The sequence below is a fragment of the Dendrobates tinctorius genome, unplaced genomic scaffold (genome assembly GCF_039654945.1).
Source record: "Dendrobates tinctorius isolate UK_male_01 unplaced genomic scaffold, ASM3965494v1 ptg000021l, whole genome shotgun sequence".
NCBI classification, from domain to species: Eukaryota; Metazoa; Chordata; class Amphibia; order Anura; family Dendrobatidae; genus Dendrobates; species Dendrobates tinctorius.
The window spans coordinates 34072099-34144187 of NW_027361689.1; positions in this window are offsets into that span (position 1 = coordinate 34072099).

Consider the following 72089-nt stretch of genomic DNA (forward strand, 5'->3'; position numbering starts at 1 on the left):
GATCAGACACTGGAGCAGCATCTATGGGGCACATTATACACTGGAGCATTAGAAATGGGACCCATTATATATGGAGCATTATTTGGGCCCATAACACACTGGAGCATCGTCCATAGGGACCATCATATACTGTAGCATTATGTGGAGCTCATCATATACTGTATGGAACATTATATGTGACCAATTAATCTGTATGGAGAAATATATGGGGCTCATTATTCTGTATGGCACACAATGTGGTGGCCATAATACTGTATGGAGTAATATACTGTCAATTTTTGAGCTATTGTACAATTTAAAATAGATCAGTCATGTCATGTAAGCAGTGAAGTATTTGTCATTGTACTATACCTATATTTCTGTGCCGTATTGGAGCATCATGAGTTATGGTATGTGTTAAAGGGGCGCACTGACACTCTTTGGCCCAGGGCACACGAAAACCTGGAGCCAGCCCTACCCCCCCACAACTTTAGCCAAATAACCCCCAGTTTTCAATGCCTTACTATTATTATGAAGTAAATTAAGGTTGACAAGCTTCGGTAATAAGAATTGATGTTTTTGGCAATGACATGGGCACTGTAGGTGTGTTTACTGTCCTCCACTCCCTGCCAACTTTGCTTCCCCATTGACTTGCATTGGGTTTCGTGTTTCAGTTGGCCTCCAACGTTTCCCTATAGTCAGCCGATTTCGTTCGACCTGACTTTTGCAAAAGTCGGGTATCATGAAACCTGACTCGACCCTAAAAAAGGCAAAGTCGCTCATGTCTAATCCATACTATTAGAGATCCCTTTGTATGAGATGTGCACTGGAAAAAGCTCTTTGTGTGTATGTCAAACATATCCATAGGTTTCAATTTAACTAAAAGAAGTCAAAAGAGTTCCCTACTGCTCTTCATTGGGCCAATATACCATATGTTGGTATGAAAAATGAAGGTATATGTCTAATAGAAGGCTTTAAAAGTTATGTAAAAGCGGACCTTACTCCCATTCATAAAAGATGATTTTTAGATGCCCTATGCCAGGTGCAATAAACTGATTCCAAAACATAATACTCTTAAACTACATGTACTGTAGATTTCTATAGAACTCTACGATGATCTAAGTTGAGTCTCTTCCCCACCAATGTGGCCACATTACGGCCATTTCAAACTCGTAAGTTTTGTTGTAGGTCCAAACAATTTGACCCATCCAAATCAAATTTTTAAGATGTATCTGAGTGACTTGTTGTCTAAATCATTTCCATGGAAAACTCCCTTGAATAAACCCCCATGATCGATTCTTAATTTGCACCCACTCATTTCCTCTACTTTTTGACCTCAACCCATTGTCCCGTGGCCAGTGCCCCAAAGGTGACATGATCACCATCAGTGCTAATTAGGGATCATTTGTCAAGCTTGACATTTCATATTGATATCTTTTCTAAAGAAAATAAAGATCCAGTGAAGGCTCGAAACCATCTGTTCCGTGATTGTTGTGTGCTATTCGCTCGGGTGTCACAAAAATTGTCAAAAATTATTGTAAGCGATTGAGAAAAGTGTTAAGAGTGGAAGTACAGCCGTAGCCTGAGGTGGACTCGCATCGCAGAACAGAAGGAAGGACACCTGATACGCCTTAGCTGGAGATTACTTACCCTACACATGTATTTTTAGATATCCAAGTTAAGCCCTACGGCAATATCTTGGAAGAAAAAAACCAGAGTGTAGAAGGATTTAGTCCTCATTCATAAAGCCGTCCTACACCTGCCTTCACTACTTCATCTGTGAAAAATTATGTGTGTGACTGTTTCACCCGCCTTCACCGTGGAGTGCTGAAACCAGTAAATTCTTTGCTGTGTAGCTCATAAATTTGGGCTTACTTGTAGGGGACTGAAGATTTAATATTCTGTACCTATGATAAATAAAAGCCACAAGCAGCTCTTTACTGAGCTTTCTGCATCCCTAAATCTTGATGTCTTAGTAGTTATCGTTTCTGGAGTTCGAGGTGAATTCTAATATCCTCTGTGATCGCCAGCAGAGGGGTTATTCTAATACCTTGGAAATTTTAAGGACAACTAATTTACTTTTTAAGATTTTACCATTAAAATCTATAAAAGATGTGCAACTTTATTATTGTTTTGTTTAACTTGTTTTTTTTACCGATATTTAGCCAGACGATTGTTTTCTTATCCATTCACAAAGTCACAGATATTCCCTGTATCTAAATATCCAGGACAGGTCAAAGTGAAGTCAAGGTTGTACTCCCCATAGAGGTAGCACATTTGACTGCTGTGGGACACTTTGGGAGTAGAGTGAATTCGGTAGAGAATTGACACAGTGGTGGTACAATTCTCGTGAAATTTGGTGGAACATAACATTGTTGGGAAAGTTGGGAAGGAAATTGACCCAACGGTGTGTAAAAGGCAACAAACACCAGGATCTTCTAAACATGAAATCCAGAACCATAATGTTGCTCAAAGTTTGGTCTTAGTTATGCAGCCCCTCCAGTCTGTGTATGCCCTTGGGCCAAGTAGCATATTTATGTCTCCCAACATCCAGAGTTCATGCCTTGACATCACTCGTCTGTACCTCCAAATTGTCTTCTGTTTGAAAGAGGCAAAAATTCCCAAACTGGACATCTGGGAGAAGCTTTGTTGGTGCGCCTGGGTGGATTAAGGACGAGACCTAACCATTTTACATTTTCTGTATTAACAGAAGCATACAGTCTAGATCACGTGAAGTCATTATTTCCCTCTACTCCTCTTTGGTCAGACCTCATCTGGAATACTGTTTCCAGTTTTGGGCACCACATTTTAAAAAAGACATCAACAAACAGGAGCAAGTTCACAAAAGAGCGACCAGAATGGTGACCGGTCTGCAAACCCTGTCTTATGAGGAAAGGTTGCAGGTTTTGGGAATGTTTAGTTTGCAAAAGATAAGACTGAGAGGAGACTTAATAGCTGTCTACAAATATCTAAAGGGCTGTCACATTGTAGAAGGATCAACTTTATTCTCATTTGCACAAGGAAAGACTAGAAGCAATGGGATGAAACTGAATGGGAGGAGACACAGATTAGATATTAGAAAAAACTTTTTGACAGAGTGATCAATGAGTGGAACAGGCTGCCACGAGAAGTGGTGAGTTCTCCTTCAATGGAAGTCTTCAAACAGAGGCTGGACACACATCTGACTGGGATGATTTAGCAAATCCTGCTTTGAGCAGGGGGTTGGACCAGATGGCCCAGGAGGTCCCTTCCAACTCTACCAATCTAGGATTCTATGATTTCCTCCTTATAGTGAGAAGTGTATTCTGAAAACATACATGAATAGGGAAAACAGTTCCAACACCTATGGTGCTATCAGAATGCCCAGAAATGGCCTTTACAACATATGAAGAAATGAATCTATAAGACCGGATTCGGTCGAGCGTATGAAAAATTTTACATTTTGCATCCAGAAAAAAACAGACAATTTTTATCCATATTTTCACCCGTGCGTCATCTCTCCATCCATTTTTTCCCTCGGTATGCCATCCGTTTGTCAGCTGTATGTCCATTTTTGATATCTATATGGCATCCACTTATATACATGAACATTTAAAGAAAGGTGAAAGATCAAATGCAGTTTTCTATACGACTGATCCATTTTGCGTAGGCTTGAATGGTTGACTTTCAGCTGAAAAAAAACAAAACAGACTAGTGCACGCTGCACTTTTTTACATACAGGCACTCAGTCCATGTGAAAAAAAACTCTCATCTGAACAGTCCCTATTCAATAACATTGGGCTGTGTCCTATCCGATTTTAACACGTACGTAAAATGAACACCGCCTAAACTAAACATAAAAATTGGAGTCCCTTAATACCTTTGTTTCAGAGCCCAAGATTTTTCACCTTCCTCTGTTTCGACCATCTGCCTCCCTGATAAATCTGAGCCTTTATCACTTTCCTAACAAATATCGCACATTGTGATTAAATCGCATAATTAACATTGTTCATCTAAGGAACTTGTTAAAATGAATGAACAGTGAACACCACTCATGGCAAATAAAGGGGAAGAACACCCTAACTATTAACGTGCCCTATTTATTATGACATGTCACACCCATCACATGCGCAATTACTGACACCAAACATGGAAGCCGGAGACCTTTCGGCCCATCACATTCCCTTGTATTTAGTTATTGCTCATTAGGAGTGACACTCGTGTCATGAACCCCAGAGACTGAATAGTCAGAAAGACAAATATCTGCAGAGGTAATTTGGTAACATGTGCCTAATGATTCCCTATAGCTAATTATGGAATCAATGGGACATTTTTTGGAAGCAACATATAGAGCCAGATGCTATTGCGCTTTGCATTGACTTCCTTGTCAGCTGAGCTTACAATCTATAGTGAATAATGTAAAGGGATGGGAGGAATGTTTGCAGATTGGGACTGCCGTGATTTAACACAGATTAACACTAATAGCATCATTAACGTCCTGTGTTTTGGCACTGGGTGACAGGTGTCATAATAAACTGGGAGGAATGAAGGCTGGAGTGATGAGGAAGGTACTGGGATTAGTCATCTGAGGAAGCCAGTGTTTATTTGAATGTGATCTTATACAATTTACAGAACAAGGACTGCTATAATGAGACATGAAGAGATGGGAATTAGGCTGGAGGTACACATGTTTGAGGGCTGATGCACAACATATGCAGCTCAAGATGACAATTATACCATTCTAGAATGTGAGGGAGTAATGTGTGCCTTGAAAGATGGCTCCTTGCTAAGATGTTGTTACGCACCTCATCCTGGTCCACTTGATTCTGTTGTACTTCATATCGGGATTTGCAGATGGCCCGGCATAATTTCATGTGATCATCTGCCCAGGCCTATATATGGCTCACCGAGACAGACACCTGAGTCTTGGTATTAAGACTTTAGTGTTCCTAAGATTCTGTGTTTCTCTGCTGGCCGTCTGCAGCCTCCGGCACGTCTCCTGCCTGCCTGCAGTTTTCAGTACCCCAGTTGCCTGTCTGCATTCTCTATGACATCTTTCACCTGCCTGTAATTACCATAATCTGAGCTACCTATCCGCAGTCTCCAAGATGTCTCCTGCCTGCCCATGGTATCCAGTATCAGAGCTGTCTGCGGTCTCCAGGATGTCTCTCATCTGCCTGTGGTTTCCAGTATCCTGGAAGTCTGTCCATGGTCTCCAGGACATCTACTGCCTGCCTGTGGTTTCCAGTATTTCAGCTAATGTTCTTCTGTCTGCCTACAGTCTCCAGTCTCTCAGGTATCAATTTCTTTTGTGCCTAACCTGTCTGTTATACCAACTCCCATGGCCCATGTGCCCTCCCAGACCTTGATCTTGGAGGATCCAGCTCACCGGATGAGCCTAACAGACATAGTATCAATGTCTGACCTACATACAGTTGTGTGAAAAAGATCCCCTCCTCTCATATTTTAAGGGGGGGCAACCACTTTTTCACACTGAGCCCTGTAGGTTTGGATTACTTGTTTTTTCTCTGTCTAATATTTAAATTTATTTGGTGATCAGAAACATTTAAGTGTGACAAACACGCAAAAGAATAGGACATCAGGAAACGGGCAAACACTTTTTCACACAACTGTATAGTCATTGGTAAACCATGTGTCTTTAGAAAAAGTAGGAAGTAATGATGCTGATAACTTTCCTAGTGCCACTGCCAACTTGTTTTAGTGATCAGAACCGGACCTCTCTGACCTTTCCCGGTGCCTGCGCACTGCAGTACTTTACTCTGCCCTCAACAGGGCAGATAATGTACGCCTGCGCAGGAGCCAAGGGAGAAGCAAGGAGGAGGACGTCATCGTATGAAGATGGGAGGTGCCGGACGGGAGGGCGACACCCATCGAACCGGACCGAACGCCGGGGTGAGTATAATCTTACTCTTTTTTCTTGTCTTTCAGTTTTTAACAGGGACTTATCTACAGCATTACGGAATGCTGTAGATAAGCCCCTGATGGCGGTGGCTGCAGCTGATATGCCAAAAATGGGGTGACAGATCCCCTTTAAATTCCGCACCAAAATCCGTGCAGCAGATGACCCGCGGCAACCGTCGGGAGATCAGCGGCTAGTGTCGCAGGTATCCCGACGGTAGCGGTGGGGTGCGTCGTTCGAATTCCATGCCAATTCGCGGCCGGACTGCGCCAGCCGCTGATTGGTTGTGGCCGGCCGGGCGTGACCAATCAGCGACGCGGGATTTCCGTTACAAACAGACAGAATTAGACGATTATATAGTAGATGGGCTTACTGCCAGGATTCAAACTTGAAACTTGTAGCATTGAAGGCAGAATCATTAGCAGTGACTCACAGGCTGCCATATTATGTATAATAAGGTTTCTCTACCTAGAGATCTAAATAGATTATTTATTTATCATGCTTTGCTTATGTAGCGCTGTTATATTCCACAGCGCTTTACATACATTATCATCACTGTCCTCAATGGGGCTCACAATCTAGGTTCTCCATCAGCATGTCTTTGAGTGTGGGAGCAAACCGGAGAACCTGGAGGAAACCCACGAAAACACGGGGAGAACATACAAACTCCTTGCAGATGTTGTCCTTGGTGGAATTATCCATACTCCATACTCCATAGTACAAAGAGTCATTAATGTATTTATTTGTAAGTAATGTAAATAAATGTTCTTTATTTTAATGTATAGCATATTTTTTTCCTGCCAAGACATATTGGACTTTATTATTATCATCGATAATGTGCTGTATATGTAAACATCACTACTGAGGTCAGCAATTGTCTGCGAGGGGCCGGTGTCTGGTGGATGACATCACTTCTGTGGTCAGTTGTTTGTTTCTTGGCTCTGGTAGAATTTCTTCTCTAGATTTCTTGTTTTACTCTTCTCCATGCAGGATCTGGAGAAGATTGACAGGTCAGGAATGACTCAGACCCAACCTTGACATATGGCAGTGATTTGGGGTGGAGTGATAGAAGAAGGATGTTTGATTGCTTCTCGTGTTCAGTGATTTCATGGTGTGCGCAGGGAAAATGAAGATGTTAGAGGTCACTGCTACATCTATCCTTTCCATAGATAAAACAAGACTAATAATAAAGCAATTACAGACTGTGGGGAAGTACAAGGGCAGGCTCATTACCGTGGTCTTGGGAAGCCAGTGATGCGGATAAGCAGTAACAGCTTGGATTATGGATGGTTAATAAGGGTAATTTCCCTTCAATAAGACTATTTGTTTTTTAATCAATAGGAACAGCTGAATGGTAAGTAGAAGATAGAAAATCAAGCTCCACTCTTACATCAGATCCCAAAAAATATCCACAGGTGTCCATCCTGTATCATAGTCATTTTGTTTTAGTTACTAGTAGAGATGAGCAAATCAACTAGTAACTAATTGAATTTGTTCCAAGTTTTCAGCCAGCTGTCTTCTTTTAAGGGCCATTTAGGGGTTAAAAAATAATAAACATTATACACTTCCTAGTCCTAAACTTGCAACTTACACCTACGCAGTTCCCTTGTCCCCTGCACCAATCTTTGGATCACCTGGAACTGAGGTATGTGATTGGGGATCACATGAGGACATTGCACCGCATAAACGTCATGATGTGCGTCACCCAACGCGAGTTCTGGAGATAACCATAGAATGTTAGAGTTGGAAGGGACCTCCAGGGTCATAGTGTCCAACCACCTGCTCAATGCAAGATTCAGTAAACCATCTCAGACATGTCTGACCAGCCTCTGTTTGAAGACTTCCATTGAAGGAGAACTCACCACCTCTCGAAGCAGCCTGTTCCACTGATTGATCACCCTCACTTTGAAAAAGATTTTCTAATATCTATTCTGTATCTTCTCCCTTTCAGTGTGTTCCATTGCTTCTCATGTTTTCACTTGCAAATGAGAATAAGGATGATCCCTCTATACTGTGTCATCCCTTCAGATATTTGTAGACAGGTACTAAGTCTCCTCTTAGGGCTCACACTCACTTGCGAGAGACTCGCACGATTCTTCTGCGAGTCTCTCGCATGAAAACCCGGCACTGCCGCCGGCACTGGGACCGGAGCATGCGGCTACATGTATTTCTATGCTGCCTCACGCTCCTTTCCGAGTGCCAGCGTTAGTGCCGGGTTTTCATGCAAGAGACTCGCAAGTGAGTATGAGCCCTTAGCCTTCTTTTTTGCAAAAAAAAAACCATTTCCAGATCCTTTATCTGTTCCTTGGTGGACATAACTTAGCGTCCACTCACCGTCCTGGCAGGTCTTCTCTGAACTTGCTCCACTTTTTCAATATCTTTTTTAAAATGAGATGCCGAGAACTGGACACAGTGTTCCAAATGAGGCCTGACCAAGGAGGAGCAGAGGGGGATAATTAGTTCACGTAAGCTAGACTCTATACTTCTCTTAATACATCCTAGAAATGTGCTACTTTTTTGCTGCTGTATCACACTGTTGACTCATGTGCAGTCTGTGATCTATTAGTATACCCAAATCTTCTTCACATGTGCTGTTGCTTAGTTCAATTCATCCCATTCTGTAGAAATAATTTTTATTTTTCTTGCCCAAATCTTGCATTTCTCCCTGTTAAATACGATTCTATTAGTTGCTGCCCATTGTTCAAGCTTACTTAGATCCTTCTGAATCCCTCCTAGATTTGCATTGTGTGCAAATTTGATCAGTTTACGTTCAGTTCCCTTTTCTAGATCATTTATAGAAATGTTGAACAGCACTGGTGCCAGGACAGAGCCTTTTGGTACCTCACTTGAAACACTCTTCCAATTGGATGTGCAACCATTTATTACCACTCTTTGAGTACGATCACTGAGCCCATTATGAATCCACCACACCGTAGCCTTGTAAATTCCATACTTGGTCATTTTTTCAATAAGCATAGTATGACATACTTTATCAAATGCTTTGCTGAAGTAGATGTATATTATATCTAACACATTTCCCCAATCCACTTAGTCAGTGATTCCATCATAGAAGGAATCTAGATTTGTTTGGCATTACTTATTTTCTACAAACTCATGCTGACTCTGGTTAATTACTGTATGCTTATCCAAGTACTTACATATATACTGTGTAAAAATTTGTTCAAAAATCCTTCTTGGTATATAAGTAAGGCTCAATGGCCTGTAATTTCCTGGCCCTGGCTCCATCTTCTTTCCTTTTTTGAAGATAGGGACATTTGCCCTTTTCCAATCTTATGGGACTTCTCCTGTTCTCCAGGATTTTCCAAAGATTCTGGCAAGTGGTTCTGCAGTTTCCTCTGCTAACTCTTTCGGTACCCTAGGATGTAATTCATCTGGCCAAGGAGAATTCTATTCATTTAAATTAGCTAAATGTTCCCTCACCATCTCTGTTTATAGAGAGTGTGGATTCTTTTACTTATCTGATAGCACCATGAAGAACAATTGATGTTACAATTGCTTTCTTAGAGAGCACAGATGCAAAAATGGGAATTTAAGTTCGGCCTTCTCAACATCATTTTTACCTCTTCACCCTGTATAAATCCTATAGCATCTTTGACTTTTCTTTTGCTTTTGACATACCCCCAAAATCCTTTTTTTTATTGATTTTGGTCTCCCTTGCAAGCCTCACTTCATTACTGGCTTTAGCTCTTTTAACTCTTGCCCTGCATACCCTGCAGACAGCATTATATTCTTCTTTAGATATGCCCCATCTTTCCATTTTATATACAGTTCTTTTTCGCTATTAATAAGTGTTTAAGTTCTATGTCCATCCATCCTGGTCTCTTAAATGCTTTCAATTCTTTCTTCTTTTTGGGGTTGTTACTGATCGTGCAGTGAGATTTTCATTTAGCAAAATCTTCCATCCATTGGACTTTTTCTGCCCTCTTTCTATGTCCATTAAAATCTGCCTTAAAGTTCAACCTTAAAGTCTGAGTCCTCAATGGTCTTCCTCCTTTTGTAATCCACAATTTGTGGTTAGAATGATCACTGCCTCCTAATTTTCCGACCACCTTTACTTCCTCAACCTTTTTCTCAGTGTTGGTAAAAATTAGGTCCAAAATTGCAGATACGCTTGTTCTCTCTTCTACCTTTTGAAAGATAAAGTTGTTGTTAGCAAGATAAGATAAGAATTTTCTTGACCCATTACTTTTCTTGAATGAGATTCCCAACAAATATCTGGATAGTTAAAATCTCGCATGATTACTATATTATACTTTTTTGAGAACAGAGACATCTGATGTAAAAATAGATCATCCATAACTTCCGTCTGTCCAGGTGGCCTATAGTATACACCAACAATAGTGACCTTTCTGTTCTTTTCTTCTTGTATTCTTACCCAAATAGTTTCTGCAGAGCTACCATTCTCTGAAGCTTGGATCTCTGTGGAGATATACGTTTTCCTAACATACAATGCAACACCTCCTCCCCTCTTGTTAATCCTATTTCTAACAAATATGTTTTAGCCTTCAAGGTTTTTATTTCAATCATGTGTATCATCCCACCAAGTTTCAGTGATGCCTATGATATCTCTGTTCAGTTAGGTGAATCGGGAGGCAAAACAGGAAGCGTTTCCATTTAAAAGTCCATGCTGATTTATTGCTGCTTCATAAACCATGCCACAAGCAAAGGAAAAAATAAGCAGCCTTCAGTGCAGGCAAAACAAAGTAAACAGTTCCTCATATAAAGTCTCTTCTAATCCAGTCCTGGTCACAGAGACGGGATAGCGTCAGTACACTGGTCTGGTCCAGACATACCACACAGTAGGCCTTCTCCCTCAACACACATCCATGTGCCAAACAACGGACTCCATTTTAACACATTAACCACACCCAGAGGTTAGGTATTTAGGCAGCCAGACCTGCCCATGTTCTCAGGCCACCCGTAAAACCTGGCTCATATGCACCAAACAATCCTTTTTTTGTACTATGTGCCCTAGAGCAATACTGCAGGATTACACCACAGATGACAACCATCTCTGTGATACATACCTCCCATCAACTATGTATCCGGTACTTGCCTTACACATCATATCTCTCTTCCTGTGTCAGCATCTCCAATTCTCCCAGTTTGTTTCCCATGCCCTGTAAAATAAAAATATGGAATATTACTGACTGGGCATCAAAATGGAATAAATCTGGCCACAGAGATGATATTTTAGGGCTACTGCCTCCAGGAAGGTTTTTTACCTTGCCGAGATCCATTTATTTTACTCACTTATATAGCGCCATTAATCCATTAATTCCACAGCGCTTTACAGACATTATAGGCACTGTCCCCAATGGGGCTCTCAATATTGACATTTAGGAGAAAATCTTTAGGTCAGTGTCTAACTGCCAAACAGAACCTTAATCTGTACATACAAGAAAAAACAAATCCAAAAGTGTGCTGTCTACAATGGATGTCTCTAGTTTGGCTGATAACTAATGTTTTAAAGGTCTTCTTTTTAATCCCTCCCTGCAAAATTTGTTTTTTTTCATTTTTTTCTCCCCTTCCTCCATGAGCAATAACCTTTTCATTTTCCATCAACATAGCTGTATGAGGGCTTGATTTTTGCAGGATATAAATATAATATAATCATAGATGTATAGGTATAAACATTTTCTTAGGAAGATTAAGATTAGATATTGCTAGTCTAGGTGTGAGATTTCATATGTTTAGATGCGTTTCTATACATCATTTTGCTTTTTATTTCCATATTGAATATTTGGCCATGTGAACATTTAATTTTTAATTGTAGTACTTTTATTCGTACAATTTTGGCCATTTTAGGGGATCTACTACACTTTTATTGCTTTTTAATTTGCATTTTTGGGGGGAAGCTACACTAGCCGAAAAATGGCAATTCTGGCAGTTTGATTTTTGTCCTCTATGCCTTTTAGCATGTGGGTTATAGAATTTTCATATGATTTAACAATCTTTTTTGTAGCCCAATCCAGTACATTCCCCCATAGATCAATCAGAGATGATCGCGGTATTTAAGTGGTTGGGCTAGCTCTGGTTGCTGCTGCGTCCGCTGTACTTACACAGCCAGGACCCATCATATGTTGTGCGGATCAGTTCTTGAGCCAGTCCTTAAACCAGCAACCAACATGTGATGTACATTTTAAAGTCAGAAATTGACTTACAGGTTAAGGGTACCGTTACACTAAGCGACGCACCAGCGATCCTGACAACGATATGACCCGGTAAGAATCACTGGTACATCGCTACATGATCGCTAGTAAGCTGTCAAACAGGCAGATCTACTCAACGATGCAGCAATGATGCGGCAATCCATATAACGACCTCGGCGGTTGTTGGGACCTTGTCACACAGCAGCTATTCTGACGACTCACGCCTGCGTCCATGAGTTCTGCGTCGCCAACGAGGTCGCTCGTCGGCGTCAAACACAGCTATGCATGCTGGCCAGCGGGACGCCAATGATCAAAAATGGCCCAGGACATTCGAGCACGATCAGCGATATCCAGCGGGGGTCCGGTCGTCGCTATGTGTCACACGTAGTCAGATCGCTGGTGAGGTCGCTGTTGCATCACAAAATCGGTGACTTTCCAGCAATCTCGGTAACAATCTCGTTATGTGAGATGGGGGCTTTAGTCCCTAATGAGTATTTGCCAACTTTTAATGATTCCTATCCAGTAGGCTTTTCATCAAGGTACGGAAACTGCTTGGTTGAAATTTTTCTCAAACCCCCAACTTTTTTTGTGCATGCCACTATCACTTTGTCGCAACACTCCATTTACCACCCCTGAACATTTGTATGGACATCATGATTCTGTCTGATGATGGGGCATCCCAGCATACCGTACCGGAAACTTTTCGGAAATCTTTGGTGTATATTTAGGAAATAGGAGATTTCCCAACAAATATGATCTAATGGCACCAAAGGATTTTTGTAATTATAACAGATGAGGAGAAAATTTTCACTTCCATATAGTCTATGTATTCAATTATTACTTGTCTTTCATGGGGAAACGCTATTAAAATTCATTTGTGTGATAAATATCTGATAACTGCATCCTCTACCAATCATGCAAAGCTCTTCGTGAAAATTGTGGTTGATTTGCAGTATTAGCAGTGAGGACTCCAGCAATCAGATATTCACCACTTATACTGTGAACAATTAGTATTTTTCATTAAAAAATCCTTTAAAATTCAAGCAATAGATTAAATATAGTGACTACATGGATTTTTTATAATTTCCTAGGTACTTGCACAATTTCAAGCAAGTTCCTTAATAACTCGTATTCTTGGCCAAGTGCAGAAATGTGTGGATACGCTTATTTTTCTCACTTTTGTAGCTTGTAATTTTTGCCATTTCAATTGAAATTTTCAGGTTTTGTATTCCCCGTTTGTATATGAGTGCTGGACTGTTTCCATCTCCAGAAGCTCTGGCAGCTCCGCTGATATAAATTGAAACTGCTTTATATATTTAACAGATTCTGCTTCAATCAGAAATCCGGGACCTTTCACTAAACGTCTCTCCAAATACAAATCTTAACGGCAGCAGTCATCTGTTCATCTGTAGCTGGATGATATTTTTTTTATAAAAAGCCCCTCAATCAGAACATTGGTTGCTAAAGGTAATCAAACTATTGTACTGTAACTTAATGGTATAACATTAGATGGGTAGCTGCTCTTTAAATGGGCCAACAATAGAGATGAGCGTTTCTGCCAATGTTCGAATTCTGCAAATTCGCTCAAATTTGCCTGGAAAATGTTATCCTCATCAAATCTAGCTGATGTGAATCGAATGTGACCATAGTGCTGTTAAATAAAGCAGTTTATGATGCTCTGAGGTCTCCAGACTCCAAAACATAGAGGTTGTAAAACTATAAAATATTGTGTCTCTGGCCTGTAGTTCTCCACCCACTTCTCTGCTTGCTCACCAAGGCTCCATCTCCAGCCTTCTCTTCACTTTTTTAGTTCTTCGAGTGCTGACTAGACCTCGATGCACACTATGAAATAATAGCAAGTGTTACCCCATGAGGTCACATTTCATCCTAAGGCATCAGCTCCAGCTTCAGCCTTCCTTCCACTATTTGCTAGCTATCCAGTGCTAACTAGATCTCAATGCACACTATGACACCATGATGTGTTATCCTATGAGGTCACATCTTGTACTAAGGCATCAGCTCCAGCATTAGCCTTCCTTCCGCTCTTTGCTGGCACTTTGAGTGTTGACTAGACCTCGCCACATATGTTATGATGTGATAATGTGTGTCGAGGCCTAGCCAGTGCCAGAAGTGCTGGCAAAAGGTGAAAAAAAGATTTGAGCTGGAGTTGGTGCCTTAGGTCTGGTAGTGAGGTGCAGCAGCAGGGACAGGTGAGGGGCAAAAGTGAGTATGATATTTTATTGTTTTTTTATTCCCGGGCAATTTGGGTCCAGCTGACTGACAATTTGCTGTATTAGTGAAAATTGAATCCGCCAAAATTCAGATGTGCTATAATCCACAAGTGTTGGGAGATTCTAAATTAATTTGATTTGTTTAAAAGAGGACTGCAAAACATATGGCCCACGGGCTGCCAAAGGATGTTCAGTGGCCCACGGAGCTGTTTAGGAGATGTTGCTCCCTTTCAGATGTGAATACATTTGAACACTGTAGAGCCAGGACAGGAGCAGCACTCATCAGCATCGGTCCCTATGTACATTAGCATGATGAGGTCAGCTTGCTGCTGACTGTATCACACTGCTGTTAACACCAGGCTACAGAGGTAGCAAGGACGTGGCCGGCACCAATAAGCGCTCCATCAGAAGATGAAATGTGTTTGTTTTGTGTTTGGCGCTACTTTCCAGGGGACATTATGAAGCAATGGGGGCCTCTATGGGGGACATTATGGGGCAATGGAAAGCATTATGGGGTAATGGGGGACACTATCAAGGCCATCATGGCGCAATAAGGAACATTATTGGGAACATTATGGAACAATGGGGAACACTATGGAAGCCATATTGGAGCTATGTGGGACATTATGGGACAATAGGGGACATGATGGGGACACTATTGGGGCCATTATGGAGCAATGGGGATCATTATGGAGCAATGTAGGACACTATGGGGGCCATTATGGAGGACATTATGGAGATATGGGGGAAATTCTGGGGCAATTTGAGACATTAGAGGGGACTATGAAAAAGAGAATATTAAAGTCTATGGTAGGGGTGACTTTATGCAGATAGGCAGCGTGGGGGAGATTTTATTGAAAGGTGCAGTTTGGGGGGAACATTTTAAGGAGGAATATACAGTATGGAGGGATGCAGTGTGAGGGAACATTATGGAGAGGGGCTGAGTGTGGCGGATATTATGAAGAATGGCATCGTAAGGAAATGTTATGAACAAGGGAGGTGTGGGGGAGATAATTTGGAGAGGGGCAGTGTCGGGTAGATATTAGACGAGGCACAGTGTGGTTGACGTTACCGAGAGGGGCATTATGGGGGGACATTATGGAGAGAGGAAGTGTGAGGGACACTATGAAGAGGGAAAGTGCGGGGGGACATTATGGAAAGAGGCAATGTGGGGGGAGATTATGGAGAGGGTAATGTGGGAGGACATTATGAAGTTGGATAGTGAGTTGGGGACATTATGGAGAGGGGCAGTATGAAGGGATACTATGGAAAGGGGCAGCATGAGTGGAATATTTTGCAGGAAGCACAGTGAGGACAATTGTTTTTTCAGGAGTGCAGCTTGGGAGATATTTATATTTATGGGGCAGTATAATGATACTTTCTAACTTCACCATGTCAGGAAGTGCTGAGCAGATGTCACCTATAAGGTATTTGGATGTAAAAGTTTATTTGTGATACTTCCTCTGTCTCACCATTGCTGTGGTTCTTGTATAGTCCACAGTCTAATGATAGCTGGTAACAACAATTTCCAGCATCTCTTTACTATTTTTAAGGGCTTACCTGATATTGCAAATGATCGCTGAACTAAGCTTGGTGCTATATACATGTACTGATGGTGGTCCAGGCTCTGCATTCATGTATTGACAGTGGTACCGATGCTGCATTCGTGTACTGATGGTGGTTCCGGCGCTGCATACAGGTGATGATGGTGGTTGTGATCTTGTACACATGTAGCAATCCATAATATGCTTCATCGCTATGTTAAAATGTTAAATTCCTTAAAACTTGGAGATTTGAGTTTATGAGGAGGATTTGGTAAGTTTCTGCTGGGAAAACTCAGTTTAAGTTAACGTGTTTTCACACTGATTTTATTTTTTAGAGCACAAACACGTCAAATCCTTCTCAAAGCTGAAAACTTGGTTCTGGTGATGTATTAATGTACTGATGATTCATGTAAGCACCCCTTTAAAAAAAAATGTCCAGTCTTAGGGATAGTATGGCAATGTGGCCCTTGAACAAAAAAATCTAGTGCACGCCTGGTTTACAATCTTTTCACTCATCCTTGGCCAATAATATTTGAACACTAAGGGATCAGTCTGAAAATCAACTTACGCAGCTATAATGGAGGCCATACCACTGGACACCCAATTTTCATAGGAACACATAGAACTAAGGAAAGGCTAAAAACAACTTTTAATTTGACCATTTACTAATAAATTAAAAAAAAAAATTAAACCGGAGTCTAACCTTCATCGTTACCGTCCTTGTCATTCTTTGAGAAAAGCCACGCTACCAGCAGCCATGTACAGGAGCTGGATAATCGTCCCATAAATGTCCAGTGGCTCCTTCTTTATGTGCTGTCTGCACTGTGCTGACAATAGCTTCCCTCGGCTTACACATAACTCCAGGCTGTGTTTAAATGTTCTCATCCTTCTGTGTTACCTACAACAGGAACCATAGCAGATGAGCTGCGAGCTACAAGGGGAAGCATTCTCTGCAACAATTGTGGAGTCACAAATCATCAGGGGCCAAAAGGAAGCATCAAGTCACCAGAGCAAATTCTGATTTACACCATGTAACCGCTGAGTGTGAATTATAGATGATATATCAAAGCTTAGGCTACTTTCACACATCAGTTTTTTGCCGTCAGGCAGGATCCGGCTATTTTTAGAAAAAATGGATCCGGCATAAATTTTGGAGAACTGTAGAAACGGATCCGTTTTTCTGCCGGATCCGTCTAGCAGCTTATATCTGTTTCCTGGGGGCTGGCCAATTGGATCTGAGCATGCGCAGATTTAAAAAAATGGATCCGGTGGCTGGATCCGTTTTTTTCTGGATCCGGCGCATTCCGGCGCCCATAGACTTTCATTGTGGCAAAAAGCCGGAAGCGTCGGATCCGGCGCTTCCGGCTTTTTCGCCGGAGACAAAAAACGTTACAGTAGCTGTTTTTTCCAGACGCCGGAATGAGACAAGTAGCTGGATCCGGCAAAAAACGGATGAAACGCAATGCCATCCGGCACGATCCGGCGCTAATGCAAGTCAATGGGGAAAAACTGGATCCGGCATTGCATTTTGCTGGATCCGGTTTTACAAAAAAAAGCCGGATCACGCCTGACGGCGAAAAACTGATGTGTGAAAGAGGCCTTAATGTGGCGTAAACTATGGTGATAAAATAGTGTGACTTTATGTAGGACACCAAGCAAATTACTGCATTACTTCAGGATTTGATCATCGGTGGTCCAACAACTAACACCTACAAAGACCAGCTGAATAATGGAACTACAGTTTTTCACAACAGGAGAGCTTCATACAGATCTATATATGTGTGTATAGTTTTTTGACTCTGTCCTTCCCTACCTGCTAGTACGGTAATCAATGTAGAACAGAGAGTTCCAAAAAGTACAGCCATCTGATCAGTTGCACACTGGCCTTAGTGCCATTTATAGGTGTTTTTTCCCCAAACACGTCCTGCTTCTTTTTCTTCCTGTATTTGATCCCTTAACTTTCTCCCACATCCCCATCTCCTTACACCACCTGCTCCTCTTCTTCTAGGGGCCCCCCACTTTCTCCATCGTCGGGCTTACAGGACATACTTCAGGAGTACCCCTTTGGATCATTTCCAGGCCTCCATAGGGCACACTTTGATTTATTTGGTATGGCAAGTTTTTCTAACCCTTTATTAGTTTGATGGTTCCAATTTAATCATTCTTTATGCTGCTTTGCAGTATTGCTTTCCTGTATATAGCCATTATCATATAAGATAGGGGGTTATTGGTGGTAGATATATCGTGCCCTTGATCTTTATATGGGACCTTGTTTTATACCAGTCCTATTTTGATAAGAACTAATGGGGATGGCCATCTTTATCTTATTTTTTGACCAGTCCCATAGACTAGTCGGATGATATCAGGCATCATATTTAACACATGCAGATACAGATATTTATAGTTATTTATTTATATTGTTATCTGTCTACACTGTATATTGATGGTTGACATACTGTACACTTACCTGACACTTTATTGGGAGATTTTCCTTCCTGTGGATGGGAGTGTTATTATGTTTTTAATATGGTTTCAATAATGTATGTACTTTTTGTGGCAATAAAGTAATCTTCGTTACATGTTACCACGGGTGTGCACTGCTCATATGCATTGGCCTTTCTTGTCGCTTGTCATGTTCTCTTTTCCATGCAATTTGTAGCACCCTGATTTACATTTAATAATACATTGTAGTGCACCCGATACCATATTACCTTCAATATTACCTTCTGTGCTCTTCCGACACTGCAGAGACAAAGCCACTTCTGCTAGCAGCGTTGGATAGCACACAGTTCTGTCCGGCAGGGCAACCATGCTACTGATGTGAACCGTCAATCTTCAGGAGCGCTACTGAAGAACACACTTTCAACAACCCTTTTAACAACCAGATCTCCTTCCTCCTTATTGTTTTGCTGATACCCTATCTACTGACATTACCTGGAGAATCAACCATTGGCTAGGAGGGTACCTAGCTGAGTACCTCGATCCTAAATGAAGTTGTGTGAAAAGAGATGCAATAGGCAAAATTGTGATACCTGGTTGGTACAATAAAATACAATTGTAAAGGGTTGTTAGATGGTGGTGTGTCCCTTTAATTAAAATATATTGCTAGTCTAATGACAGTCGATAACCTCACTTACAAAATCTTAAGCTTATCTGAACAGAGGTAGACATTGTGTAGAAACTTGACTGTCACTTGTCTCAGCCTGCTGGCAATCTCTTCAGCAGCTCCTCCTTTATTCTGTCACAGTCCGTGTCACTTTCATTGCAACTCAAGATGAAATTTCTGTGGTTGTCTGGCAATCTACACACTCTTGCTTTCTATTTACTCAGTCCTTCACAATCATTCACCAATATTCTAGCCACGACTGGTGTGGCAAACTTCTCCACATGCAGGCATCAGCTTTCAGACCAGATTCAAAAATTGGATTGAGACAGAAACACCAATGCATGACTGTATCACTATGAATAAAACTTTTTCCAAGCACCTCTCAGCTGATTGATGACCAATATAACATTTATTAACCCTAACTTTCAAATAGGCTTTCTTTTCCTAATCCAAAAAAAAACATAATTAGTATTGCTGCATCTGTAAAAGTCCAAGCTTTCAAAATATAAAAATATATTTGACCTATACAGCAAATACTGTAAAGAAAAAAATCAAACCACCAAAATTGTTTTTTTTTGGACCCCTCACCTCCAATAAAATAATGAAATATAAAAAGTTCAAAAAGTCGCTTGTACCCTAAACTTATACCAATAAAAATGACAGCTCACCCGAAATACCAATCCAATGACTTAAAAAAAAAAATGGGTCTTAGAATATGGCAATCCAAACTAGTTACATGCTGTAAATTAAAAGCAGTGAAATATAAAGTCTGGTATTGTATAATCGTACTGACCTGGAGAATCATGTTGGTCATTTTTACTGTAAAATCAATGCCGTAAAAACAAACCCTAATAAAGAATGGCATTTTTTTTTCACCATTGCACCCCACTAAGAACTTTTTCCTGTTTTTCCCTACATGATATGGTACAGAAAATCGAGTCAAGCAAACCTATACTTCGTCCCATGAAAAAATAAGCCCCCATGCAACTGTGTTATAGTGGCGATAAAAACAAGTCATAAATGAATACTGACCTGGTCAAGAAGGGGTTAAGAAGCAAATAAAGGGTTTTTAAATAATTAGGGTGAGTTCACACAATGCAGTCATAATGTGTTGCTTTTGCCACAATTTTCAAAAATGGCGACAAAAAAGCTGTAATTTTCATGTAGTTTCAGAAAATCAAGGCAAAAAATTTCAGGTTTACTGATGCCATACTGGAGTTTAGATCACTTTTTAATCCTTTCTTTGGAAAGTCGATTCTGGCATGTGATGTTTAATATTTTGGACAGTCATTAACAACGCAAAAATAAATGTTTTAAATTTCATTTTTTTAAATTGGGAAATGGAGGTTAGTTTAATTTTTGTTTTGCGTGTTCAGCTGTATTAAGCATAGTTGTTACCTTAGCTGTCTGCGAGTTACAGCAGTCATTTTTTTTTCAATTGCATTTCTGTCCTCAGTACACAGATGCAGTTGACTACAATGGTGGGGCAGAGAGCCATCAGATCTCTGCTCCGACATTTAGTATGGGTGAGTCTAAAGGGCCTGCAAGGACTTTCAGGTCACGTGACTAAGCTGACTAAACAGCCTAGCCTGGCTCAGTGGCAGAAGAGCATGGAAGTGATAAAACACAAAACAAGTGGCATGCTAATTGTGGGGGTCAGTTTGGTGACTTCATACTGTGCGCTTGGGGTCTGTGGGGGCATCATATTGAATGTGTGGGAATGCACTGTGGAGGCATCATACTGAGTGGGTGGGAATAAACTGTGGGGGCATCATATTGAATGTGTGGGAATGCACTGTATGGGCATCATACTGAGTGGGTGGGAATAAACTGTGGGGGCATCATATTGAGTGGGTGGGAATGCACTGTGGAGGGATCATACTGAGTGGGTGGGAATGCACTGTACGAGCATCATACTGAGTGGGTGGGAATACACTGTGGGGGCATCATATTGAGTGGGAGGGAATGCACTGTGGAGGCATCATACTGAGTGGGTGGGAATACACTGTGGAGGGATCATACTGAGTGGGTGGGAATGCACTGTGGAGGGATCATACTGAGTGGGTGGGAATGCACTGTGGAGGAATCATACTGAGTGCGTGGGAATGCACTGTGGAGGCATCATAGTGAGTGGGTGGGAATGCACTGTGGAGGGATCATACAGAGTGGGTGGGAATACACTGTGGAGGGATCATACTGAGTGGGTGGGAATGCACTTTGGAGGCATCATACTGAGTGGGTGGGAATCCACTGTGGAGGAATCATACTGAGTGGGTGGGAATACACTGTGGAGGGATCATTTTGAGTGGGTGGGAATGCACTTTGGAGGCATCATACTGAGTGGGTGGGAATGCACTGTGGAGGGATCATACTGAGTGGGTGGGAATGCACTGTGGAGGGATCATACTGAGTGGGTGAGAATGCACTGTGGATGAATCTTACTGAGTGGGTGGGAATGCACTGTGGAGGGATCATACTGAGTGGGTGGGAATGCACCGTGGAGGCATCATACTGAGTGTGTGGGAATGCACTGTGGAGGCATCATATTGAGTGGGTGGGAATGCACTGTGGGGGCATCATACTGAGTGGATGGGAATGCACTTTTAGGGGCATTATAATGAGTGGGTGGGAATGCACTGTGGGGACATTGCAATATATGAGAAGCACTCTGGGAGGTATGACATTGTATGGGATGGTGTCTGTGGGGACATCATACTATGTGTGGCGGGAATGTGGGGTTATCATACAGTGCATAGTGGAAATGTGGGGTTATCAAACTTTGTGGGCAGGAAATTTGGGTGTATCATATTGTGTGGGAGCACTGTGGGTGTTACAATATCTGGGAAGCACAGTGGGAGGTATCAAATTGTATGGGATGGTGCCTGAGGGGACATCATACTATGTGTGGTGGGAATGTGGAGTTATTACACTGTGTGTTCAGGAAATGTGGGTGTATCATATTTAGTTTTGACATCATTCTCTGTATGAGGAAGCACTGTGGGGATGTCACACTTTGGGTGTCACACTAAGTAGGTGGGACTGTGAGGGTATCTTACTATCTGGGTGGTACTGTGGGGGCATTATGATGTGTGTGTGGAGATGTACTATGGGGTCATCCTAATGTGTGTGTGTGGGGGGTACTTTGGGGCCATGAAAGGAATATCGCACTGTGTGAGAACAGTAAAGGGCTTCGTAATATTTCTGTGTGGGCACATAGAAAACAGGTTAGACATGTTAGAGAAGGGGCTTAGCATAAAATAAAAATTTCCACTGTGCACTATGCCCTCTGCAGTAAGCGTCCCTCTTTCCTATCTTTTAAAGTAGGACGTGTGCATAATGGGGCCGATCTGGATCATGGTGGTCATAATAATACAATTCTCTAATATATTAAAGGACTTATTTTTGAGCACAAGTAAGTGAAAAATATGAAAAATAACCGATTCCTCTGTACTCAGGGCTGCAGCCCATGTCTGTCTCCTGGGATCAGCGTCCGGCCGGAGCGTGCCGGGGCTACTGATCATTTGCCGCGTTCACATTTTGTCACAGCCAGGATGTATGTATTTTTTTCAACTGCCTGGGCCCATTGTAGAGCATTGTCCTGAAGCGGAGCAGAGTTTCCCTATAACTATACCAAGTTTCCTTAAGAAGGTGAAAGACATATTCACCTCTGCTATACAGTATCTGAGAGCATGAGCGTTCTGTAAAGAAGGTCTATAACATATGTATTATTTTTCTATGACTATGTAATAGTTCTTAAGCTGCGCCTGGCATGTGGTGCTTATAATATGTCTTCTGTCTCCTAGAAATTGCTGAGCGGGACTGTGTTAAATGACGAGAAGCTGACATCCTTGACTCTTATTTTAGACTCACACATGGCTTCGCACCACCGCTAACCTTTTTGCAGCTCCTGACAAACGATACCCAAACTTTGAAAAGAACGCGTGTGCTATGTTCCCCTCACTAGGGCTCAGACATGAAAGAATGGCAGAAAAAAATTTCCCGCCTATTAAACAGACCCATGGAAGGAAACCTATTAGCATTTTTGGCAGAGGTTCAATTAGCAGTGGCAGGAGGGTAAGAGAAAGATTATCCAGAGAGTGGTACGCTTCACATTCAGGACTATGCAAAAGCAAGACACGAGAAAAGACGGAGAAAAATACGTCCACAGCAGGTGCCACATTCGAGTGAAAACCCCCTTACAGTCCTCCTATAACTCCTAGAACTAATAATATATATACTGAAATAAGTACCTGTGCCAGTAATAATTTCATGAAGGGCAAAGGGATAGAATGCACTAAAGTCAATCAGATGATAAGAAGCAGCAGGAGAAGAGTACTCTGACCTTGTGGAAGGCAGTGCCCTGTACACTAATGTACTGCAATACCATTCTGCAGCTCGGAAGTACCTGAGCCAGTAAAAATTTTGTGAAGTGCGTAGGGATAGAACGTACTAAAGACGATCAGATGTTGGGAATGATGACAGCAGCAGAGGAGGAGTGTGATGACTTTTAGAGAGACAGTGACTTGTCCTCTAGAGATGAACAAACCAATTTCAGGTGAATCAAATTTGTGTCAAATTTTAAGAAATTTGCTGGACCAAGTGAATGTAAACAATTTTGAATTTGATTAGTGCAAATTGTTAAAAAAAAAATATGCGGCCACTATTTTACACACAGTAGAAGATTGCATCAGCCACAGAAGGCTCACATGTCCTCGGGTGCATCTTCTCAATACTGCCTTGAAGCTATCACAACACATATAGCATAGGCAGTCAGGAGTTACTATCGTTGCCAGTATAAAAGCAGAGGCAGGAAAAACAGCAGCCATTTAGGATGATGCTGGATGGGCAGAGGATATCACAGCTTAGCGCTAGAAATAGGAAAAAAAAGCCATAAAACACTTAATAAACATTTAAGCCAACAACTAAGTGAAAGAAAATTCACAAAATAATAAAGCATAAATGGATATTCATAATCAATACAATAACCTACTCAAAAAATGAATACACCAAACGGAGTCCAAAACATTAAGACTCAAATAAATTTATTACATAATTACAAATGAGCATACAGAACAAGACTTAGTAAAATACCATAATATATAATTACAGCAAAATACATATAAAAAAGACATAGTGACCACTATAAATAAATAATCATACAAAAAAAAAGCCACTGTGGGCGAAACGTACGTTGGACGGAGCCTGGACACATTGAGCCACACATTACGGGTATATATGATTTGGATTTATATACTATATATTTTCTATGCACTTTATGAGTAGCTGATTTTTCAGCCCATATATATTATGCACTTTATTAGTATTATTATCCTTATCATTTTTGTATGATTATTTCTTTATAGTGGTCACTATGTCTTTTTTATATGTATTTTGCTGTAATTATATATTATGGTATTTTACTAAGTCTTGTTCTGTATACTCATTTGTAATTATGTAATAAATTTATTTGAGTCTTAATGTTTTGGACTCCGTTTGGTGTATTCATTTTTTGAGTAGGTTACTTAATAAACATTGCAGACAGCATATGACAGCACAGCAGGGATGTACAGTTGCCATCTGTTTACCCATAGCCATATACAGTAGAGTGAGGTCATTTTGATATTTATAAGGCTACTAGATCGTGGCCCGATTCTAACGCAACGGGTATTCTAGAATCTCTCTCTCTCGCAGATCTCCCGACGGAGGCGTGCTTCGTTCGAATGCGCTGATTGGTCGCGCCCGGCCGGCCGCGACCAATCAGTGCCGTGGGATTTCCGTTACAGACCGATAGACAGACAGAATAAAACGATTATATAGTAGATGAATGTGATAAAGAGCTTGAAAAGGCTCTAATACAGTCCTAGGAGATTTCAGAATGCTACACATTACTTTTCAGAGCAACTAGAGGCTTTGCAATATTTGCATTTTGCTGCAAATCAATTTTAAAAAAATTAAGTGAAGCCTGCAAATTCAAATTTCAAAAGATGCACTTATCTCTAATGTCCATTTACATTATTGAAAACAGATGGGACAGAGGCATCATCATGAAGTCCACAAGGATAGAATTCACCACAGCTAATAAAATGATGAGAATGATGACAGCAGCAGAGGAGGAGGGAGCTGACCTTGTGGAAGGCAGTGATGTGTCCTCTCATATAATTATGTTAGTGAGAATAGAAGTACATGTTTCATAAAGAGGATCATAAAGTGGATGTGGAAGGAATTAATTTAAGCCAATCAGATAATAGGAATAAATACAGCTGCGGTAGAGGAGTGAGTTGATCTTGTTGAAGGCAGTAACCAGTACACTAATGCATATATAGCAACATTTCAATTTGAAATATGTATGCCTCTGCTGTTCAAATTATTTACATTAATGTTCCTGTATTGCAGCAACCAATACCGCTGCTGATCAGATGTTCCCTGTGTCAACAAAGGATGGGAAAATTGGTAAGAGGATGGAGAATTTCCCTACCGGAAATTACTCTCACACGATGGGATCAGGACTATGGACCTGTGCATGTACCGCCTCCTCTGATAAGATGACGGGCAAGGGGAGTGATGGCTCCCGCACAAGACTTCTGTCAGGGGAGGCAGGGCTCTCAGATATTAGCGACCTGTCAGTCAAGGAGCAAGCCCACCGTACCTGCGGCTCATTAGCATGAAGATTGAATAGAGGATTACTGCAAAAGCAAAGTATGAATTGATTCTAGATTACAGTGACCTAATATACACCAGTTTGGTATGTTGTAGTAAAACCTGCTGACAGATTCCATTTATCATTAATGTGAGCAGTGTGGCACGCTGCATGAAGTTTCCATGGTCGGCTCCATGACTGGAGTCACAAGGTTCCAAAAATCAACACCTTATTATTGCCCATTGATCACACAACCTGTTAACAATGTTGGATCTAGGATTCTACTGATTGTTCCTTAATAATTACTACATGTAGATTGTGCTGTTTTTTCTCGCTCCCCTTTTTCCGTCATCTGGCCTTATTTCATTACTAGTCATTACGATAGATTGCTGCACAAAAATACTTAATCCATTAGTAACCGCTGCAACAGACTTCTAATCGAGTACTTTTTGTGTGCTTGAAAAAAATGCTCAAGTCACCACCCCTGCATGTCTCGCGACTGTTCGACAGCTGCAATACATGCAGGGATTACCTGTTCGTTAGCCAATTCCTGCATGTGGTGTGGCTGTCGAACAGTCGCAAGACTTGCAGCCGCGACCACTCGAGCACGCCAAAAATCCTCAATTAGAACACGAGCATGCTTAGATAACACCTTACCAAAACACGCTCCCTCATCACTGCTAGTTAGTTAACAAATTTGTGGTTATAGGTTAGTCTTATAGACTTACAAGGAATCTGTCAGTAGTATGACCCCTCCTTAGACATCTATGTGGGCGTGTAGGTCATAGAAAGATGAATAAAATGATACCTTGATATCTACAATCCAATGTCTTATTCCAGAGAAATCCACATTTTTCTTATATGCAAATGAGCTGTAAGATCTATGGGCAGGACATAGATCTCCCTGAGAATGTGCCTCTAGAGGTTATTTTGAAGAAAAGGGAGTGTTACCAGTGTGAGACATATAATGACTGACAGTCTACTCTCATAATCACATACAGCTCTGCAGTGGGAGGGGAGGATGAGGTTTAACAACTCAAGGCTGGATATACAGCTGCACTGCTCAGTACTGCTCTATAATATCCTCCATACTGCTACTGCTTCTGTGTTACATAGAGGCTAGACAGCAGGAACTTCTCATGTCTGTGTGAGCAGCGTAAAAGAGATCATAGCTCCTAGTCTCCATCCACCAGCTCAGAGACAACAGCAAACAAAAATCGAGATAGAACCTGCAGAGGGAAAATATATTAGCCAGAAATAATGTTATGTCTCATATACACATATAACAGCTTATTCTGTAAAGCCCGCCTTTCCTCTTTCCTTCCCTCCCTCTTAAAGGTCTCCTGAAATGACAGGTACGCTTTAACCCTTTGCTTTTTTCATATTTTATGCGGTTTTTTTCTGGCTACCATGCATCTTAAAAAAAAAAAAATACATTTTGCAAATAAGCTTTGACTATAACCAGGAGATCCTGGCTGCATACAAACTGTGCCTTGAAGATTACTTGCACTTAGGTTTAGTTTCGTAAAGAAAGGACCATGTATTCCATCTCTGCTCACTGATTCATACACTTTCCTTGGCTTCTTACGCTTAAAATAACGTCTCGTGGTCTTAACTTCCATTACGCCTACTTCGCCGAGTATCAAAGAGCAAATGGATAAAGCGATATTATTTTCCAGGACCACTGGGACACTTCCTGTCAATTCACATAATTGAGTATTACAGTATTTAAATTACAAATTGAAGATTATTTTTACAGGTGTCATTTTAAATATAACATGAAATTTTTTGACATTACATCAGCCACACTGCACAAACAGCTGCACTTCAACATTCATATGTGATGCACATGGCTAGCATATTACATCATATGCTACACAAACATATAAATAGGCCATTGTAGGGTAAAGCTGGATAGGGCAAATACTCTTTTTCCTATGGAGCATTCACACCGAAGACAGAAATTATTTTCTATTTTTTTTCTTTTTTTTTTTTTTGCTCTTTCCTTAAAAGCCAAGAAGCTGCCGAGACGGGAACAGGAGCCGAGATCTGGTGCAGTGCTGCAGTGCCCTCTCGTGGTCACAGCCTGCAAGAATCATCTCGGTGACATTGTAGAACTATAAGTATCAGCATGCCTTGATATATAGAGTTTGCCACAACAGCTTTGCATAAGTAACTTACATAGGTGAATTCTTAAAGGGTAAGTTTCAATCTAGCTTTTGAATAAATAAAAAAATATTTTTGTTATATATCTCATTTTTGAAGGATTATTCCCAGTATATCAATTTACTGATCACTGGACATCCGACCACTGGGACCCCCAAGGATTCCAAGATTAATGCTTTGAAAAACTCCAAGAATGGAGCTCTGTAGCCCATGTCTGGAATGGAGCGGAGGTGAACATACTTGTTCTCCACTCCATTAATTGTCTATGGATGGCTGGAAATAGCAAAGCTCTTTTCTCCAGCTCCATAGACAAATGAATGGAGCAGAGGCCAAGTGTGTTCACCTCCGCTCCATTCCATACATTGGCTGCAGAGCTCCATTCTTGGCATTCCAGAGTCCAATCTCAGTGTTGCAGGTTGCCCTAGAGGTCAGACTCCAAGTGATCAGCAAGTTATCCCCTACCTGGTGGACAGGGGATAACATTTCATGGGAATAACCCTTTAAGGGTGTCATAGTGACTCAGTGGTTAGCAGTGCAGCCTTGCAGCGCTGGGGTCCTGGGTTAAAATCCCACTAAGGACAACATCTGTAAGGAGTTTGTATGTTCTCCCCCTGTTTGCATTGGTTTCTTCCGGGATCTCCGATTTCCTTCCACACTCCTAAGACATACTGATAGGGAATCTAGATTGTGAGTCTCAATGGGTACAGTGCCAATAATGTGTAAAGGGTGTGGAGGTGGCTGATTTCGCAGCTGCACCTCGATGCTTATCTGCTCAATCATAACGGGTATGCTGTGGATGTTTTACTAATGTGCTTATATTATCTCTCCAAATCCTGGTCCTCCTCACCACATTCCCACAGTCATTTCTACCTCCCATCCACGCTCTATCACAACCTTCCGTAACCTCTCCAACCTTATACCCATTAACCCAGCCCCCGCTTCCCCAGTCCCACTAACAGGAGCACTGTGGAACGCTCGCTCTGTCTGCAACAAGCTTTCCTACATCCATGATCTTTTTGTTACTACCAAACTTTCCTTCCTCGCCATCACCGAAACCTGGCTCACCCCTTCTGACACAGCCTCTCCTGCTGCACTTTCGTATAGCGGCTTCCACCTTTCTCACACCCCCCGCCCCAGCAGCAAACATGGCGGAGGAGTTGGTTTTCTCCTGTCAGATACCTGCTCCTTCACCCCAATCCCACTGCCACCCTCTGTTACCCTCCCTTCCTTTGAGGTGCACTCTGTGCGCACCTACTCCCCCTCCAACCTCCAACTGGCTGTAATCTACCGCCCCCCAGGGCCAGCCACCACCTTCTTTGACCACTTCACCACCTGGTTACTTCATTTCCTTTCCGCGGACATCCCTACTATCATCATGGGCGACTTCAACATCCCCATTGACACTTCCCTCTCAGCTGCCACTAAACTTCTATCTCTCACTTCCTCCTTCGGCCTCACTCAATGGTCTTCTACATCCACCCATAAAGATGGCCACACACTGGACCTCATCTTCACCCGCCTCTGCTCCCTATCTAACCTCTCTAACTCACCTCTTCCTCTCTCTGACCACAACCTGCTCACATTCTCTTCCCTCTTCACTCCATGTCTACAATCCCCACCCCACAAACTTTCACACCCTCGCAGGAATCTTAAACACCTTGACCTACACTCATTCTCTGAATCCCTCCTCCCTCTCACAAATATAAGTTCCTTACACAATGCAGATGACGCTGCTGCTCTATATAACACCACAATAGCTGTAGCTTTGGAATCCGCTGCCCCACTTACACATACCAAAACTCGCAAAATCAACAGACAGCACACCAGCCTGACCAAAGAGCTGAGGCGAGCTTCCAGGGCTGCTGAGCGCAGATGGAAAAGATCCCACTCCAACGAGCACTTCATCGCATTCAAACAGTCCCTCACTACTTTCAAGACCACACTCGCCACAGCTAAACAAAACTACTTCTCATCTCTCATATCCTCCCTGTCTCACAACCCTAAACAGTTATTCAACACCTTCAATTCTCTCCTCCGCCCCCAGCACCTCCTCCCTCCCCACTCATCTCAGCTGAAGACTTTGCCTCATTTTTCAAGCAGAAAATTGATAACATCAGGGACAGTTTTGGTCAACAACCCCCAGAGCCCTTCCTCCTGACTTCCCAGCCCTCCACCTTCAAAACCAACTTCTCCACCATTACAGAAGATCGACTCTCCACTCTACTCTCAAGATCACATCTCACCACCTGTGCACTCGACCCGATCCCATCCCACTTCATACCAAACCTCACCACAGTCTTCATCCCAACCCTAACCCATCTCTTCAACCTATCACTAACAACTGGTGTTTTCCCCTCAAGCTTTAAACATGCCTCCATCACACTTATCCTCAAAAAGCCCTCTCTTGACCCATCCTTTGTATCTAGCTATTGCCCTATATCACTTCTCCCCTACGCCTCCAAGCTACTGGAACAACACGTCTACCTTGAACTGTCCTCCCATCTCTCTTCTTGCTCCCTCTTCGACCGCTTACAATCTGGCTTCCGGTCACACCACTCCACTGAAACTGCCCTTCTAAGGTCACCAATGACCTCTTAACCGCAAGAGCAAGCGACACTACTCTGTCCTCCTCCTCCTGGACCTGTCAGCTGCCTTTGACACAGTGGACCATTCCCTATTATTACAGACCCTCTCATCCCTCGGCATCACAGACTTGGCCCTATCCTGGATCTCATCATACCTAACAGACCGGACATTCAGCGTCTCCCACTCACACACCACCTCCTCACCTCGCCCCCTATCTGTCGGAGTCCCACAAGGTTCAGTCCTTGGGCCCCTGCTGTTCTCTATTTACACCTTTGGCCTGGGACAGCTCATAGAATCTCATGGCTTTCAGTATCATCTTTACGCTGATGACACACAGATCTACACTACATCTCTGGACCAGATATCACCTCCCTACTAAACAGAATCCCTCAATGTCTGTCCACTATTTCATCCTTCTTCTCTGCTAGATTTCTGAAACTCAACATGGACAAAACAGAATTCATCATCTTTCCCCCATCTCACGTGACCCCCCCTACGAACCTATCAATTACAGTAAATGACTGCCCACTCTCCCCAGTCCCACAAGCTCGCTGCCTCGGAGTAATCCTTGACGCTGATCTCTCATTCAAACCACATATCCAAGCCCTTTCCACTTCCTGCCGACTTCAACTCAAAAATATTTCACGAATCCGTTCATTCTTCACCCAAGAATCTGCAAAAACCCTAGTCCATGCCCTCATCATCTCTCGCCTTGACTACTGCAACCTCATGCTCTGTGGCCTCCCCTCAAACACTCTCGCACCCCTCCAATCTATTCTAAACTCTGCTGCCCGACTAATCCACCTGTCCCCCCCACTATTCCCCAGCTTCTCCCCTCTGTCAATCCCTTGACTGGCTCCCAATTGCCCAGAGACTCCATTACAAAACCCTAACCATGACATACAAAGCCATCCACAACCTGTCTCCTCCATACATCTGTGACCTCGTCTCCCGGTACTTTCCCGCACGCAACCTCCGATCCTCACAAGATCTCCTTCTCTACTCCCATCTTATCTCCTCTTCCCACAATCGCATACAAGATTTCTCTCGCGCATCACCCCTACTCTGGAACTCTCTACCACAACATATCAGACTCTCACCTACCATCGAAACCTTCAAAAAGAGCCTGAAGACCCACCTCTTCCGACAAGCCTACAACCTGCAGTAACCACCGATCGACCAAACCGCTGCACGACCAGCTCTACCCTCGCCTACTGTATTATCACCCATCCCTTGAAGATTGTGAGCCCTCGCGGGCAGGGTCCTCTCTCCTCCTGTACCAGTTATGACTTGTATTGTTTAAGATTATTGTACTTGTTTTTATGTATACTCCTCCTTACATGTAAAGCGCCATGGAATAAATGGCACTTTAACAATAATAATAATATGTCATTTATAGTATACGTTTACATGTGAAGTCATGTTTATGTACCTGTATTGTGTTAGGGACTAAGGTTGGGACGGTTAACAACATAGTTAGGCCTAATGTTTAGCATAGTCGGAGGTTATGTGAAGTATAGTGCAGCAGGAGCACTATAGAGGCAGGGATGTAGATTTAGATGTAAGATAAGATAGTTAACTGGTTTAAGTCAGAGTAGTAATAGTTAAATGTTTAACCCAATAGGAAGCTAGTTTGTGGGAGGAGTTAGTTCTGAGGTAACTGGATTGTTCTAGAAAGAGTTGTGAGGTAAAGAGTGAAGTGAACAGAACCAGTGCCAGAGGGGGAGCCACAGGGAAGTGAAGGCTCGGGTTACAGAAAAGATGGAAACTGTTGACAGGAAACAAGTGGGACTGGGCAGCCTGAGGGAACAAATGGCTAGGCTTTTGGGCAACTACAGAGACGTTCTTGAATGGAAGAGGAACAGGGAGCCCCTGGAAGAAGTGGGATCGTCATCTCAGTTAGCTGTGGTACTGGGTACCTGGGAACAAGATCTTGTGCCAGAAGACTGTATTATGGAGAGTCTAAAGAAGGAAGTTTCTGTATCATGTGGAAAATACTGGACTGTAACTGCTGTACGTGGGAACGAATTTAGTTAATTTTTTGCAGAAAATGAATAGAGACTCGGACAATGTTTGTGTGTGCGTGAGAAGAAAAGGAGCCATGCACTAGGAGGAGAACGCTGGCCCACAGGTGAACGAAGCACCGCACACACAGCACATTACAGAATGGACAATCTGATTTTACAGTAGCGGAGCGGCAGGGTGTGGAAGAGTTAAAATCCCTCACCACGACTGACACCCTGGCCCCCGGTACATTTGACATACTCGGCAGGATGCGACTACCTCGCAGTGCGGAGAACCCGCGAAGAGAAAAATGACAAGTGGTGTGGGGGTGGAATTTGTGCCCCTGAAGGTTAGTTAAGAAGAAATTGTGCAAAATTGTGTATCACCAGAAACGACTGACAAAACGGATTGGACTGACACTGTGCCTTGACCTGATTTTGTGTTGACAAAGATGGTGGCCATGGAGTTGGCAGGAAATGGCGCCGCAGGTGAAGATGACATAGCCCTTCCTTTGTGGGTGTTTCCGTGCCCCCTTGGCGCCAAAAGTGGCCTGTCTGTTCTGTCTCCGACATAAATAATGACTCTTAAATGTTTATTTCCATTACATAAATTCAGTGATAATGCTCAGTTTGCCATACAGTTTGATGTGCATTGTTTCCAGCTCCATCTAGTGGCCAAAAATAATAGCTGCAGTGTTATTCAATTACTGTTTTCGTTTCATTTTCCCTCCAACTCCCACTGTATCATGGGTAAATTTGCAAGGGATTATGGTCTAGTCCAGCCCCATTTCCCTGTCCAGTCCTCCATTTTCAATCTGCTTGCATACTGGAAGCTCCTAATCGCTCTGTTTCCTCTTGTGTTAGCATCGGTGGTATGTAATCATTCTCTCTGTATATTCTGCCTTATGTTAGCTAGCTTAGTTACAACCCCTGCTCAGCTAGTAGTTCGGATTGTATGTTATGAATAATGTACAGTTGTGGCCAAAAGTATTGACACCCCTGCAATTCTGTCAGATAATACTCAGTTTCTTCCTGAAAATGATTGCAAACACAAATTCTTTGGTATTATTATCTTCATTTAATTTGTCTTAAATGAAAAACACAAAAGAGAATGATACAAAAAGCAAAACATTGATCATTTCACACAAAACTCCAAAAATGGGCCAGACAAAAGTATTGTCACCCTCAGCCTAATACTTGGTTGCACAACCTTTAGCCAAAATAACTGCGACCAACCGTTTCCGGTAACCATCAATGAGTTTCTTACAATGCTCTGCTGGAATTTTAGACCATTCTTCTTTGGCAAACTGCTCCAGGTCCCTGATATTAGAAGGGTGCCTTCTCCAAACTGCCATTTTTAGATCTCTCCACAGGTGTTCTATGGGATTCAGGTCTGGACTCATTGCTGGCCACCTTAGAAGTCTCCAGTGCTTTCTCTCAAACCATTTTCTAGTGCTTTTTGAAGTGTGTTTTGGGTCATTGTCCTGCTGGAAGACCTCTGAGGGAGACCCAGCTTTTTTACACTGGGCTCTACATTATGCTGCAAAATTTGTTGGTAGTCTTCAGACTTCATAATGCCATGCACACGTTCAAGCAGTCCAGTGCCAGAGGCAGCAAAGCAACCCCAAAACATCAGGGAACCTCCGCCATGTTTGACTGTAGGGACCGTGTTCTTTTCTTTGAATGCCTCTTTTTTTCTCCTGTAAACTCTATGTTGATGCCTTTGCCCAAAAAGCTCTACTTTTGTCTCATCTGAGCAGAGAACATTCTTCCAAAGTGTTTTAGGCTTTTTCAGGTAAGTTTTAGCAAACTCCAGCCTGGCTTTTTTATGTCTCGGGGTAAGAAGTGGGGTCTTCCTGGGTCTCCTACCATACAGTCCCTTTTCATTCAGACGCCGACGGATAGTACGGGTTGACACTGTTGTACCCTCAGACTGCAGGGCAGCTTGAACTTGTTTGGATGTTAGTCGAGGTTCTTTATCCAACATCCGCACAATCTTGCGTTAAAATCTCTTGTCAATTTTTCTTTTCCGTCCACATCTAGGGAGGTTAGCCACAGTGCCATGGGCTTTAAACTTCTTGATGACACTGCGCACGGTAGACACAGGAACATTCAGGTCTTTGGAGATGGACTTGTAGCCTTGAGATTGCTCATGCTTCCTCACAATTTGGTTTCTCAAGTCCTCAGACAGTTCTTTGGTCTTCTTTCTTTTCTCCATGCTCAATGTGGTACAAGGACACAGGACAGATGTTGAGTCAACTTTAATCCATGTCAACTGGCTGCAAGTGTGATTTAGTTATTGCCAACACCTGTTAGGTGCCACAGGTAAGTTACAGGTGCTGTTAATTACACAAATTAGAGACGCATCACATGATTTTTCGAACAGTGCCAATACTTTTGTCCACCCTCTTTTTATGTTTGGTGTGGAATTATATCCAATTTGGCTTTAGGACAATTCTTTTTGTGTTTTTTCATTTAAGACAAATTAAATGAAGATAATAATACCAAAGAATTTGTGTTTGCAATCATTTTCAGGAAGAATCTGAGTATTATCTGACAGAATTGCAGGGGTGTCAATACTTTTGGCCACAACTGTATATTTCCATGAACCAAATACTGATCCTATGTATCTGTTTCTGTTTGTAGTTTTACCATACACATCTATATCTACGTTCAATAAACCACAGATTCAACTACAGTCTCTCTTATTGGACCCCGATATAGCGGTTTAGCTGCTTGTTAAACTATATGAATCCCGTTCATTTAGTGAGGACATGACAGTAAAACACCGGCTCTCCAGCTAGTGAAATATAGAGAGAAGAACCTTCCATCCTGCAGTGGCCAGTTACACAGCGCTACCCAGCTAGTGCAATTCAGGGAAAAGACATCCCTTCATCCAGCTTGCAGAAACTAGTGATGCTGCAGAAATCCATCTAGTGAGATTCAAGTCACCGGCTACACAGAGACTAACACAGCTACAGCAATCTCCGCACAGCCAAGCATCCCTCTAAGACACCATGTCCTACAAATCACATAGGACAAAATCTGCTACATCCGTCTCCTCAAAGACTGTATCTATCAGCAGCGCGGTCGCCATTGCCCGCGCAAATGCGGAAGCCGCCAAAATGCGAGCAAGGTATGCTGAAGAAGAGATGCAACTTAAATTAGAGAAAGCACGCCTAGAAGACCAAGAGAGAAAGTCACTCATACAGTTACGCTTAGAGAGAGATGAGCAAGAGAGAAAGATGCAGTTAGAAAAGGCGCGTGTGGATGCTGCCTTAGAGAGCCTAGCTGCAAAAAAGGTAGCGGCTGCAGCACTGGCAGTGGCAGAAGCACTGGAAACCGCACACAACCCTGAGCTGCATAGTCGCAGCAGTACGTCAAGTCTGAAGTTGCTGCTGCAAGATTCACCACAACGCACATCTCAATATGTTAATGAACTTCCTGATTCAAACTATAGCCAAGATCACGACACATCCAGTGAAACGAGTAAGAGTCATCATGAGGCTGAGCTCCAGGAAAACGTGAAGCAAAGCAACTCCTGTCTTCCTTGCCCCTCACCAGGTAACCAACGTGAATCACCTTGCTGACACACCGCATGTCAGACCGAAGCAATATGACACCGGCTGGCGCCACCCTGAGGATACTAACCGGTATGAACGCACCTCACATCACTATCAGGGTGACCCATCACCAGTATACTCTGCTGACAACCGGTTCACATCAGAACTTGCTAGGATCTTCACACGACGTGATCTAGTTGCCACGTCAACATTGGCTGCAGACGCCTGCTCCTTAAGGTGCGTCAAAGTTTGCATGAGCAGACGCATAAGTGGGATGCTCATGCTTAGGATGGCGTCGTCTGCGCTTACCAGCCTTGTGCATTCCTCAAAACACTGAAGGACTTTACAGAGGTCTTTCAGCTTCGACCACTGCACACCTGTCAACTCCATGTCTGCTCTCAAAGTGCCTGGCCGTGTATCCTCCTACAAATGCATTATGGCCTGCCTCTGCTCGCACAGCCGCTCAACCATGTGCAGGGTGGAGTTCCACCTTGTTGCAATGTCGATAATCAGGCAGTGGTTGGAAGGTGGAGCAATCGCTGCAGCTTCTGCATACGAATGGAGTGTACAGGCGACCGGCGGATGTGCGCGCACAGTCTTCGCACTTTCTGGAGCAGGGCTGTTAACTCCGGATAATTATTGAGGAAGCACTGCACCACCAGGTTCAAGGTGTGAGCCAAGCAAGGTATGTGGCTGAGTTTTGAAAGGGCTATGGCTGCCACAAAATTACGGCCGTTATCACTAACTACCTTGCCTGCCTCAAGATGTACACTGCCCAGCCATGACTCAGTTTGCCGCTGAAAGTACTCGCCCAAACACATCATCTGCAACACAGCCTGCTGACGCTTTCCACTAGCTGCTCGATAGGGGGACACCTCGTGTGCAACAGTGGTAGCTGCAGATGGAGTGCTCGTACGACTGCGCTCTGTGGCCGAGCTTTCGCTTCTGGAGGAGGAGGAGGGTCGAACGCCTACAGCCAACTGTTTCCTATACCGTGGGCTAGGCAGCACTGTCCCACCACCGCTGTCCCCTGTGGACCCTGAATCCACCACATTAACCCAGTGCGCAGTGATGGACACGTAATGGCCCTGGCCATGCCGACTGGACCATGCATCAGTTGTGAGGTGCACCTTTCCTCTCACTGACTGCTTGAGTGCATGGAAAATGCGGTCTTTCACATGATGGTGGAGGGCTGGGATGGCTTTGCGAGAGAAGAAGTGGCGACTGGGTAGGTCATAGCGTGGTACTGCATAGGCCATGAGTTCGCGGAAAGCTGCGCTTTCCACCAACCGATAGGGCATCATCTCTAACGAGATTAGTTTGGCAATGTGGGCGTTCAAACCCAGTGTATGCGGATGAGAGATTGAGTACTTTCTTGACCAACTCATAGTGTCTGGGAGGGTGAGCTGGACTTGAGAGCTGCATATGGTGGAAGTAGTGGTGGACAGGGCGGACTGAGAGAGGGTTGATGATGGTGATGGAGTTGGTGTTCTTTCTGATGGCCTAGATTCAGTCTTTCATTGATATAACAGTGGGATTCCCTGACTGCTGTGGCCTTGCAACGACACCTCAACATTTGCTGCTGTGCTAACCGGTGGGCTTACAGTGGGGGAAACAATGTAGCATTGCTGACTACCTTCTTTGTGATCAGTTGCACATGTGGTACTTGAGGTTTGGTGTTGTGTCCACGCTTGCAAGTGCATGCTGGTTAAATGTCTAAGCATGCAACTGGTATTCAAATTTTCAGATTTTTCCCTCGGCTAAAGGTCTTTGCGCACTTCTTACAGATAACCTTGGCCTGATCATGAGGATTTTGTTCAAAAAAGTGCCACACTGCACTCTTCCTACTTTGGCAGACATTTTGCGGCCTAGCACGCTGTGATATTTTGACCCTCTAGACAAGCTGTCCAGCAACTCTTTTGATTTTTGGAACCTGTCTTTGGAGTGCTCCGGGCCTGCCAGATAACAGCTGTTGCGATGTCGATGACTGCTGTGGATGCTCCTCCTCCTCATCTGAGCTATTGGAAGCAGCACCCTCTTCCCCCAATGGATGCCAATCTGGGTCAACAACTGGTTTATCCATCACCTCCTCTTCAATGTCATGTGCACCTTCCTCTGTGTCACCGTGTATGGTGGTATAGTGTGCGGGAAGGGGCACCTGAGTCTCATCAGGGTCAGAATCTGGCTCTGTACACTGCGAGAACAATGTAGTGCTCTGAGTGAATGTACCAGCAGAATCATCTATCAGTGGCTGTGCATCAGTGCACTCCATGTCAGATTCATCTTGGCCTGGGTAAATCACCATTTCACTTGATAATCCAGGCATGGTATGTGAAAACAGCTCCATGGAGTAATCAGTAGTATGGCCTGCGTCATCCTTCAATCTTGGCTGGGGTGAAGGACACAAGGAAAGGTGTGGTTTATGAACATGAGCCTCCAATGACGACTCAGTGCTTTTATTTTTTACAACTTCAGAAGAGGAGGCGATAGAACTGGAGGCTGAGTCAGCAATGTAAGACAAAACTTTTTCCTGAAGCTCCGGCTTTAAAAGCGGTTTGCCAACTCCTAGAAAACTAAGCCTTCGAGGCCTTGTGGAGCCAGACGATGATGCAGGCTCAACACCTCCTGCATTCGGTCCTATTTTGCTTTTGCCACTACCATCAGATCCACCACCAACACCATCATTACCAGCTGCCAACCCCCGCCCAATTCCACAGCCTCTTCCACCAGCCTTCCTCATTTTTGGTAGAAATGTGACAGGCTCGATGTCGCAGGTGTGAAAAATGTCACTAGAGGATAACGGAGATTTTGAATTTCTGCACACACTTGTGGACACTGGACACTTTTGGATTGTGTGAGGCCCACTGAATATCACAGCGCTATGTCACAGGCTCGATGTCGCAGGTGTGAAAAATGTCACTAGAGGATAACAGAGATTTTGAATTTCTGCACACACTTGTGGACACTGGACACTTTTGGATTGTGTGAGGCCCACTGAATATCACAGCGCTATGTCACAGGCTAGATGTCGCAGGTGTGAAAAATGTCACTAGAAGAAAACGGAGATTTTGAATTTCTGCACACACTTGTGGACACTGGACACTTTTGGATTGTGTGAGGCCCACTGAATATCACAGCGCTATGTCACAGGCAGAAATTGGCTAGTGTATGACAAACTACAAGGTGTATGTAGAATTGGGCAGAATAGGAATCTCCCTAGAGTGTAGGTCTGTAAGAGCGGAACATGTCCTCGACTTATTCTTACAGAGTGACACACAGATAGCTTCACTGTGGCCGTGATAACAGCCGTTACACGGTACTGAGAGAGGAGCGTGCATGTACACGGCTGTCCGGTGTCCATAAAATTGTCAAGCTCCGTGTTTTTTAAGTATACGGACTGACACACGCTGTCTCTCTATAGTTTTGAATGTGATCAAACAGCAAATATATTTAACTGTTTGAAAACTAGACAAAACTAGAAGGTGCAGGTCTGTAAGAACGGAACATGTCCTCGACTTATTCTTACAGAGTGACACACAGATAGCTTCACTGTGGCTGTGATAACAGCCGTTACACGGTACTGTGTGAGGAGTGTGCACCGCTGTATGGTGTGGAAAAATGCACGCTCAGTACCTCACCAGGACAAAAAAAAATTGGGATTGCTTTTAAAAAAGCAGTTTGCAGAGCAGTGGGTAAACAGCAATGCAGCCGTCAGGAAGCCTTAGAAGGCAGCCTAACAACCAACACCGCTGATCCAGCAAAATATAGCCTCCACTTGCACTGCACACACAGTGACTGGTGCGTTGTACAGGCTAAATCGCTAGCAGCAGAAGCACATTTTTGGTGTCTTCTTCCCTGCCTAACGCTCTCCCTACAGAATCAGCAGCAGCAGCAGCAGCTCTCCCTATTCTGAGATCAGCATGAGTAACAGCATGAGTAACATGGCGGTCGGCGTGCACGCCCTTTTATACCCCCTGTGACGCCCACCAAAGCAAGCCAATCACTTGCATGCCCTTCTGAAAGATGGTGGTGACCCCTGCCTATGTCATCATGTTGCCCACAGTGTCCGTGGATCTTGATTGGCTGAAAAAGAGCGCAAAACAAACTTTTGAAACGCGACTTTGGCGCTTAAGTCGCCGACCTCGTGGCCGACCTCATCCTAGGGTCGGGTTTCGTTTCATGAAACCCGACTTTGCCAAAAGTCGGCGACTTTTGAAATTTTTCGACCCGTTTTGCTCAACTCTACGTATTACCAGTCGTGTGAGCGGGACTTGGAAAATCCAGCAGCACTGAAGACTCTTTCCGATAGCACACTTGCAGCTGGGCAAGCGAGCTCCTGTAAGGCATATTGTGCCAATTCAGGCCAGGTGCCCAGTTTAGCGACCCAATAGTCAAAGGGGAATGACCTGTGAGGGAGAACATCGACATGGGAGGAAAAGTAGTTTGTAACCATAGTTGACAAGTGCTGTCTCCTGCCACTTTCCATCGATGCAGTATTACCAGTCGTGTGAGCGGGACTTGAAAAATCAGTCCACAACATGGTCATGAAACCCCTGTCTCCAACGCCACTTCTGATGTGTGCACCACCAACACCTCTTCCAAGTTGCCCCTGGCCCCTACGGCTCGTGTGACAACCATCACCGCTGCTGTGTGCTGGGAATGCCTCAACCAACCACCAGAGTTGCTTGTTTGTTAGCCAATATTAGGTCACGGTTCTGTGGCATGATGTTTTGGAATTTGCCTTTATAGCGTGGATCCAGGATGCTGGCCAACCAGTAGTCATCATCGTTCATCATTTTGGCAATGCGGGAGTCCCTTTTTAGGATCTGCAAGGCATAATCTGACATGTGGGCCAATGTTCCCGGTGTCAATGATGCACTGCGAGTGCTGGGTGGAGGAGCACTTTCAGGCAAATCCACATCCCTCCAGTCACACACAAGCCTAGTACCAGACCTTGCCACGCCAACATTTTCTCATGCCCCACGAGAAGCATCCTCCTCCCCTAAATAATCATCCCCATCATCATTCTCCTCCTCTTCTTCCTCCACCTCGTCCACGACAGTTCCCTGAACAGACAATGGCTGACTGTCATCAAGGCTTCCCTCCACCTCTTCCTCATCATCCTCGGCTGCAGACGCCTGCTCCTTGATGTACGTCAAAGTTTGCATGATCAGATGCATAAGTGGGATGCTCATGCTTATGATGGCGTCGTCTGCACTTACCAGCCGTGTGCATTCCTCAAAACATTGAAGGACTTTACAGAGGTCTTTCAGCTTCGACCACTGCACACTTGTCAACTCCATGTCTGCCCTCAAAGTGCCTGCCCGTGTATCCTCCCATAAATTCATTACGGCCTGCCTCTGTTCGCACAGCCGCTCAACCATGTGCAGGGTGGAGTTCCACCTTGTTGCAACGTCGATAATTAGGCGGTGCTTGGGAAGGTGGAGCAATCGCTGCAGCTTCTGCATACGACTGGAGTGTACCGGCGACCGGCGGATGTGCGAGCACAGTCTTCGAACCTTATGGAGCAGGCCTGTTAACTCCGGATAATTATTGAGGAAGCACTGCACCACCAGGTTCAAGGTGTGAACCAAGCAAGGTATGTGTCTGAGTTTTGAAAGGGCTATGGCTGCCTCAAAATTCCGACCATTATCACTAACTACCTTGCCTGCCTCAAGATGTAGACTGCCCAGCCATGACTCAGTTTGTCGCTGAAAGTAGTCGGCCAGTAACTCCGCCGTGTGTCTGTCGCCCAAACACATCATCTGCAACACAGCCTGCTGACGCTTTCCACTAGCTGATCGATAGTGGGACACATCGTGTGCACCACTGTCAGCTGCGGATGCAGTGCTCGTGCGACTGCGCTCTGTGGATGAGCTTTTGCTTCTGGAGGAGGAGGAGGAGGGTCGAACGCCTACAGCCAACTGTTTCCTATACCGTGGGCTAGGCAGCACTGTGCCATCACAGCTGTCCCCTGTGGACCCTGCATCCACCACATTAACCCAGTGCGCAGTGATGGACACGTAACGGCCCTGGCCATGCCTACTGGACCATGCATCAGTTGTGAGGTGCACCTTTCCACTCACTGATTGCTTGAGTGCATGGACAATGCGGTCTTTCACATGAAGGTGGAGGGCTGGGATGGCTTTGCGAGAAAAGAAGTGGTGAATGGGTAGGTCATAGCGTGGTACTGCATAGGCCATGAGTTTGCGGAAATATGTGCTTTCAACCAACCGATAGGGCATCATCTCTAACGAGATTAGTTTGGCAATGTGGGCGTTCAAACCTTTCACTGCACAGTAACTACAGTGAAAAGCGCTAGCAGCAGAAGCAGTTTTTTTTTTCTTTTTGCCTACCTAACGCTCTCCCTACAGAACCAGCAGCTGCAGCAGCTCTCCCTATTCTGAGATCAGCATGAGTAACATGGCGGTCGGCGTCCCCGCCCTTTTATACCCCCTGTGATGCCACACAAAGCAAGCCAATCACTTGCATGCCCTTCTCCAAGATGGTGGTGACCGCTGCCTATGTCATCACCATCACGTTGCCCACAGTGTCCGTTCTTCCTGACTGGCTGAAAAAGGGCGCTAAAGCATCTTTTGAAACGCGACTTTGGCGCTAAAGTCGCCGACCTCATGGCCGACCTCACGCTAAGGTCGGGTTTCATTTCATGAAACCCGACTTTGGCGAAAGTCGGCGACTTTTGAATTTTTTCGACCCGTTTCGCTCAACTCTATTCGAGAGCACTGGCATTGGCAAGTGTGCTTAGGCAAGAAGGACATTTGCCCTGGGTGTAGCCTGCAGGTGAACTATCTCCCAGACAGCTGCATTTTGCCACCCCTTGAAGTGGGATGCTGACATTCTCTGATCCTGATGTCAAGCTGACAGCTGCCTCAGAGAAGGTGTGAAACGTCATGTCGGCTAAAGGAATTCGATTGTATTTGCATTTATCTGTGAAAATATTGGAAATGTAGCGAAAAATTTTGAACATTTTTGCAATGTTCAATTTTCAAAATTGTGTTCACTTTTATGCCCATAAACCAGAGTTATTTCACACATTATAGTTAATGAACAACTTTTACCACATATCTACATTATATCTGCATAATTTAAAGTGACTTTTTAGGGGGATTATAGAACAGAAAATACCCAAAGGTGGCACCATTCTAAAAACTGCACCCTTAAAAGTCTTCAAAACCACACTATCACATTCAATAAGTTTATTAACCCTACAGGTTCTTCACAGGAGCTAAAGCAATGTGGAAGGAAAAAATGAACATTTTACTTTTTTTACAAGCATTTTACTTTCGCCCCCAATTTTTTATTTGCACAAGGGTAACAGGACAAAATTAACCCCAAAATTTGTTGTGCAATTTCTCCTGTACATTGATACACCATATGTAGTGGAACACTACTGTTTGGAAGCATGACAGGGCAGGGCTCAGAAGGGAAGGAGCGCCATTTGACTTGTTGAACACAAAAATGTCTAGAATCGAGAGCGGACACCATGTTGCATTTGACGAGCCCCTGATGTGACTAAACAGTGGAAACCCCCCACAAGTTACCTTATTTTGTAAGCTAGACCCCTGAAGGAATGTACCTGCATGTATGGTGTGTACCGTGAACCCCCAGTTGATTCACAACAAAATTGCACTTTTAGCCCCAAACATTTTATTTTCACAAGGGTAATGGGAAAATTTGTTGTGAAATTTCACATTTCACATTTTTTTGTTCTACACTGAGTGCTTCTGTTGGGGTTTCTGTGTAAATCCCACAAAAATTAGATTCAGACAAAACCCCCAATGCAACCACTCATGGAGACATCTGGATTCCATTCGGCATCTGTTCTGCTGGTATCCATCTTTTTTTAGGAGAGCACATATCTCTGGTCACCCACACTTGTGCACTAAAAAGACACCTTAAATAGTGGGACACCACCAAATCCAACGTAACTCCATCTGCCTCAGAAGTGAGTGGCTCTGTTGGGGCTTCTGTCTGAATTTGGGGAATTTACATGGAAACCCTACGTAAGCGCTCAGGGGAGAGCGCAGGATAAATGTGAGCCAAGCCTTATTTCGATTTTCAGGATGTAGAATGAATAAATAGACATCAGTACAAGAATAGTTCTTATTTTTATATTTGTGCAGATCACCATACAGTATGTGATGAGATGGATTTATACTTCAGGTCGGTGCGATTGTAGCGATACCAGATTTATATTTTTTTAGGTTTTGCTGCTATCACACAGTAAAAAGTCATTTTTTTGTCGTCATATTCTGAGACCTGCAACTTTTTAATTATTTGGCGTAAAGATATGAAATTTTGTGCTAAGCCTCTCGTGTTTTTCCTAAATTTCAAAAGCCATTACGCTATTCACACTTCATGTATTTCACATTGACATGCCTTAATGCAATTGAGTGCAACCATTTCCTTATTTTGATATGTAAGCTGTTTTTTGGTATGCACCTATTCAGACTAGTTCTTGATGTGCCATCCCATCAGTTTTCTGTTATTTGTATGTTATCTTTCTGACTGAGCACTCCGCCCTTCACCATGCTGTGATTTTAATTCCATCCAATCACATTTGGTTCCGACCTTCCTATAAATACAGGCTTTACCAAGTTATTAGCCAGAGGTAAGTGTTCACACTAGGCAGTTAGGTCAGGGACCCATCCGATTCATGAAATTGTCTTGACGATGGTGGATGGGCTCACATTTTTTGTCCAAATTTTGTGCTAAGCATCTCATGTGTTTTTCCTAAATTTCAAAAGCCACTTCATGTATTTCACAATGACATGCCTTAATGCAATTGAGAGCAACCATTTCCTCATTTTGATATGTAAGCTGCTTTTAGGAATGCACCTGTTCAGACTAGTTCTTGATGTGCCGTCAGTTTTCTGCTATTTGCAAGTATTTCAAAGTATTATGGAAGTTTTAACATGACAGTAGCCTTAAAGGAGCTTCCCATTTTTAGAAGAGTGAACCCCAAGTGTTTGTCGTATAACAAAAGTACAAAAAAAAATTTAAAAAAAAAATAAAATCAAATAGAACTCACCATTTGCAGGATCAGCGACATCTCTCCTGGCTCACAACATGTAATGTGCTGGAGGAAAATACTTTGCTTCACATCACTGATGTTCCCGGTGTCAATGATGCACTGCGAGTGCTGGGTGGAGGAGCACTTTCAGGCAAATCCACATCCCTCCAGTCACACACAAGCCTAGTACCAGACCTTGCCACGCCAACATTTTCTCATGCCCCACGAGAAGCATCCTCCTCCCCTAAATAATCATCCCCATCATCATTCTCCTCCTCTTCTTCCTCCACCTCGTCCACGACAGTTCCCTGAACAGACAATGGCTGACTGTCATCAAGGCTTCCCTCCACCTCTTCCTCATCATCCTCGGCTGCAGACGCCTGCTCCTTGATGTACGTCAAAGTTTGCATGATCAGATGCATAAGTGGGATGCTCATGCTTATGATGGCGTCGTCTGCACTTACCAGCCGTGTGCATTCCTCAAAACATTGAAGGACTTTACAGAGGTCTTTCAGCTTCGACCACTGCACACTTGTCAACTCCATGTCTGCCCTCAAAGTGCCTGCCCGTGTATCCTCCCATAAATTCATTACGGCCTGCCTCTGTTCGCACAGCCGCTCAACCATGTGCAGGGTGGAGTTCCACCTTGTTGCAACGTCGATAATTAGGCGGTGCTTGGGAAGGTGGAGCAATCGCTGCAGCTTCTGCATACGACTGGAGTGTACCGGCGACCGGCGGATGTGCGAGCACAGTCTTCGAACCTTATGGAGCAGGCCTGTTAACTCCGGATAATTATTGAGGAAGCACTGCACCACCAGGTTCAAGGTGTGAACCAAGCAAGGTATGTGTCTGAGTTTTGAAAGGGCTATGGCTGCCTCAAAATTCCGACCATTATCACTAACTACCTTGCCTGCCTCAAGATGTAGACTGCCCAGCCATGACTCAGTTTGTCGCTGAAAGTAGTCGGCCAGTAACTCCGCCGTGTGTCTGTCGCCCAAACACATCATCTGCAACACAGCCTGCTGACGCTTTCCACTAGCTGATCGATAGTGGGACACATCGTGTGCACCACTGTCAGCTGCGGATGCAGTGCTCGTGCGACTGCGCTCTGTGGATGAGCTTTTGCTTCTGGAGGAGGAGGAGGAGGGTCGAACGCCTACAGCCAACTGTTTCCTATACCGTGGGCTAGGCAGCACTGTGCCATCACAGCTGTCCCCTGTGGACCCTGCATCCACCACATTAACCCAGTGCGCAGTGATGGACACGTAACGGCCCTGGCCATGCCTACTGGACCATGCATCAGTTGTGAGGTGCACCTTTCCACTCACTGATTGCTTGAGTGCATGGACAATGCGGTCTTTCACATGAAGGTGGAGGGCTGGGATGGCTTTGCGAGAAAAGAAGTGGTGAATGGGTAGGTCATAGCGTGGTACTGCATAGGCCATGAGTTTGCGGAAATATGTGCTTTCAACCAACCGATAGGGCATCATCTCTAACGAGATTAGTTTGGCAATGTGGGCGTTCAAACCCAGTGTACGCGGATGAGAGGATGAGTACTTTCTTGTCCTACTCATAGTCTCTGGTAGGGTGAGCTGGACTTGAGAGCTGCATATGGTGGAACTAGCGGTGGACATGGCGGACTGAGAGAGGGTTGTTGATGGTGATGGAGTTGGTGTTCTTTCTGATGGCCTAGATTCAGTCTTTCGTTGCAATAACAGTGTGATTCCCTGACTGATTTGCCCTTGCGACGACAACTCGACATTTGCTGCTGGTGGTGTGCTAACCGGTGGACTTACAGTGGGGGAAACAATGTAGCGTTGCTGACTACCTTCTTTGGGAGCAGTAGCACATGTAGTACGTGAGTTTTGGTAGTCTGTCCACGCTTGCAAGTGCATGGTGTTTAAATGTCTTAGCATGCAACTGGTATTCAAATTTCTCAGCTTTTTCCCTCGGCTAAAGGTCTTTGCGCACTTCTTACAGATAACCTTTGCCTGATCATGAGGATTTTGTTCAAAAAAGTGCCACACTGCACTCTTCCTACTATGGAAGACATTTTGAGGCCTTGCACGCTGTGCTATTTTGACCGTCTGGCCAAGCTGTCTTGCAACTCTTTTGGTTTTTGTAACCCATTTTTGGACTGCTCCGGGCCTGCCAGATAACAGCTGTTGCGATGTCGATGCCCGCTGTGGATGCTCCTCCTCCTCTTCTGAGCTATTGGCAGCGGCACCCTCTACCCCAAATGGATGCCAATCTGAGTCAACAACTGGGTCATCCATTACCTCCTCTTCAATGTCATGTGCACCTTCCTCTATGTCACCGTGTATGGTGGTATAGTGTGCGGGAAGGGGCACCTGAGTCTCATCAGGGTCAGAATCTGGCTCTGTACACTGCGAGGACAATGTAGTGCTCTGAGGGAATGTACCAGCAGAATTATCTATCAGTGGCTGTGCATCAGTACACTCCATGTCAGATTCATCTTTGCCTGGGTAATTCACGATTTGACTTGATAACCCAGGCATGGTATGTGAAAACAGCTCCATGGAGTAATCTGTAGTGTGGCCTGCCACATCCTTCAATTTTGGTTGGGGTGAAGAACACAAGGAAAGGTGTGGTTCATGAACTTGAGCCTCCAATGATGACTCAGTGCTTTTATTTTTTAAAACTTCAGAAGAGGAGGCGATAGAGCTGGAGGCTGAGTCAGCAATGTAAGCCAAAACTTGTTCTTGAAGCTCCGGCTTTAAAAGCGGTTTACCTACTCCCAGAAAAGGGAGCCTTCGAGGCCTTGTGAAGCCAGACGATGACGCAGGCTCAACACCTCCTGCATTAGGTGATATTTTGCTTTTGCCACTACCAGCAGATCCACCACCAACACCATCATTACCAGCTGCCAACCCCCGCCCACTTCCACGGACTCTTCCTCCACACTTCCTCATTTTTGGGGAAAATGTACCCAAAAAACCACCAACTATATGGTACTGTAAAACAAGGTACAAGGTGTATATAGTAGTGGGGAGAATTGGAATCTCTGTAGCCTTCAGGACACAGTTGGATTCTGTCAGGCCCTGTTTATTTTACACCGCAATGTGACAGGCAGATTCTGGATGGTGTAACAAAGGTGGATAGAGGACTGTGGAGAATTGGAATCTCTGTAGACTTCAGGACACAGTTGGATTCTGTCAGGCCCTGTTTATTTTACACCGCAATGTGACAGGCAGATTCTGGATGTTGTAAGAAAGGTGGATAGAGGACTGTGGAGAATTGGAATCTCTCTACACTTCAAGACACAGTTGGATTCTGTCAGGCCCTGTGTCTATAACACCGCAATGTGACCGGCAGAAATTGCCTAGTGTATGACAAACTATAAGGTGTATATAGAATTGGGTAGAATTGGAATCTCCCTAGAGTGTAGGTCTGTAAGAACGGACATACTCCTCGGCTTTTCCTTACAGAGTCACACACTTAGATAGCTTCAATTTGGCCGTGATAACAGCCGTTACACGGTACTGAGAGAGGAGCGTGCACGTACACCGCTGTACAGTGTATGTAATATTGTCAAGCTCCGTGTTTTTGTATACTGACTGACACACGCTGTCTCTCTCTAGTTTTGAATGTAATCAAACAGCAAATACACTAAACTGTTTGAAAAATGGACAAAACTATAACGTGTAGGTCTGTAAGAACGGACAAACTCCTCAACTTTTACTTACATAGTCACACACGTAGATAGCTTCAATTTGGCCGTGATAACAGCCATTACACTGTACTGAGAGAGGAGCGTGCATGTACACCGCTGTACGGTGTATGTAAAATTGTCAAGCTCCGTGTTTTTGTATACAGACTGACACTCTGTCTCTCTCTAGTTTTGAATGTAATCAAACAGCAAATATACTAAACTGTTTGAAAAACGGACAAAACTATAAGGTGTAGGTCTGTAAGAACGGACAAACTCCTCGACTTTTCCTTACAGAGTCACACACGTAGATAGCTTCAATTTGGCCATGATAACAGCCGTTACACGGTACTGTGTGAGGAGCGTACACCGCTGTACGGTGTGTGAAAAAATGAACGCTCACTACCTCACCAGGACAATCAATACAATTTGGATTGCTTTTAAAAAATCAGTTTGAACACCAGTGTGCACACAGCAATGCAGCTAGCCTTAAAAGGCAGGCTAATCACCACCAGCGCTGCTGCACAAAAGCAAAGATCTTCACCTTTCACTGCACAGTAACTACAGTGAAAAGCGCTAGCAGCAGAAGCAGTTTTTTTTTTCTTTTTGCCTTCCTAACGCTCTCCCTACAGAACCAGCAGCTGCAGCAGCTCTCCCTATTCTGAGATCAGCATGAGTAACATGGCGGTCGGCGTCCCCGCCCTTTTATACCCCCTGTGATGCCACACAAAGCAAGCCAATCACTTGCATGCCCTTCTCCAAGATGGTGGTGACCGCTGCCTATGTCATCACCATCACGTTGCCCACAGTGTCCGTTCTTCCTGACTGGCTGAAAAAGGGCGCTAAAGCATCTTTTGAAACGCGACTTTGGCGCTAAAGTCGCCGACCTCATGGCCGACCTCACGCTAAGGTCGGGTTTCATTTCATGAAACCCGACTTTGGCGAAAGTCGGCGACTTTTGAATTTTTTCGACCCGTTTCGCTCAACTCTATTCGAGAGCACTGGCATTGGCAAGTGTGCTTAGGCAAGAAGGACATTTGCCCTGGGTGTAGCCTGCAGGTGAACTATCTCCCAGACAGCTGCATTTTGCCACCCCTTGAAGTGGGATGCTGACATTCTCTGATCCTGATGTCAAGCTGACAGCTGCCTCAGAGAAGGTGTGAAACGTCATGTCGGCTAAAGGAATTCGATTGTATTTGCATTTATCTGTGAAAATATTGGAAATGTAGCGAAAAATTTTGAACATTTTTGCAATGTTCAATTTTCAAAATTGTGTTCAATTTTATGCCCATAAACCAGAGTTATTTCACACAATATAGTTAATGAACAACTTTTACCACATATCTACATTATATCTGCATAATTTAAAGTGACTTTTTAGGGGGATTATAGAACAGAAAATACCCAAAGGTGGCACCATTCTAAAAACTGCACCCTTAAAAGTCTTCAAAACCACACTATCACATTCAATAAGTTTATTAACCCTACAGGTTCTTCACAGGAGCTAAAGCAATGTGGAAGGAAAAAATGAACATTTTACTTTTTTTACAAGCATTTTACTTTCGCCCCCAATTTTTTATTTGCACAAGGGTAACAGGACAAAATTAACCCCAAAATTTGTTGTGCAATTTCTCCTGTACATTGATACACCATATGTAGTGGAACACTACTGTTTGGAAGCATGACAGGGCAGGGCTCAGAAGGGAAGGAGCGCCATTTGACTTGTTGAACACAAAAATGTCTAGAATCGAGAGCGAACACCATGTTGCATTTGACGAGCCCCTGATGTGACTAAACAGTGGAAACCCCCCACAAGTTACCTTATTTTGTAAGCTAGACCCCTGAAGGAATGTACCTGCATGTATGGTGTGTACCGTGAACCCCCAGTTGATTCACAACAAAATTGCACTTTTAGCCCCAAACATTTTATTTTCACAAGGGTAATGGGAAAATTTGTTGTGAAATTTCACATTTCACATTTTTTTGTTCTACACTGAGTGCTTCTGTTGGGGTTTCTGTGTAAATCCCACAAAAATTAGATTCAGACAAAACCCCCAATGCAACCACTCATGGAGACATCTGGATTCCATTCGGCATCTGTTCTGCTGGTATCCATCTTTTTTTAGGAGAGCACATATCTCTGGTCACCCACACTTGTGCACTAAAAAGACACCTTAAATAGTGGGACACCACCAAATCCAACGTAACTCCATCTGCCTCAGAAGTGAGTGGCTCTGTTGGGGCTTCTGTCTGAATTTGGGGAATTTACATGGAAACCCTACGTAAGCGCTCAGGGGAGAGCGCAGGATAAATGTGAGCCAAGCCTTATTTCGATTTTCAGGATGTAGAATGAATAAATAGACATCAGTACAAGAATAGTTCTTATTTTTATATTTGTGCAGATCACCATACAGTATGTGATGAGATGGATTTATACTTCAGGTCGGTGCGATTGTAGCGATACCAGATTTATATTTTTTTAGGTTTTGCTGCTATCACACAGTAAAAAGTCATTTTTTTGTCGTCATATTCTGAGACCTGCAACTTTTTAATTATTTGGCGTAAAGATATGAAATTTTGTGCTAAGCCTCTCGTGTTTTTCCTAAATTTCAAAAGCCATTACGCTATTCACACTTCATGTATTTCACATTGACATGCCTTAATGCAATTGAGTGCAACCATTTCCTTATTTTGATATGTAAGCTGTTTTTTGGTATGCACCTATTCAGACTAGTTCTTGATGTGCCATCCCATCAGTTTTCTGTTATTTGTATGTTATCTTTCTGACTGAGCACTCCGCCCTTCACCATGCTGTGATTTTAATTCCATCCAATCACATTTGGTTCCGACCTTCCTATAAATACAGGCTTTACCAAGTTATTAGCCAGAGGTAAGTGTTCACACTAGGCAGTTAGGTCAGGGACCCATCCGATTCATGAAATTGTCTTGACGATGGTGGATGGGCTCACATTTTTTGTCCAAATTTTGTGCTAAGCATCTCATGTGTTTTTCCTAAATTTCAAAAGCCACTTCATGTATTTCACAATGACATGCCTTAATGCAATTGAGAGCAACCATTTCCTCATTTTGATATGTAAGCTGCTTTTAGGAATGCACCTGTTCAGACTAGTTCTTGATGTGCCGTCAGTTTTCTGCTATTTGCAAGTATTTCAAAGTATTATGGAAGTTTTAACATGACAGTAGCCTTAAAGGAGCTTCCCATTTTTAGAAGAGTGAACCCCAAGTGTTTGTCGTATAACAAAAGTACAAAAAAAAATTTAAAAAAAAAATAAAATCAAATAGAACTCACCATTTGCAGGATCAGCGACATCTCTCCTGGCTCACAACATGTAATGTGCTGGAGGAAAATACTTTGCTTCACATCACTGATGCCATTAAGCGCAGTGACACATATCTCCCCTCTATTACATTACCAGTGACTTTGTCACACTAGTCATTAAGAGTAACCATAATTTTAATTTTATAAATCAGTAATACAAGTGAAAATAAGCAATTTTGTCATATATCTCATCAGAGAAATTGGCTTCTTTCTCCTCCTGGACTTATCATTCATTATCAAAATTCTCAATTCCGAGGTAAAATTTGTATTCAGTGAAAACAGATCTTCCCTTTACTGAGATAGAAGATGACAGGTGATACACTTGATTTACGAAATAAAAATTAAATTGATGGTTACTTTTAAGGTTCATGCCATCTACCTCAGCCAAGGCACTGAACTTAGTGAAAAAAGCGAAATATAAAAGAAAAAAGAAAAGGCTCTTGAATAAAAATAACAAAAAGGTAAAAAAAAAAAAAAAAAGGCATTAGAAGAAATCTGTCAGGGCAACATGATGTTATAAAGTCAGCACATTTCCATGTAGCGCAGCTTGTCCTATAATAATCAGACCTTTAGGACACATTTACGCATTGAGTATTTGGTGAGTCTTCTACCTCAGTATTTATAATCCAAAACCAGGAGTGGGTGAAAAATACAGAAGTGGTGACGTGTTTCTAAAATATTTTTCCTCTGACTGTTCCATTCCTGGTTAATGGCTAACAAATACTGAGGTAAGAAAAAGTCACCAAATACTCAATGTATGCACGTGGCCTAAGATATGAAAATTAGCTTTTCAGGGCACCATGGGTGTGGTGTGTGGTCCAGAGCACCTCTGTTCAATGAGTTTGACCATTCTGCTCACTTCACTATTCTCGATTGAAAGCCTCAGCATGCGCAGAACAGCCTTTCTCCTGGAGGTGGCTACTGTGCTGATCTGCGCATGAGCTGGAATTCAATGTAGACAACGTTGGTCAAAGTCAATTAATGAATTGATAAATCAATAAATTAATCAATCTAATTGTGAGATGGAGCTCCATGAACCACGGCCACATCCATGGTGCTCCAAGGGAATTGCTTTGCTTCTGATGAAAACTGAACACACACATTAGATGGCTGTTGGCCAAATGATGCTTCTGTAGGAGTGGTGGAGCTGATGGCCTGCTCACTGACACTCTAAGGGGCTAAATATATTTTATATTCATGCATGTTGTCAAGGGTAACAACCACTGGGTCTGTAGTCTAGCCTAGGCAGGGTTAACTGTAATGGCCAGTCCAGTTTGGGGAGGGGAAATTGAGAGTTAGTGCCATGTTCAGGAAGTGACAGTTCAATGCAGGACAGTAGTGTAAAGTGAAAGCAGCAGTCTCATACATTGGACTTTTATTCGGGGCAGTGGATTGCCAAAAAATACCATCCATCTGATTACATCTGCCAGCCTAGTGAACCTCGAGATGGACGTCGAGGCCAGCCTGCGAAGCTACAAGGTAAGATGGACTCAGACTCTATGAGGCAGGAGATGTTGCAATCCAGATGCACTGCTGGTGGTGGAGAAGAATTCCTAGTGCTAGTGAAGCTAGCAAGAGGGACACTCTACATATACCAAGAACCAGGGCTGAAATTGTGTCCGATACTTAAGGGAAAGACGACAAGTTTGGCCTTTTCCTATATGCCTGATGCCTGAAGACTACCAATTGTCTAGTAAAAGTTTGATTGTTTTTTCAAATCCTGTGTCCCCTGATTGATTGCTTCCAAGGTTCCAGAGAGGAAAACTTGGAGCCAATGGAGGCCTGCAGACCAGAATCATAGAATCATAGAATCATAGAATCGTAGAGTTGGAAGGGACCTCCTGGGCCATCTGGTCCAACCCCTTGCTCAAAGCAGGATTCGCTAAATCATCCCAGTTAGATGTCTGTCCAGCCTCTGTTTGAAGACTTCCATTGAAGGAGAACTCACCACTTCTCGTGGCAGCCTGTTCCACTCATTGATCACTCTAACTGTCAAAAAGTTTTTTCTAATATCTAATCTGTGTCTCCTCCCATTCAGCTTCATCCCATTGCTTCTAGTCTTTCCTTGTGCAAATGAGAATAAAGTTGATCCTTCTACAATGTGACAGCCCTTTAGATATTTGTAGACAGCTATTAAGTCTCCTCTCAGTCTTCTCTTTTGCAAACTAAACATTCCCAAATCCTGCAACCTTTCCTCATAAGACAGGGTTTGCAGACCGGTCACCATTCTGGTCGCTCTTTTCTGAACTTGCTCCAGTTTGTTGATGTCTTTTTTAAAATGTGGTGCCTAAAATTGGACACAATATTCCAGATGAGGTCTGACCAAAGAGGAGTAGAGGGAAATAATTACTTCACGTGATCTAGACTGTATGCTTCTGTTAATACATCCTAGAATTGCATTTGCCTTTTTTGCTGCTGCATCACACTGTTGACTCATATTCAGTCTGTGATCTATTAGTATACCCAAGTCTTTTTCACATGTGCTGTCACTTAGCCCTATTCCTCCCATTCTATATATGCTTTTTTCATTTTTATTGCCCAGATGTAGTACTTTGCATTTCTCCCTGTTAAAAACCATTCTGTTAGTTGCTGCCCACTTCTCCAGTTTATTTAAATCTTTTTGAATCCTCTCTCTCTCTTCTCTAGTATTAGCTATCCCTCCTAGCTTTGTGTCATCAGCAAATTTAATCAGTTTACCCTCAATTCCTTCATCTAAATCGTTGATAAAGATGTTGAACAATACAGGGCCCAGGACAGAGCCCTGTGGTACCCCACTTGAGACATTCTTCCAACTGGATGTGCAGCCATTTACGACCACTCTTTGGGTCCGATCACTAAGCCAGTTATGAATCCACCTAACAGAAGTAAGTGTGATGCACAACACACATACAGCAGCACACCAGAACAGGGACACATGTTGTCTGTAGTGTTCCAGAGCAAGTGGGATCAGCAACTCACCACCCACGACTACCTCAGTTGGGTACTTTACACTTCAACGGATTATCGACTGACAGTCATCTAATCCAACTCTCCCTACACAGGAGCACTCCCTCAGTCAAGCGCTTTTATTTTCTCTATGAGAATGTCCCCTAATGACATGTCTTCCGGCGGCTTATCTCCAGGAGAAGGATGTGATCGGCAGCCAGAAATTAGATTACTCTTCAACCATCAGTAGTTCAGCGCTCCTATAGACATTAGACTGTTGGCTGAACCCATTGATATTGGTGGGTACAGCCAACAATAATTACATGTGCATGGGGGTCTTTACAATGAATGTGACATTGGGGAATAAAAGGCAAATATGACACCCCTGCATATCACAGCAAACTGATTTCCATGATTAAAAAGAGATTAGAGGAGGAAAATATGCTCATCATGTACAGAATTTGTCATGAAGGCTGCAGTGATAGTTACAGTATATACAGTATGATCTTAGCGGATGCCAATCCTGCTGTGACATGTATCTACTGTAAGGTATGTCCGATGTGATGAAACAACAAGGGACGTTCCAGCAGTCTTGTCAGTAAGATCTGAAGCCACAAGTGTATGACACAGAGAATAGTGATGACATGATCCTTAGATCAACTAAATGTCTGAAAAATTGATGAAGAGAAGATAAAAGAAACTCGAAGCTTGGAGTATTGCGAATCTTCAGGGAAATGTGAAGGGGAATGTATTAGCTAGTGGTTACATTTTTCTGAGAAACTTAGTGATGTCACCATATGAACCCGATTTGCAATTTATAAGCCATGTAATTCACTGTAAATGACATTGGTAAAGGTCGGTGTGGGTGGAGGGGCCACTGACAATTGTCATGGGCCAGGGAAATTAATGTAAAAACATTATACATGTAATGAAAGGTTTGCAAAAGCAAACTCTACATGCTGATAACTAGGGATGAGCAGACCCAAACTTAGAATATCAGCGTTCATACCAGACAGTTACTGTCCAGTGTTAAACGCTGAATACTGACTTTCCCCCGGAAGTTGGTTGCAATGTTCAGAGTTCCAGGGAAAGAGTGTTGTAGAAAGAGAGAGAATTTTCTGATTCAAATGTCCTGGTCCCCATTATTTTCAATGCGGTTCAGGTTCTGGTTAAAGTTCGGATACAGTTCTGGTACTCGAATCGAACTTTGGAATAAAGTTTGGGTCGGCTACAAGAACCCGAATTTCCACAGGTCCGCTCATCCCTACGGGTAACCTCTGTAACCATCTTGGTGTGACGATGCACACAGTGAAGTGTACAATTGTGGACACCACTAGAGATGAGCGTATTGATTCCCCGAAAGTCAAGTTTGAGTCGAATTTCTTGATATTTGCGATTTCACCCAAATTCAAACATTTTGAGATTCCATTTGGGGTACCCAAAAGCAAAACTGAATTGCCTGGAATCATTTCCCAACACTTCTGAAGCATCAGAGAGCAGGATAATAACATTTTGCATTGCTGCTCGGCTGCCCTATAATGCCCTGCAGCTATCAAAGCTAGCAGATTATCATACCTTGTACAGTGGCGGGCATTACCAGGGCCATCACATATCAGTAGTTCGCATCGGAGCACCTTTTGTATGGTAGAGTCATTTTTTGTAGGAGATAGAAGCAGTGAGTGACACGAGTGCTGACCCCTGATGATGATTTGTTTTGTGGGTTGGCACTGGTGTCACTCACTGCATCTAGCTCTACCACCTTATGACATTTTCTTTCACAGTTAGAAGCTACAGCAGCGGAAATAGCAGATGCTACACTCACACCTCTCACAGTTTTCATCACCCATGATTGATGGCATCTTGAGATGTAAGAAACAATGTACGCTGCAGGGAGTGAATGCAGCCCCAGCTTCCTGTGACATCAAATTTGAGACTCTTCTCAAACAAAATGTCACGGGAATAACAGTAAAAAAAAACACATTTAGGAATTAGCCAGATGGGGAGAAGTGTAGGTGTGTTAAAGCAAATTACAAAAGTGGTCAGGGGGTAAGGATAGCGTAGCTTTATGCCTCGCGCCTTTGCATGGTGTCCTGTTGTCCCTTCATGCGAGGACACCGCTATAACGCACTGCCCCAGCCCACGGTATGATCCCCAATGTGCTCCTGCTCCTGCCTCCTTCCTCCTCTGTGCACACCGCGGGTGCGCTCACTCCATTGTTCTTAAAGGGGTAGCATGCGCACATGGTAAATGCTCCCAGCAACCGCTGGGAGACATTTAGTATAAAATGTTTTAATCTGCAAGGTGTTTCCCAACCAATAGCTGGGAAATATCATGTATATAACTTATCCTCCCCTATTGGGAGGTGCCTGAGCATAGTTCAGTTAGGTGGTTTGGTGTGTAAGCAATTGTATGTTGTACTTCACTACGAGCACTAAGGAGGGAGACGTTCAGAAAAGGCACATATGTTGGCGGAGTGGTGGAACGGAGTACTTCATCTTGCCTGGAGGTTGGCTGAGCCCCTGTCCTGGAAGACACGGCACTGAGGTGGGCATCTGTATGCACAACAGACTGTGAGTAAAGCTTTGAACTACATGCCCTGGTGTCCTCCACTTATTCCTGCGCCAACACACTCAGCACTGCTACACCGCTGTGCCTGACCCGCACCATCTACGTCTCCTCCCTATCTCTTCATCTACACTGCCCTGGGACCACTGCCCTACCTGTGGAGGGCCACAACATCATTGCTGCACCACACCATCTGTCCCAGAGGATCTGTCTGCAGCGTCGGCTTAACATCTTCATTGCCGAACACCACAGGTGTCGTCGTCACGAATCATTCACTAATAAACTTTAATCATCATCCGCACACTCAACATTCCCCTTTTACAATGGACGCCCAGGGCCACGGACCGGGTCACAGCTACCGTGACATCTCCCATTGAAATCCACCGGGCCCGGTACCGAGTCCCCCACCGCCCTGGGTGGGGGCGATCCACTTACATACATGATGTTTAATAATTTGTTCACAGATCTTTCCTGGTATAGAAGTAAGGCTCACTGGCCTGTAATTTACTGACTCCATCTTCTTTCCTTTTTTGAAGATAGGGAAAACATTTGCCCTTTTCCAATCTTCTGGGACTTCTCCTGTTTTCCAGGATTTTTCAAAGATTCTGGCTAGTGGTTCTGCAGTTTCCTCTGCTAAATCTGTAAGTACTCTAGAATGCAATTCTTCAGGACCAGGAAATTTAAATTCTTTTAAATTAGCTAAGTGTTCATTGGCTGCTGATTGTCTGTAGCCTTCACAGTTCCATCAGATGGAAATTGCAGCAACAACTTTGCATGAGCAGCACTGGTCTGGGAGGTGTCACTTTGGGCACTTAAGCAGTTTAGAAAAGATTGTGCAGTAGTGGACATCCCCTGTAATGAAAAATTATAATTCCTATACAGAGAATGCTTTAGATTCAGCCTACCAAAGGCACAGAAATAGATGAGAATGACCATATTAATGATGTCATAGGACTGTATCAAGCTTAAAGGCTTTGGAAGTGTGTTACTGTGTGTCAATAAGCAATAGGTACCCATTTAATCCCCTGCCAATCCACCACGTGCACATACCCTATCTGTGTTGGCTTTTGTGGGATGATGAACTGAACTAGGGTAAGGCTTGTGAATATCATCAAAAAAAGAAACAAATAATCCAATCTGTTAGTGCTCAACTGGTGATGGGAATCACAAAGCTGCAAGTCTGGGGGAGGGGGGGGAGATGGAACATAGGCGATGGCAAAGTGGGTAGGGCTTGCCAGATGGTACATTGAACAGCAAGGACCAGAACCACAGGATAAGATGGATGACAGGCAAATGGAGCAAGACTTTCCAGAAGATACAGAGCCAGGGGTGTAGACAAGTACAGGAACTGAAGAAGTAGAGCCAGCCCAGAATCTCTGAGTAGTGAAACCTCAAGTTTAGGGTCTACACCATCAAATACTGACAAAAAAGTAGACAACTAAAGTTTAAAAAATGTAGTATAATTTTGAACTATTGGCTCACCTATCGCAAGTGTCTCATCCTGACAACTTACATTCAAATTTAACCTGCCTCCCTCAGGCAGGAACAGCCGATTACAGAGAGTTACTGAAATTATCATTCAGAGCACATTTCTCCTGTATTAGTTATTTTAGTAGAAATCTAGAATCATTAATCATTCAGAATATTGGCAAACTCTCTAATGTCCATTTTTCCCAGAGGGAGAGACACCGGCTCTCCACTGTGTTTCATACAGTGTGGTCCATAGTGGGGTAACACTAGCCATTTGTGAAAGCCATATGGATCTTCAACATTTCACACTCTATTTGCCATACTTACCAACTTTCCTGGAAAGTCCATAGTAAAAAAAAGTTGGCAAATCTCTTGGATATCGTTAAAACCTCCCGTCAAGCAGTACTTCCAGAATGTTTCAAGTGTGTAATTGATCAGATTGCACTCTGGCATACTCATGGTAACAAAAAAGGCCATACTTTCCCTCTTTGAAGTTGTGGGTACGTTTAAATAGAGGAACAAGCTTAGATTTACTATATGAAAAAGGATATAGTTTTAACAAAAATATGAAATGTTAAAAAGACATATGAACAATGCAAAAACAGTACAAAAATAAAAGGGTTAAACAAAGAAATGTCTTATAGATTGGATCTGGTGGAACTTCTGGCAGAGAAGAAACCGTGGAAATTTGGACTGATCTCGATACTTGTTATTTCTCCTGAGACTGACTCACTTTTTCGTGGATGAGAGATTTTAATGGGTCCCATTCTCACCCCTTATCCCTCTTTCTGGTCAGGTGAGAGGAGGATGGCTAATTGTATGTAAGGAAAAATGGATTTAGGACACAATTCTAATATACGTCATATTTTATAGTTTCTTACCAACTCTACCGGAACGTTCATAAGGCCGGGATCACACATGCGAGAAACTCGGACGAGTCTCGCATGTTAATACCTGGCACTGCCGCCGGCACTCGGATCGGAGTGTGCGGCTGCATAGCAATACATGCAAATGCACGCTCCGCTCCTGAGTGCCGGCAGGAGTGCCGGGTATTAACATTCGAGACTTGTCCGAGTTTCTCGCATGTGTGATCCTGGCCTAAGGCTCATAGTGAAGGAATACATACATCATAATCCTGTTAAATGTTTAAAAACATATTCCATTATTGAATACAAAACCAAGCCCCCCCAAAGACGGACAAGCAAAAGAATGTATAGTTTAAAATATATAATTTTTATTTATATCCCAAAATTGAAACCATTATAAAAAAATTGATAGAAAATGGTGCCTCCTGTCAAAACAGATCCACAGATGGTCCCCCAAGGTATAAATAATGTGCATAGCATATACAGTGCCTTGCAAAAGTATTCGGCTCTCTAGAACTTTTCAACCTTTTCCCACATATCATGCTTCAAACATAAAGATACCAAATGTAAATTTTTGGTGAAGAATCAACAACAAGGTGGAACCCAATTGTGAAGTTGAATGAAATTTATTAGTTATTTTAAATTTTTGTGGAAATACAAAAACTGAAAAGTGGGGCGTGCAATATTATTCGGCCCCTTTAACTTAATACTTTGTTGCGCCACCTTTTGCTGCGATTACAGCTGCAAGTCGCTTGGGGTATGTCTCTTTCAGTCTTGTACATCGAGAGACTGAAATTCTTGCCCATTCTTCCTTGGCAAACAGCTCTAGCTCAGTGAGGTTGGATGGAGATAGTTTGTGAACAGTACTTTTCAGTTCTTTCCACAGAATCTTGATTGGATTCAGGTCTGGACTTTGACTTGGCCATTCTAACACCTGGATACGTTTATTTGTGAACCATTCCATTGTAGATTTTGCTTTATGTTTGGGATCATTGTCTTGTTGGAAGACAAATCTCCGTCCCAGCCTCAGGTCTTTTGCAAACTCCAACAGGTTTTCTTCAAGAATGGTCTTATATTTGGCTCCATCCATCTTCCCATCAATTTTAACCAGCTTCCCTGTCCCTGCTGAAGAAAAACAGGCCCAAACCATGATGCTGCCACCACCATGTTTGACAGTGGGGATGGTGTGTTCAGGGTGATGAGCTGTGTTGCCTTTATGCCAAACATATCGTTTGATATTGTTGCCAAAAAGTTAGATTTTGGTTTCATCTGACCAGAGCACCTTCTTCCACATGTTTGGTGTGTCTCCCAGGTGGCTCGTTGCAAACTTTAAACAACACATTTTATGGATATCTTTGAGAAATGGCTTTTTTCTTGCCAGTTGCCACTCTTCCATAAAGGCCAGATTTGTGCAGTGTACGACTGATTGTTGTCCTATGGACAGACTGTCCCACCTCAGCTGTAGACCTCTGCAGTTCATCCAGAGTGATCATGGGCCTCTTGGCTGCATCTCTGATCAGTCTTCTCCTTGTTTGAGATGAAAGTTTAGAGTGACGGCCAGGTCTTGGTAGATTAACAGTGGTATGATACTCCTTCCATTTCAATATGATCATTTGCACAGTGCTCCTTCGGATGTTTAAAGTTTTGGAAGTCATTTTGTATCCAAATCCAGCTTTAAACTTCTCCACAACAGTATCACGGACCTGCCTGTTGTGTTCCTTGGTCTTCACGATGCTCTCTGTGCTTCAAACAGAGCAGATGCATTTATACAGAGACTTGATTACACACAGGTGGATTATATTTATTAGTCATTTAGGACAACATTAGATCATTCAGAGATCCACAATGAACTTTTGGAGTGAGTTTGTTGCACTGAAAGTAAAGGGGCTGAATAATATTGCACGCCCCACTTTTCAGTTTTTATATTTCTACAAAAATTTAAATTAACCAATAAATTTCATTCAACTTCACAATTGTGTCCCACTTGTTGTTGATTCTTCACCAAAAATTAACATTTGGTATCTTTATGTTTGAAGTATGGTATGTGGGAAAAGGTTGAAAACTTCCAGGGAGCCAAATACTTTCGCAAGGCACTGTAAATAATAATAATATAGCCTTAGTAATGCCACTCATAAAGTTTAGTAGATCTAAATAAATAGACATTCAAATATCCAAAAAAGAGCCAAAGTAAATTGCCAAGGTACAAATCAGAATAGTAGGATATGTCAGAAATAATGTGCCTAAATTTGACCATAAAAAAAATTAACAGCAAAGTGCCTGAGTGCATATAAACATTACTAGCCTAACTCCATTAATAAAGTGCTATCAAAGGAACATTACCTCTTGAAGGGGAGACCAAGAGAGACCTGCTTCCTACCCCAACGCGTGTTTCGATATGTTCTTCGTCTAGGGGCATGGTAAACAATGGGAATAGGGATGTATTTATCCCACCACTTAGCCAATCATTATGCGCATATGTCCCCACGTGATGAGCATAACTCGGTTTACTACATTAAACTTCAGGACCTTTCCGGTCATGTGACCTATATTATAGTTAAGGACCTTCCAGGTCCTATGACTTAAAGTACACTGCGCATGCCCAATATGATGTAAATGGAGTGCACTGCATTCCACCGTGTGGAAACCCCCCTTATTATAGAGTACAGATACACACTTGGAACTCAATGCGCTCCAAATAGCGGAAGTGTTCGCTGGTCTCATTTAGGAACACACTGGGTATCAGGATATAATGGCGCATGCGCCCTCGGTCTCGCAGGCCAGAATGGGGACCTCCGGCGGCAATGGGGCCAAGTCGCATGTGCACATCCAGACACCACAATGCTCCTATGATAATAATACTGACCACTAACGGAGTTATAAAAATAAAAATGTGTATTACAGTGAATAAGTGAATTGTGTGTGCATGAATAGATGTGTGAATAATGAATAGATAGAGGAAGGAGTAGTGAATAAAAACCTATGACGAAAAACATAGGAAAAAGAAAAAGTGGACAAAAATAATAGAAGGGACAGTTAAAAGATGAAAATGTGAATAAATAAGGAAAAGGGTAATATGGGACAATGGCAATAATAAATACATTGTAATAAGGATATAAAAAAATTATACAGGGTGGGCCATTTATATGGATACACCTAAATAAAATGGGAATGGTTGATGACCTAGATCAGTGCACTGAATTTGCAGAATGTGCAAAACAAAAATTGGAACAGGACCCTCAGTTTACACAGAACATTATGTTCAATGATGAGGCAAACTTTTTTGGGTGAGCCATTTATATTGATATACCTAAAGAAAATGGGAATGGTGACAGTTTTCTTGCATAAGGCGTCTTGCATTGAAATCTGCTGCAATGGCTGTAAACAAAGGGAAACTTGTAAATAACTCATGAAAGAATAAAATTATGTTAAAACCAAGCACACCATTGTTTTTCTTGTGAAATTCTCAATAAGTTTGATGTGTCACATGACCCTCTTCCCATTGAAAAAAATAAAGTTGGATCTAAAATGGCTGACTTCAAAATGGCCACCATGGTCACCACCCATCTTGAAAAGTTTTCCCACTCCCATATACTAATGTGCCACAAACAGGAAGTTGATATCACCAACCATTCCCATTTTATTTAGGTGTATCCATATAAATGGCCCACCCTGTATATTAAAAAAGTGCAAAAGGTTAAACAAGAATACTGTAAAAACATCCAATTTAGATAGAAAATCCATAATAGAATAGATAAGCATTATCATGGTTAAACAGGTTAGTCAACACACACCTAAACACAAGCACAAATGCTAGGACATCAAATACGCATATTAATGGCCATCAATGAGCACGCAAAAATAAATGGTCCAATACCGCATATAAAGAGACCAAAACATTTTCTTGATAGTAGTCCACAACCTCAGAAACCATAAAATATTGGAACTTCATGATTAGTCCCATTAGGTCATCACAAAGAGGCAAAAAAAGGGGACCAAATGATGGATATAAAAAATCCAAATATAAAAATTGATGAATCCAAAACCGCATGACCAATGAAGGTACCAGGATCCACTATGACTGGCAGATGTGGAATTCAATCATCAGATGGTAAAGAAACAGCGTAATATCTAGACAAAACAACACATAGTTAAAATCCAATAAAACCAGAAAAACACAAACTGAAACCCATAAAACACATATCAGACAATTTTGTAAGACCAGATTATTTTATAAAAATTCCTCGAAACCCAAACTTTCATTTAATCCGTGGGGCGCTATGGTACCAAACCTATATATCCATCTGCTTTCTAATTGAGCAAGAACCTTTCCTACATCTCCACCTCGAATTCCCAAGGAAACAGAATCAATCCCTTTAATTATTAAACCCCCAAACTTACATCTATGAAATTTCCGAAAATGCCTTGGTAGGGTTTTTAAGGTTGATTCATCCTCCACCGTTCTAGCTTTTTCAATATCCATACAATGTTCACGTATTCGAATTTTCAACTCTCGGGTAGTCAGACCTATAAATATTTTTCCACAAGGACAGGTGGTATGGTACGTAACACCATGAGTTGAGCAAGCAATATGTTTCCTGATATCGAATTTCTTGGTCTCATCAAAGTTAGAAAAGGTTCTTGTTTTTATTGTGTTCAGACAAGCTTTACATAGGCCGCATGGATAAAAACCGGCATTTGGGGCCACATTAGACTTTTTACTGGATCCTGATTCATGGAAACTCTGAGTAAGAACAACTTGAATATTAAGCTTTCTTTTAATTTGGAAGGAATATTGAGTTCCTGGATCTTCTAATTGGTGTGAATACATCAGGGTGTCTATTTACAATTCTATATAGGAAACCCACTGCACTTTGCTCTTAATTTTTCATGGTCAAATTTAGGTACATTATTTATGACATATCCTACTATTCTGATTTGTACCTTGGCACTTTACTTTGGCTCTTTTTTGGATATTTGAATGTCCTTTTATTTGGATCTACAAAACTTTATGTGTGGCATTTCTAAGGCTATATTATTATTATTTATATGCTATAAACATTATTTATTCCTTGGGGGACCATCTGTGGATCTGTTTTCACAGGAGGCACCATTTTCAATTAATTTTTTATAACGTTTTCAATTTTGGGATATAAATACAAATTATATATTTTAAACTATACTTTTTTTGCCTGCCCGTCTTTGGGGGAGGCTTGGTTTTGTATTCATAGTGAAGTAAGCCTTCCTGCAATCCCAGACGAATTGGCAAATCTTTAGGGTATCGTCAGAAACCTCCTGGAAAGCATCGTTTCCGGAAGGTTTCATGTGTGTGACTGATTAGATGGAGTCTTGGAGCTGCCACGACTCAGTCCATACAATCACATTAGTTGAGCCACATGATAACAGTAGATGGGTGCACGTCCAAACTAGTAAGTGTAGTAACCAGAGGAAAATGGAAACGGTGACGCCACACCAAAAAAGATAGAATAAAAAAAAAACCTTTTATTGCGGCAATTCAAGCCATAATTAAAAACAAAAAACCTGACGCATTTCAGGTGCGTCTATTGCACCCTTATGACTAAGGGTGCAATAGACGCACCCGAAACGCGTCAGGCTCTTTGTTTTTATCTTTTTTGGTGTGCCGTAACCTTTTCCATTTTCCTCTAGATGGAGTCCCTTTTCCATACACACCTTCATGCAGTAAGTAATGAGTCACGGAATGGGTTTGGATGTTCATCGTTTGATACAAAAAATTTTCAGCATATGTCTATCAATGCAAATCAGAAAATATGACATTTACTAATCCAGTGATAATTTTGTAATTATGCAGGAAATTTTTTTACTTTGCATTTAGCAAAAAATATTTATGAAATGTTATATGGCATATTAAGGCAATATGAAGAATTCTATTCTGGAAATTCACTTTAAATAATATAGAAACCGAACCAATATGTACAAGGCAAAATGGAGCGCTACCCATGTCCCCATTTAAACTTTACTTCATAAGTGCTCCATTCAACTCTACACAAGATACCTATTTCCATGAGCTAGAAAGCCGAGCTGACCGCGACAACCCTGTGGCTACCTCTACAGCTCGTTTTGTGGATTGAAGACTGCAGTAAGTAATTGAATTTTTTTTTAACTATACATTTGATTTAAAAGTACAGCTTTAGAAAAACAAATCACATGTCATTTGTAATATCAAGCAATGGGACTTGTAAGAAACAGCTGGGGTTTTTTACTTTTTTTTTCGGTTGCATTGAAAGGTTAACCTCCGGTGGACTCCATCCTTCACCAAGCCAACCCAAGCTCCGGCTTGACATCTCTAATTGGGAGTTTAGACAAGTTTGACCTACTGTATGTGCATTGCTACATGATTTTCAGTGTCATCTGAGTCTTCACCATTGCTGGCAGTGCACATCTTAAATCTCCAGAGAAGAAGGTTGTGGTGGCGTGATGAACCCAGAAACCAAAATAAATTTTTATGATAATCAATCTAAAGATTGCTTAAAAGAACAGGTTTATGCTTTTAAGCCAAAGTCAACAATGTAAATATCAAAGTGGAAGATGTTGTGGCCTAAGGAGCCGATTTGCCCTGTAAGGTAATACCAATGTTTATTATCTGTACTATGACATCACTGTGTGCATTACTCCTCCAGTGACATCACTGCATTTATTATTTCCGTGGTGCGACCTCACTGTTCTTATAAACTCTGCGCTGCAAAATCACTGTGTGCTTTACGTCTTATGTGATATAACTGTGAACAGGATCCTTCAACTTTATGACAACCTTATTATCCCTGTAGTGTGACATCAATTAATGTATTATTTCTGTACCCTGACATCACTATATTTATTATGTCTGTGCTATGACGTCCCTAGTCACTACCTATTTGTTTTTTCCGTACTGTGACATCACTATGTGCATTATAAATGTATTAGGATAAGGTGTCTATCTTCTTTGTGTTGTGACATCACTACTGTATGTGCATTATTCTTGTATTATCATGTCTTCATTATCGTTAAACTGAGACATCACTATATGCATGATCCTTCCATTGTGACATCACCATGTATGTTATTTACATTTTGTTACTTCACTATGTGCATGTGATGTCTTTTCATCATTATTAAGACGTTTTCATCGGTCGGGGTCTAGGTAGTGAAAACCCCAACAATTGCATAAAGGAGGTACAGAAATACTCAGCTATATATACAAATCATAGTATTGTATGCATAGGATCCAATTCAAACTGCTTGTTCTCACCCACACAGCTAACCTCTGTGCGGCACTCCCCTACATCTCCCTCATTTCTGTTTATCAGCCTACCCGCTCATTACGCTCCACAAACGACTTTCGACTACCTGCTTCATTAATCCATACCTCCCACTCCCAGCTCCAAGACTTCTCCCGAGTTGCACCAGTACTCTGGAATGCTCTATACCAGGAAATTAGGATTAACCACAAATTATATAGTTTTAAATGCTCCCTCATATCACATCTGTTTAAAGCAGACTATCTAATCAAAGTGTGTGTGTCATTCACTATCTGAGAATAACCCTCCATCAAACTCCACCGCAACCAAAAGCACCACAAAAACTGGCTGGTGACTACCTCATGCAGCCTTTAGGCTAGTTTCACACTAGCATTTATGAGCGCAGCGACGGCCTGCGCACGGCCGCCGCAAAGCCCCGCCCCTGCCGCGCACCCGCCGGTAGCTCCGCCCACCGGCGCATGACGCTGCATGCGCCCTGCGTCCCCTATCTTTATCACAGGGGGCGCAGGCCGTGCGCAGTATGCGTTTGGCGGCGCATGCGTCCTTTTGACGGTGCGCCGACCTGCGCCAAACGCAACCTGCTGCAGTTTGGTTGCGTCGGCGCACCGTCAAAAAGGCGCATGCACCGCCAAACGCATACTGCGCACGGCCTGCGCCCCCTGTGATAAAGATAGGGGACGCAGGGCGCATGCAGCGTCATGCGCCGGTGGGCGGAGCTACCGGCGGGGCGCGGCAGGGGGCGGGGCTTAGCGGCGGCCGTGCGCAGGCCGTCGCTGCGCTCATAAACGCTAGTGTGAAACTAGCCTAATCTGTTCCTCATTCCTTCAAGATGGCTGGACCAATATTGTAAATAAGCACCTGTACTTTGTATCTCCCCCTCCTCATTGCAGATTGTAAGCTCTTACAAGCAGGGTCGTCATTATTTTGCTCTAATTATGATCTTTAACGTTGTTACTTATGACTTGTGTATGAACTGTTGAATTGTAAAGCGCTGTGGAATATGTTGGCATTATATAAATAAAGAATATTATTATTATTATTATTATTATTATTATTAATAATGTTCCATTTAGTTCTTAGTAGCATAAGTGTTATTGTATTATTGTTTTCTTGGCTTTTTAATATTCTTTTATCTTTTGCTTTTAGTAGTTTTTTCTTTTATTTCTTGCTCACACCACCATGGGGTGTTTGTTTTTCTTTGTCCTTCCTCATTCTCAGGTCCTGGGAATTTGAGTGTTCTGCACAGGAACTTACTTGTCCCCAGTGCTGCGCTTTTCTGGAGAGAGAATTCACATGTTGCTCCTAGGATCTGGTCAGTGCTCCAAATGCTCCTATCACCTCTGGAACCACTGTTGCCTTCACCTTCCACATGTTCTCCAGTTCTCCTTTGAGGCCCTGGCTTTTCTCCAGCTTCTCATATTCCTACTTTCTAATGTTACTATCACTTGGCACTGCCACATCTATTAGCTTTGCTGTCTTCTGATTCTTGTCTACTATCACAATATCTGGTTAGTTAGCTAACACCTGCTTATCCATCTCAATCATGAAGTCTCACAGGATATTAGCCTTTTCATTCTCCCCAACTTTTTTTGAGGTCTTCCATCTGGACTCAGGAGGACTTAGCTCATACGATGTGCAGATGTTCCTGTATACAATTCCCGCTACTTGGTTGTGGCGTTCGGTATGCACTGTTCCTGCTTGCATTATGCACCCTGACACTAAGTTTTGGACTGTTTCTGAGGTTTCTTTGCATAGTCTGCACCTTGGGTATTGCCTTGTATAGTAGATCCCGCCTTCTATGAATCTGGTACTTAGCACCTGTTCTTGTGCTGCTATCATCAATGCCTGATTTATATATATATATATATACATATATATATATATATATATATATGTATAAAGAGGTGCTCAGGTAATACTCAAGCACATGCTGTGTGGTGTACAGACTCAATAGAAAGTCTTTGGGCCTATAGCCAACTTTTTTAGCATTCAAGAATAAGTTGAGCACAAACGGTGAAGATCTGTGAACCTTCCAATTTAAACCACTAACGTTCAAACCAAATTTGAATTTGCGATCACCGTCCTGTTCTTTTTAGGAAGTTTATTAAATGTTCCAAATTAGAAGGTCTATCTTGGTAACAGACCAGAACTGGACATCCACTTTATTATAACCCAACTATCATGGTACCATACAACAGAGTGTCAAATGATGAACACAACTCTGGTACTTATTCTTTATTCTGTAGATCAAAATCACAACTTAATTCTAAATCTACATATAATCCGTGTATTTTAATTGGTTTCTTTCATTTTTTTTTTAATTCCCAAAATGTGCATATGGACTTCGGTTGGGAAAAAGCGTGGTTAGATACCCTGTTGAACACCACACCCTGAGGCAAAGTTCAATGAAAATAAAATGAATTCAGCTGTTCTGTGTGAAAGGAAAACACCCAGCAATATATTCTTTAACTTTATATGTCTAATTAATGATGTCTCCAGAGATTGCCCTCCTGTGAACCAATACAAGCTGAATAAATCAGCTCAGGAACATATGGAAGATCACATGCCTGGGATCATTTGCCAAGCTGTGATACAGCTTCATGGGTCTCGTCCAGTTTTCAATTTGTATTATAAAACAGCTCTTAAGGCTCCTTCCCCGATAATAGCTATGGAGGAAATGTGCCAATGTGTATATCTTTGGAAGGCATGCAGAACTATCACATGACACCAATACATACACCCAACATTACTTCGCCTCCTGATCCTATGAAGCAAAAACCGTCTTTATCTAAGGATCCTTCACTGTGATTTTTTTCCATCTGCCTTAATCTTCAAGCTAAATCTGTGTTATTTTCATAGAAGAATATTTGGAAAAGTAATCCTCATGTTAAAGTGGGTTCATTCACATAAAATTGAAATGCATTTGTACAAATGCATCCAGACGTTGTAGAGTGATCTCAAAAGAGATGTATGAACATTGCCAAATATACAGAAAAAGTAAACTGGATAGGGTCTGATAAGTCAATCAGGGTAAGAGGAATGTGGCTGATAAGCTAAGCATCGGATATCATAGTCAGACGAAGAAGTGATATTTAGTGTTGATAAGAGCAGATGGTTCCACCATATTGGGCTGCATTGGTTTGTTCTTGGACAAGATTGACGATACTCAAGATTGAGGAGTTGTCATCCTCCTCGCTATGTTCCCTCTAGTTCAAACTGTTTATAAAAGATTTTTCATTCATACAGGAACCCAACAAGTACATGCCTAACCGCTTCAAAAGATAGACATTCCCATCTTAGGGGGACTGATTTGGGGAGATTCTTATGATTTAGAAGATATAGTTGCTTATTGCCAAAACTTTACAGCCACTTTGTACATGAATACCTTGTTCCATTATTCTTCTTTACAATAGGTAGTCCCTCAAAACTTTGCAAGCTGATTCTATCTCATGACTCAACTCTGTTCCCTACCCCTGGAGCGTTCCTTTTATTTGTAGCTTCCTAATTGAGGATAAAATATTTGCTTTTAACAGAGAAAAAAAACAAAGGCAACATATGAGTGCAAAAAATCCCAAAAATAAATAGGTAGAACCGTAAATATAAAAACTCAAATGAAGTGAAAACTAGCTAAAGTATGCAGTTTATGATTGGGTTTAACATTTACCTGTTGACTCAAAGCAAACATCTTCTGAATAGTGTTGATCATTCCGATACTGCAATATCGGGTATTGGCGGATATTCGCGGTATCGGAATTCCGATACTGAGTTCCGATACTTTTAGTATATCGAATACCGGAATCGGAAGTTCCCATAATGCAATGAGCCAGTTTGATTTTATTCAGCCAATGAGGATTCTAAGAAGTGTGGGCACATCCTGTTAGAGCATGTTAGGCATGTAACTACTGGCATGGCTGTGATTGGCTGCTGAAATGATGTCATGATGCACTATAAAAGCCGCCGCCATTTTGGGTTCACTCTGCTGTGAATTCAGTTAGGGATAGGACGCTGCTGTTCTGAGGGACATTGTGACCTAGCGATTTGCTATATTGTGCTTTACCCAGGCTACTTTATCATCCACTGTAGCTTTCTTTTGCCTTGCAGCAGTGTTCACGGCTGTCTGCGAGGTCTTTGTGTGTGAGTGCAGCTCACGCTGAAGTGTGTTCTTCAGCCACCTCCGGTTGTAGTCCACTCAGCGTGCGTCACTGCCTCATACATTGTCCTTTTTTACATTAGTGCTGCTCATTATTCCAGATTTCTCCTATTAGTGTGGTTCCATCCGTATCCAGCTAGAATATTTGCAAACACTATATAGGAGTAGATAGAGGAGCCTTTCTGCTGGCTTGTGCCCTGCAGCCCCAGCCAGATTAGTATTAGCCTATTTTTTGGAGCCTCATCTATTGCATTGTAGGTTACCTTCCTGCATTGTAATAGCTACAAAAAGTTTGTGATACCATCGGTTTTACATCTTTGGGCACATCCAGTGTCTTTTTGTGAAAAAAAAAGTTAATAAAGTTCACAAACACTCCACTTTACAGTTGTGTAGGCGACATTAGCTCATATTAAAGTCTAGTCCACATTTTATAAAATTAGTGTTTCTTATACCTGTTAGCAGCTGTTCAGGAATAAGCACACTAAGCCCTTAGTACTTTTCTGCCTATCTTTATCAGTCTACCAAGATGAAGAAGGCAGGGAGTAAGGCATGTGGTCGTGGGCGTGGAGTTTCTGCAGGGAGAGGACGTGGGGATTCTGTGCCTGCTGCTGGTACCAGTGACTCAGCATCCCCCAGTTTTCCCAGGGAACAGTCCTTTATGTGCAGCTTTCTAGGAGCTCGCCGTACCCCACTGCTGCGGGACGAATAAACTGAAGCCGTTGTCGGATGGATGGCAGCTAACGCATCGACTTCAATTAGTTCCAGATCCTCTCAGGTCCAGAGCACTGAAGAGCACCCATCTGTCTCTTCACCACCTGCCAAATTGCCCAGGCAGTCAGAGAGCCCTGGACAGGAGCCATCTCTACTTCTGTTCTCTGAATCTGTTGGCTTGGAAAGAGGGGGCCAGC